Source organism: Aotus nancymaae, unplaced genomic scaffold (genome assembly GCF_030222135.1).
Source record: "Aotus nancymaae isolate 86718 unplaced genomic scaffold, 86718_ANA_hifiasm-v0.15.2.pri h1tg000040l, whole genome shotgun sequence".
In the NCBI taxonomy this organism is placed as follows: Eukaryota; Metazoa; Chordata; class Mammalia; order Primates; family Aotidae; genus Aotus; species Aotus nancymaae.
Genome location: NW_026988454.1, coordinates 129,641,969 through 129,713,646, shown reverse-complemented (window position 1 = coordinate 129,713,646; position 71,678 = coordinate 129,641,969). Strand labels below are relative to the sequence as shown.

Genomic DNA, 71,678 nt, shown 5'->3' with positions numbered 1-71,678 from the left:
TTACCCACCATTGGATAAAATCCACCATTTTTGCACCATCAGTACAAATGTTAACACAGTTGACACAGTTGTTGAGGATAAACCACCAGATTCAAAAAAGTCATATAACACTTTTAATGTTTCAGAACCCCTGTTGCCCAGAATTCACATAAAAGATCATCAATGGTCAATTGGTGCCAATACCTGATGAATGAAAGCAAAACAGCATGTATAGCCATCTGTACATCAGTCCATTTGTAAGGCTAAGTTACAATTCTTTAGATGACATATTAACTCAGTCTGTATGTCTACAGTTAAGTCTTTAATTTGACAAGTTATTGCATCATTGGAAAATGGCAGCACTATGCATTCTTGTGATTTTTTATCCAGCAGGTATTCAGCAACGTCAACTGTTCAAGCCTTTACTAGTCTCTCTGTGATTGTGTGTGCTCCTCCCAGCCAATAAAATTTGATGGCTTATCCTGTAAGAAGCTTTTAAAGAGTGTATTACATCTACATTTAGGTTATTTAATTCCTTTTTTTAATAAACTCTGAATGATTGGTCCCAATATGATACTGCAAATTTGTTGGAACCATGTTAGTATTTTAAAATGTTTTATTGCATAAGACAAAATACGATAAATTATTAATATCTACAAAGCTGAAGGAAAGATCACTTTAGACATGTTTTTGTTATGTACAGTCGTGCTCAGTTTCTTTGGAATAATTCCTCCTTTTTATGAGGAATCAGAGAACTTCCTGAATATATCAGTGTCATCCTTTTCAGCATCTCTACACATAGGCAATCTAGACACCAGAAAATGTGTTTTCTCATCTTCCTTTTTAAAGCCAACCATCCACTCTATTCATATAATTTTTTTTAATTAAAAAAGTTTTTGAAAAATATATTATTGCAAAACAACAAAGTAAACATAATTTTTGTTATGTTTCTGTGTAAAAACAGGAAAAATTTTGGGATTTAAAAATGATTTCTTGGAAGATAATGAGATTATAGAGATTATGACATAACAGGTATAACTGAAGGCAACTAGTAAAAGCACAGTAGAAAAGAAACAAATAATTTCTGAAAACTACATATTTATACCATAAACTCACTATCAGAGAGAACTCTAGAAAATACAATGCATAGGCACACAATCTATTAGGTGCCAGAGAAATTCATAACATGCCGTTGTTGTCTTTGGAGAACTCTCCTGTACACTTATGAGAGTGAAAGTAAAAAAGCAAATAACATCTTAATATTCTGAATATTTTTGACCTTGTTGACCCTCTAAAAGGATCCAACATCCCCTCCCAACATCCCCAGGGATCCTCTGATCACACTTTGAGAACTACTGGATACATCAGTTAATATTGTGGGAACATAGGCTATCTCCATGGGGAAAAAAATGAAACCAGATCTCTACCTCACACTATCACACAAAAAAAATTTAAATTAAATAAAGGACTAAATGTGAAAAGGTAAAGGTTTAAAGCTTTGGGGGGAAAATGTAGAATAACTTTATTATCTCAAGGTAGATAGCCTAAAAATAGCCTGTGCTGATAGGGAAATATGAAGAAATGGGAATTTGCATAGAATCTTGGTGGAAGGGTTAGTTTTCCCACTTATTTCAACTACTTATTTCACATATGCGGTGTTGAATAAATTTAAAGAGACAAGTATCCTATAGGCAAGCAATTCTACATTTATGTGCCCTAGAGACCTGAAGACATTCTAAAATACATAGACAAGGAAGTATGCATAAGGATGTTCATTGCAGGTTTGCTTATAATTAGTGGAAAGTGAGGGGATGCCCATCAGTGAATAAAAAAGTAAATAAAATTGTGTTGCCTTTCTACAATATAATATTGTGCAACCATTAAAATGAACTAAATGTCCATATTTCACAAGGACAATTCTCACAACATAACAAATGATATGCACTAACTTTAAACTAGTAATTGCATCTGGGGAGGGAAAAGAAAGGTGAACCTGAAATCAGGTGCAAACAGCACAACTGCGTTTGAGTAGTGGTTGCATGACTATTGTTCCATGTGTTTTCTGTATGTTACAAATATTTACTATTAATTATAACAAGATGTACTCTAACTCCTTCATGCTGCTAATTACAGAATGTCTGCTTTGTTGACTAAACCCTTTAGCTTATATACATATATTGTCTATTTCTTTTCATGGTTCCTTAGATAAATAATAGTTGATGTTGTTCCTCTGCTTAGTATTTTTTAAAAATCTATTAGTTTACCAATCCCTCACTGATTTTTAGTTTTAATATTTTTATTAAGTATTGTAAACACACAGAAAGACTAATGAACCCGCATTGCCCAAAGGCCCATCTTTATTAAATCTTCGTATTTTGTCCTATTTGTTTCAACGATTTTTTAAAAAATCAATGACTGTAATAAATTTGATACCTCTCAATCCCATTTTCTTTTCACCACCCCCAGATACAACCATCAACATGAAGTCAGTTTTATCATTTCCATGCATGTTTTTAATATTTTTACTAAATGTTTATGAATTCTTAAGCATTATAAAGCATTATGCTATAGAGTTTTTAAGTTTCATAAAATAATATCTAATATTGTTACTTTAAGAAAACCTGCAGTAATCCCTTCTGAAAAAGGATAATCACACATAATTTGTTACATATTAAAAATAACTGCTCCTAAATAGTGATGTGGCCTTGGGCAAGCTTTTTCAAGTTTCTCTGAGCTCCAACTTTTCCTTATCTGTGTGATAAAAGAGTATAAGACTGTATCTGAGCCCTCTTTCAGATTATAAGTCTGTATAAATTATTCAACTCAAATGTCCCCATTGGTTTACTTAAAGGATAGTTTTGTCCACTTATGAGCAACTCTGTTTCATCAAAATTATATACACTGAATGTTTATTTTTGTTGTTGTTGTTATTGTTGTTTGTTTGTTTGAGACAGAGTTGTTCTGTCGCCAGGCGCCAGGCTGGAGTGCAGTGGCGCAATCTCAGCTCACCGCAACTTCCGCCTCCTGGGTTCAAGCAATTCTCCTGCCTCAGCCTCCCGAGTAGCTGGGACTACAGGCGCGCGCCACCACGCCCAGCTAATTTTTGTATTTTTTAGAAGAGATGGGGTTTCACCATATTGGCCAGGATGGTCTTGATCTCTTGACCTCGTGATCCACCCACCTCTGCCTCCCAAAGTGCTGGGATTACAGGCGTGAGCCACCGCGCCCGGCCTGTTTATTGGTTTTAACTTTTTGAAATGGTTTGTCACAGAACTCCTTTCAATGCTGAGATTTTCAAATATATTGCAATTGAGAGGACATTCTTGAATATCCACTATGAGCCTGATGCTGTGCGAGGTGCCAGAGATACAAGAAGGAACTTGACAGGTACATTCTGTCTCCCACAAAGCTTATGGCTGAGTTTTTAAAATATAATTCAAGATTTTCAGGAACACAGTCAATCCATAAACCAAAAAGGAGAAACATTTCCAATATCAAGAGGCACTGATGAATAAATGTATGAATAACTAAATTTTGTATTTATTTTATCTTTTTTGTAGACATAAAAAATAAGCATTCACTGTATGATCCATAAATAAAATCATTGGCAAACTGTAGCCTATAAATATCTCCAAATACCTCACCAAAGATATAGACAAAGGCTAGAAGACATTTTCCAGTAGAAAGTAATGTGTAAATTTCTGCGCTGTGTTTATTTTTCCTCTATATATGCATTTTGTTTATGCTTATGTCTCCTTCTTAATAGGGTTTGACATGAACCCAAAGCAAGTATTTCCTATTATTTTATCTATTTATTGAATATACATAGTTTTCTGAATGCTATTCATTTCATTTACCAGTTCTAGTAATCTGGGTTTGCTCTTGTTTCTCCTTACTCTAAAATGTTTCTCTTTTATCTGTAACATAAAACTTAGTGCTTGGTTATGTACAGGAAGGCATTGTTTTCTGAAAACACTGGTTTACAAAATGGAATGTGCACACTACAGGGAATGTGCAAATGATCCTTGAGGATACAAGCAGGAAATGTTAAGTTTGCAGGGATTAAGAAATCTGCACTTTCATGAAGTACCCCAGATGATTCTAATGCATAAGTTTCTATTTATTTTGGCAACTTTTAAACTTTCTATTTGTTACAGTGTGAGTTTTGGTGTACATAGTCAAAGCATATGCTAGAACATGGGATAATGTATAAATAAATGTGTATGTGTAGGTAAGTACTCAACTATTTTTTACTGAAAGGGCTTTAGGCTTTTTTTTAAAAAATGTTTCAATACCACAGTTCAAATGTATGCGTTGGTCTTATCTATGTATTTGTTGTGTATGCTCTTCCAGGGAATGATGGTCTTGTATGTCTCTTACTGTCATAAGGACCTCGTACATATAAATGCTAATAAATATTTATTAAAATTAAACTCCACCAATAAATGATTACATTCTTCAAATCATCAAGCTAAGGACTACCCTTTGAACATGCTTTGGAGACATCTTTGTTAAAGCTAATAATCTCTCAGAAAGTTTTAATTAAAAAATAAAATTGGCCAGGTGCAGTGGCTCACGCCTGTAATCCCAGAACTTTGGGAGGCCAAGGCGGGTGGATCACAAGGTCAGAAGTTTGAGACCAGCCTGGCAAATATGGTGAAACCCCATCTCTACTAAACATACAAAAATACAAAAATTAGCCCATAGTCCCAGCTACTCAGGAGGCTGAGGCAGGAGACTTACCTGAACGCAGGAGGCTGAAGTTGCAGTGAGCTGAGATCGTGCCACTGCACCCTAGCCTGGGGGACACAGCAAGACTCCGTCTCAAAATACATAAATAAATTAATTTAATTAAATTAAAAAGGGAAAACAAAGATGTTTTTCTTTGTACCAGCAAAAGGAAGGTTTAATGAAAAATAAACTGAAATAGTAAATTTAGAAGTAATACTGAAAGAGCAACTGAGAAGTCTTAGATAAAGTCGTTACCGGCTTCTTCAAAGCCATGAGATGTCCGGTTGTCTCATTTAATTCTCATTTGGTATAATTTTTCATTGATAAGAATAATTCATAATTAACTAGTTTACCCATGCTTCTTACATTTTAGTGTACATAAGAATTACTAAGAAGTAAACTAGGTAGACTTAAATGCAAAATCTCAGGCTCCAGCCGAGGAATCCTAATTCAGCAGTTCTAGAAGGGATTAAGAAATCTGCACTTTCATGAAGTACCCCAGATGATTCTAATGCATATTATCTGTAACATAAGTTTGAGATAAATGTCCTGTACAAGCATATTCTATCTTGCCACCAGCCATGAGAATTTGATTAAAGAAACAAATCTAAGAACCCAACTACTAGTCTATTACTCCAGCCATTCCTTATCACCAACTACGATCAGAAGTATGAAAATAACAGCCCATGTTCTTTCTTAGAGGAAGATCACATTTCAACTGTGAAATGGTCCAGACATCTTGGAACTGAATATGGATTGTGATCCTGATACCCCCAACTGTCACTGCTCTTCATAGACCAGCTGAGCAGTTCATAATATTTATTTGATAAACGTTTCCTTGATCCTGGGCCTCCATGCTTCCTGTCCATGAGGTGGGCTGTCTTCTGGCCCTCCCGCCATCCCCAACAGATGTGAACATGAGGGATCTTGGAGCAGGGGGAGATGCCCCAGTGCAAAATAGTGGACACTCACCTCTTCTAAGACCTTTTATAAATCATGCTCTAAACACCTCTCGAGCATGCCTTTCCCTTGTATTTTCTTTTTCAGTGGATTAAACCACTGTCCGCTCAACTGAGTGAGAAAATTGGATTCAGTGAGTTTTCAGGTCCTACCAAGTCTATTTCAAAGTGTCATTTCAATGATTTTATCTCCTTTGCTTCTAAATAGTGGCATACGTGGATATCAAGTATAGTAGGGGGTTCACAATTGGAGAAACGGATTTTGAAGTCATCTTTTTGCAGGTACAAGAGAAGCCATATTGAGTCAATCAGAGGAGAGAAGATAGAGGAAAAGTAGAATCAAATCTTTGGAATATTCAAAGCATTACATAAATGTAATTTTTTTATTAACTATGACTTCATTTTGGTTCCAGTTCTGTCCAGAGAAATTTGGATGTTGGAGCTTTTGGAATTTAAAGACATTTTATGATCTTCTACTTACTATTTGTTTATTTACAATAGAGTTTCAGCATGAAGAGAAAGTTATTTTTGTAGGAAAAAAAAAACCCTACAATCTCACTTTGTACAAATTAGCTGTGCATTGGATTCATATCAACATACACACTCAAAAGGCCTAGTGGGCTGTTATATGGCACCTTATTTACTTAGCTTTGTAGAAAAATATTGAATATGGAAATGGTTTGTCAGCCTGACAGCATTAAATATCTTCATCAGGAGTCTTTACATATTCTAGGTGCTGCTTCTCAACCCTCTCATCTCACGGGAATACACTTGGTCATATTAAACAAGAACACACGAGTAGAGGAGAGGTGGCAGGGGAGCCATTCTAGGGTGGAAGAATCTCTCACATGACAAGAACCACATCTTACATACAAGAGGCCAACAAACATATGAAAAAATGCTCATCATCACTGGTCATTAGAGAAATGCAAATCAAAACTACACTGAGATACCATCTCACGCCAGTTAGAATGGCGATCGTTAAAAAATCTGGAGAAAATAGATGCTGGAGAGGATGTGGAGAAATAGGAACACTTTTACACTGTTGGTGGGAGTGTAAATTAGTTCAACCACTGTGGAAAACAGTGTGGCGATTCCTCAAGGACCTAGAAATAGAAATTCCATTTGACCCAGCAATCCCATTACTGGGCATATATCCAAAGGATTATAAATCGTTCTACTATAAGGACACATGCACACGAATGTTCATTGCAGTACAGTTTACAATAGCAAAGACCTGGAACCAACCCAAATGCCCATCGATGATAGACTGGACAGGAAAAATGTGGCACATATACACCATGGAATATTATGCAGCCATTAAAAATGAGGAGTTCGCGTCCTTTGTAGGGACATGGATGAACCTGGAAACCATCATTCTCAGCAAACTGACACAAGAACACAAAACCAAACACCACATGTTCTCACTCATAGGCGGGTGTTGAACAAGGAGAACACATGGACACAGGGAGGGGAGCACTATACATGGGGGTCTGTTGCGGGGGAGTGGGGGGGGACAGCGGGGGGGGGAGTTGGGGAGGGATAGCATGGGGAGAAATGCCAGATATGGGTGAGGGGGAGGGAGGCAGCAAATCACACTGCCATGAATGCACCTATGCAACAACTTTGCATGTTTTTCACATGTACCCCAAAACCTAAAATGCAATAAAAAAAAAAAAAAAAGAACCACATTTTATACCAACCCGTGAGTGGGGATTCCAAGCCAACAGGCATATTCAGATTCAAGAAACACCGTAACAGAATCCAGGGCCTACGTTTCCCAACAGGTTTTCATACAGGTCTGGTCATGTAGGTCCACAAAGTCTAAATGCCTGCCCACAGTCTGCCCAGCCTAGATGTAGTTCACCAACCCGGGGTCATTACCACAATGTTTTTTAAAAAGGTGCCTTTTTAATACAGCTGACATTTCACATTTATCTAAACACAGTGCATTCCAAAGAAACAGTAAGTATAATGTAAACTTGAGTTCATCTTCCCATGGGGAAAAACAGCTTAAAACTGTTGTTAACCCTTTGACCTACCAACAAACATGGCTTACTCCCACTCAATAGCTTATTCCAGTTAGGACACAAACTGGTGATAGCACTTCCTGGAGCAACTACTGAGCATTGCAAGGAGAAGAAATTGGGATGGGTGCCTATAAAGAGAAAAAATCCTCTTCTTAACCTTCACATCTAAAGAAAATCAATTTGACAAGCATTTGCGAAAACCTAGTGCCAAATACTGCCACATAGGAGGATGCATCTGCCATCTGTCAAGACAGACTGAGGGAGGAATGGAAGTGGAGGCCAATTAAAAAACAGGAAAAAATGAAACCAGCTGGGAACAGCTGCAGCAAAGTACCCTGAGGATACTAAACACTCTCAGTATTTAGCTAGGGTGGCCTAAAAGAACTAATCTGAAAGAATTCATAAGTCATATGGATGCTTCTATTATAAATTAGAGAAAAGGCAGATGTAGCCTGATACATCGTGAAGACTATAAGGTAAATATTATCTAGCAGTGTGATATAGCTTCACCACACAGCCTTCTGGAAACCAGCAGATACCTTCCTGGAAAGGACCCACTGAAGGCATTCCTCCTGGATTCTGTGAAGTAAAATGGCCCTCAAGGTGTACCCAGCAAGGGCTCAATGGAGTACACAATAAATGCTCAACACATGTCTATCTCCCTCCCCTCTCACTATCCAAGCTTCATGCCTACCTCATGAATCTCCAAGTTCCTTTCTCTTCTGTCCCTGGAGCATAGACGAATCAGAATCCCTACCTGCCAACTCACTGGGCACCTTGAAAAGAGACCTTTGGAATGGCTGTAACAGCACATCAGTCCTGGCTACAAGTGTAAGACCCTGGGAATCAGGAAGCCTCAGACCATGAGCAATTGAATGTCACCTGTCACTTTGCCCTTTGAGGACCAGAAATAAAGCTTCCAGTTCCTGTGAAATGGCAAATAGGTAGGTTCAGGCTTCCAGGTCCCTCACCCAAAATTAATTTTTGTAAAGCAGGAGAAGCAGAAGGAAGCAAGGATCTGGGGAGCTGACAAGACTAAAAACAAGTATAAAGTGTTTTTATATTTGCCAGGAGAGACAGAACTGGTGTCTTGAACTGGTGCGTGTAGGGAATGGGCAGGGCTGCATCCTGGGAGATAAACCACAGTGGGAGAACAGGCTTCAGGAAGACTTTTTAATTTCTGCACTATGTCCTTCCCAATTGCCTTGGGATAATCATTGCCTCCCCTTCACACATAAAAAGGCTACAACAAGCCAGGCTGCTTGTATCTGCGAGGTAAATCAGTAGGGAACTGATGAAACTAGATGTGAGTTTTTGCATATTCCCCTCTCCACTACTCACAACCACTGTCCCAACTCCTAGAGCTGGTGGAGTGCCTGCCTACTCCCAGTGGTGCTTTTCCTAGGAGTTGCGTGACAGAGTAGTGGCAAAATGGGAGATCCACACTGTTTCTGAGCTCTCTACAAGGAAAGGATCTGGAGGGACACAGACCAGTACTTGACCTTCATCTCTTCCCTATTACACATTACCTCACAGACTAGCAGATGCCCTCGTAGAAACGTGAGCTCACAAACCCCAACATAATTAGATGGCTAAGGAACAAAACTATTGCAAAGCATAGACGACAAACTAACACCATATACTATCTAATGCAGAATTGTGAGAAAGATAAACCAAGACCTTAAAATAAAAGGGCAAGTATACTTAAGATAGAAGACACTGGCAGCATAAAGCAAAACCAATAACTAATAAAAATAAAGAGATAATATTAGATGTTAAAACTATAACAGTAGAAGTAGTAAATACTATAGATTAGACAAGTACCAGGATGGATATAGCTGAAGAATAATTAGTGAGGTGAAAGATAAGATGAAAGATAATCCCAGAAGACAGCAGGAAAGAATAAAGACATGAAATGAAAAATATAAAAGTTCAGCAAAATGTAAGCTAGAAATAGAAGTGTCAATACTGGAATAATAGAAATCACAGTGAGAGAAAAAAATATATACTTGAGAAAATAATGACTAATAAATTTACAAATTTTTTAAGTTATGAAAGGCTTCAGAACAAAGGGTTCAAAGGATACTTAACAGGAGCTTTAGAAAAATCCACACCTATGCTTGTTATATTGCGACGAAAAAATATTTTTAAAACTTAGAATACTTTATCATCCAGGCAAGGGGGTTCACACCTATAATCCCAGCACTTTGAAACTTTGGGAAGTTGAGGTGGATGGATCACTTGAGGACAGGAGTTCAAGACAAGCCTGGCCAACATGGTGAAACCCTATTTCTACTGAAAATACAAAAATTTGCCGGGCCTGGTGGTGTGCATCTGTAGTCCCAGTTACTCGGGAGGCTGAGTCAAACCTGGAAGGTAGAGAGGTTGCAGTGGGTGACAGAACGATACCCTATCGGGGCGGAGGGGGAAGAACAGTTTGCAAAGGAGTAAGAATCAGACTGTCAGACTTTTGAATAACAATAAATGCAAGAATAAAATAAAATAACATTTTTATAGTAGTGAAAGAAAATAAACTGGAGCTTAGAACTTTATATATATCAAAATTGCTATTCAAGTGAGATGGCATAACAAATATATTTTCATGCAAACAAAGTCTTAGAACCCAAAGGCTCATATTAAAAAACACTCTTGGACAGGGTAAAAAAAAAAAAAAAAAAAAAAAAAAAAAGACACTCTTAGAGGAAGTACTCAAGAAGAAAATCAAATTTAAAAAGTTACAACGGGCCGGGCGCGGTGGCTCACGCCTGTAATCCCAGCACTTTGGGAGGCCGAGGCGGGTGGATCACGAGGTCAAGAGATCGAGACCATCCTGGTCAACATGGTGAAACCCTGTCTCTACTAAAAATACAAAAAAATTAGCTGGGCATAGTGGCGCGTGCCTGTAATCCCAGCTACTCAGGAGGCTGAGGCAGGAGAATTGAGCCTAGGAGGCGGAGGTTGCGGTGAGCCAAGATCGCGCCATTGCACTCCAGCCTGGGTAACAAGAGCGAAAGTCCATCTCAAAAAAAAAAAAAAAAAAAGTTACAACAAATTTAAGGGTGATTTGTCAACAAATCCAGGACAATATTTTTAAAAGAGGGTAAATGAATGTGTGTGTGTGTGCGCGCGCGTGTGCGTGTGTGTGCGTAACTCCAAAATTAAAAGTCTACATAAAGATAGTATCTACTTGGTAGGAGAATTGACATTAGGGTGAGAGAAGCAGAAAATCACATGAGTATGCTAAAGAAGTTGGGGGGCAAGATATGAATATTAAGGTAGTTCAGACATTTTAAAAAGGAAATAAATGCTAACTGTTTATATTAAATTAAAGGCAACCACCATAAGAACAGAATCAATATGTATGACTTTTAATACAGCAGAAAAAAAATCAGTCTATCAAATGGAAAGCAAGACAAGGGAAGAAACATTGTACAATAAATACAGAATGTGAAATGAGTTGCAAAAATAAACCTTTACTTCAGCAATAAAAAGACAAAGGCTCTAATAATGGAGGAAAAAAGGAACCAAATAACAAATACTCTTTTTTAACTTTTAAGTTCAGGGGTAAATATGCAGGTTTGTTACATAGGTAAACTTGTTTCAGGGAGGTTTGTTATACAGATTATTTCATCACCCAGTTATTAAGCCTAGTACGCATTAGTTATTTTTCCTGATCCTCTCCTTCCTCCCACCTCCACCCTCCAACAAGCCCATGTGTGCAGGTCCCCTCTGTGTGTCCTTGTGTTTTCATAATTTAGTTCCCACTTATAAGTGAAAACATCTGGCATTTGGTTTTCTCTTCCTGAATTAGTTTGCTAAGGATAATGGCCTCCGGCTCCATCCAAGTCCCTGCAGAGGATATGATCTCTTTCTTATTTATAGCTGCATAGTATTCCATGGTGTGTATATACCACATTTTTTTATCCAGTCTATTATTGATGGGCATTTAGGTTGATTTCATGTCTTTGCTATTGTGAATAGTGCTACAGTGAACATATATGTGCATGTGTCTTTACAATAGAATGATTTCTATTCCTTTTGGTATGTTCCCAGTAATGGGATTGCTGGGTCAAATGGTATTTCTGTATATAGGACTTTGAGGAATTGCCACACTGTCTCCCACAATGGTTGAACCTAATTTACACCCCACCAACAGTGTAAAAACGTTCTTTTTTCTTCATAACCTAGCCAGCATCTGTTATTTTTTGACTTTGTAATAGTAGCCATTCTGACTCATGTGAGATGATATCTCATTGTGGTTTTGACTTTCATTTCTCTAATGATCAGTGATGTGGAGCTTTTTTTCATATACTTCTTTTGTATGTATGTCTTCTTTTGAAAAGTGTCTGTTCATGTCCTTGGCCCACTTTTTAATGGGGTTTTGTTTTTTTCTTGTCAATTTGTTTAAGGTCCTTATAGATGCTGGATATTAGACCTTTGTTGGATGCATAGTTTGGAAAATTTTCTCCCATTCTGTAGGTTGTCTATTCACTCTGTTTATAGTTTCTTTTTTGGTGCAGAAGCTCTTTAGTTTAACTAGATCCCATTGGTCAGTTTTGCTTTTGTTGCAATTGCTTTTGGCATCTTTGTCATGAAATCTTTGCTGGTATGTCCTGAATGGTATTGCCTAGGTTGTCTTCCAGGGTTTTTACAATTTGGGGTTTTACATTTAAGTCTTTAATCCATCTTGAGTTAATTTTTGCATATGGCATAAAGAAAGGATCAAGTTTCAATCTTCTGCATATAGCTAGCCAGTTCTCCCAGCACCATTTATTGAGTGTAGAATATTTTCCCCATTGCTTGTTTTTGTCAGGTTTATCAAAGATCAGACAGTTGGAGGTGTGCAGGCTTATTCTGGGTTCTTTATTCTGTTCTATTGGTCTATGTGTCTGTTCTTGTACCAGTACCATGCTGTTTTGGTTACTATAGCCCTGTATAGTTTGAAGTTGGGTAGTGTGATGCCTCTTTGTTCTTTTTGCTTCAGATTGCTTTGGCTATTCGGACTCTTTTTTGATTTCACATACATTTTTAAATAGTTTTTCTAGCTCTGTGAAGGATCTCACTGGTAGTTTAATAAGAATAGTATTGAATCTATAAATTGCTTTGGACAGTATGGCCATTTTAATGATATTGACTCCTCTTATCCATGAGCATGGGCTGTTTTTCCATTTGATTGTGTCATCTCTGATTTCTTTGAGCAGTGGTTTGTAGTTCTCCTTATAGATATCATTTACCTCCCTAGTTAGCTATATTCCTAGATATTTTATACTTTTTGTGACAATTGTGAACAAGAGTTCACTCCTGATTAGGCTCTCTGCTTGACTGTTGGTTGGTGTATAGGAATAATAGTAATTTTGTCACATTCATTTTGTATCCTGATACTTTGCTGAAATTGTTTATCAGCTTAAGCAGCTTTTGGGCTGAGACAATAGATTTTTCCAGATATAGGATCATATCATCTGCAAAAAGGTATAGTTTAACTGTCTCTCTTCCTATTTGGATGCCCTTTATTTCTTTCTTTTGCCCAATTGCTCTGGCCAAGACTTCCAATACTGTGTTGAATAGGAGTGGTGAGATAGGGCATCCTTGTCTTGTGCTGCTTTTAAGGGGAATGCTTCCAGCTTTTGCCCATTAAGTATGATGTTGGCTGTGGGTTTGTCATATACAGCTCTTATTATTTTTGAGGTATATTCCTTCAATACCTAGTTTATTGAAAGTTTTTTTATATGAATGGATACAGAAAATTCTCTTAAAGCAGAAAGATACGTAAAGATTGAAATTAAAACAAAGGAAAAAAGATTTACCTGGCGGCAAATATGACACAAAAGAAAGTTGAGTGACAATCTCAACACATAACAAAATAGAAAAAATAGATTTTTTTTTTCCTCTGTCTCCCAGGCTGGAGTGCAACGGTGCGATCTCAGCTCACTGCAACCTCCACTTCCCAGGTCCAAGGAATTTTCCTGCCTCAGCCACCCAAGTAGCTGGGATTACAGGTGCACGCCACCATGCCCAACTAATTTTTTGTATTTTAAGTAGAAATGGGGTTTCACCATGTTAGCCAGGTTGGTCTCAAACTCCTGACCTCAGGAGTTCCAAAGTGCTGGGATCACAGGTGTGAGCAACTGTGCCTGGCTCGAATAGAATTTAAGGTTAAAACAAAGTACATAGGCCGAGCCTGGTAGCTCATGCCTGTAATCCCAGCACTTTAGGAGACCAAAGTGGGTGCATCACCCGAGGTCAGGAGTTCGAGACCAGCCTGGCTAACATGGTGAAACCCCGTTTCTACTAATAACACAAAAAATTAGCCAGGCATGGTGGGGCACACCTGTAATCCCAGCTACTTGGGAGGCTGAGGCAGGAGAATCACTTGAACCTGGGAGTTGGAAGTTGCAGTGAGCCAAGGTCATGCCATTGCACTCCAGCTTGGGCAACAAGAGCGAAATGCCATCTTAAAATAACAAGAATAAAGTGCATAAAGGACAATTTTTAAAGAAACAAGAAGATATAGTAATCATAAATATATATAAACTCAACAGTACAGCTTCACAATATATAAAGTAACAGCTGAAAGACCTACAGTTAGAAGTTGAGTTTTCTAAAAATACATTTGACAATTTTTACAAACCCAAATGGACTTAGGAATGTTAATTTTTTTTAGGAAAAAAACATTAAAGAGAGAAACAGAGACAGGGAGAAAAAGAAAGCAAATATGGCAAAATGTTAAAAATCATTGAATTTGGACACGTGTACATAAGAATTCTTTGTACTACTCTTATTAAACTACTTCAAAATAAAAAGATTTAAAATGTCATAAGTAACCTGTTAGTTAAAAGAAAAATATAAATAATATTTGAAATTAAAGAAAAATTAAAACACTGCACATCCAAATGTGTTAGATATGATCAAAGCAGAACTTAGAGGGAAATTTTTTACCTTTAAATACACTTACTAGGAAACATAAAAAAAGACCAAAATCAAGAAGCTGAGCATTCAACTCAAACGCCAGGTAAAAGAGGAACAGAACACACCCAAAGGAGGAAGGAAATAATAAAGATACTGTAGATCAATGAAATAGAGAACTAAAAACAGTGAAATAGATTAACAAAAACAAAAGCTGGCCTTTGAAAAGATATTTCTATATATTATTCCAGGAAACAGTATGAAGAAAAAAATCTGCATAGGTTACTGTTTAGAGAAATTTTTATTACAAAAACGAACAAGGAAATCAAGAAAAGCAAGTTTTATGTCCATGCTTTATAAAATGTAATACAACACCCTAAGTAAAATATCAGTTAAGTAAAACCAACAGTAAATTTGTAACTGTAGGATGAACAAATAGGGTTTATCCCAAGAATGCAAAGATGTTTCACATTTTTAAAAATCTCTCAATAGAAATCACTATATTAGGAGATTAAAAAGGAAAATACATACAATGAAATAAGTCAATTCTGGTAAACTATTGTTTAAATGTAAAAATCCATTTATGTTTAAAAAATGAACTTTTAGAAAACTAGGAATAAAAGGAAATCTACTAATTTAGTGAAGGTTGTAGTCCTACAGCAAAGACAGTTCTAGAAAGATTGAGCAGACATGCTTTTTCCTACTACAACTAAAAACTCTGGACATTATATATAAAGCAAACATAAGGAGACTCTAAAAGGTGGAGATGAGAAGGCAGAGCAGCTAGAATCTCAGGATCTTATGAATGACGTAATGGTGAGTTCCCTGGGCCTCCTTTTTACCTCTTATACCCCAGGCTTGGAGCTGAAGAAACACAATTTGGAAAGACCAACTGGCAAACGCAAAAAAAGCGCCAAGAACACTAACAATAAAAGCCCTGGTATCACCAGCCAAAAGACCAAGACAGAGGCAGCCGATCAAGACTGAAAACCCTTAGAGAGTAACTGTTCAATTCTAGGCAAGTACCACAGAAATAACTGTGACTTGGCCAGGCACAGTGGCTCATGCCTGTAATCCCAACACTTTTGGAGGCCAAGGCAGGCGGATCACTTCAGGTCGGGAGTTCAAAACCAGCCTGACCAACATGCAGAAACCCCATCTCTACTAAAAATACAAAATTAGACAGGCATGGTGGCACATGCCGGTAATCCCAGCTACTCGGGAGGCTGAGGCAAGAGAAGCGCTTGGATCCAGGAGGCAGTTTGTGGTGAGCTGAGATCACACCGCTGCACTCCAGCCTGGACAACAAGAGTAAAACTCCGTCAGAAAAAAGAAAGAAAGAAAGAGAGAGAGAAAGATCTGTGACTCTACTGCTACTCACACCAGAAAGAACAAGTGGGAAACTTAGACTTTCACCCTCTTGAAGCTGTAACAAAATGCTCCAACATCGCTCTTCAGTGGCGTCCAAGAATACCAGTCAGGAAGCTAAGAATTTCGTTTCTGCAAGCCAGTAAAGAGGCCCCCTCTGCAAGATGTCAATGGAGATGGGGGTGCGGGGAGAGCACCGGCCCAGAAATAATGCCTATAAGAAGTTATCTAAGAATGGAAATGATAAAATAGGAACCTTGGAACATCAAGGAGGAAGAAAGAACAGGGTAAGCAAATAGATGGGTAAATACAATAAATTTTTCTTCTCCTCTTAAGTTTTCTAAAGTACGTTTGATGGTTGAAGCAAAAACTATAACACTGATGTTGTTCTAAATGTATGTAGAGGAAGCATTTAAGACAATTATATTTTCAATGAGGAGGGAAAAGGGATGGGACAAAAAGAAGGGTAAGATTTGTATTATTTACTCAAAATGGTAAATGATGACTCCAGAAGACTGACAGCTTACATGTATATGTAATACTTAAAGCAACCACTTAAAAGTTATGCATAAATACACTCAAAAACACCATAGATAAATAAAAGTGGCGTTATAAAAAAGGCCCAAGTAGGCCACAGAAAGTCAGAAAAGAGTAAATAGAGATGAAAACTGGAAAGAACAACCAAAATAAATAAAAAAGCAGAATTAAGCCTATCATGTTACTACAGACTGGATTGTGTCCCACAGAATCCTGTGTTGAAGCTCTAACCACCAATGGGACTATATTTGGAAATAGAGCCTTTTTTGGAATAATTCAGGTTAAATGAAGTCATAAGGGCAGGGCCCTGATTCAATAGACTAATTCAATAGGAAGAGAAACCAGAGTGTGCTCTCTCACTCTTTCTCCCTCCCTGCCTTCCTCTCTCTCTTTCTCTCTCACTCTGCCCCCAGAAGGTGGCCACTCTCTGAAATCCAGGAAGAGCCTTTAACAGAAGCTGACCATGCTGGCACCTTGACCTCAGACTTCCAAACTCCAGAACTGTGAGAAAATATATTTCTCTTGTTTAAGCCACCGAATTTTATTTTGTTATGGCAGCCCAAGCTAATACATATATCAATAATTTACATTATTCCTAATACAAAGAATTGATATATGCCTGAGATGATCAATGCCCCAATTACTCTAATTTGGTCACTACACATTGTATGCCTATAACTAACATCACAGGCACCTCACTAATATATACAATGATTATGTGCTAATAATAATTAAACATAAAATTAAGAAAACATTACATACATGCAAATGGTCTAAATACTCAATTAAGAAACCCAGTTGAGGCCAGGCATGGTGGCTCACACCTGTAATCCCAGCACTCTACAAAAAAAAAAAGAAAGAAAGAAAAGAAACCCAGTTCAAATATAACAATATAGGCCAGGCCCACTGGCTCCCAGCACTTTGGGATTTAAGCCAGGTGGATTACTTGGGGTCAGGAGTTCAAGACCAGCCTGGCCAACATGGTGAAACCCTGTCTCTACTAAAAATACAAAAATTAGCCCAGCGTGGTGGCACGTGCCTGTAATCCCAGCTACTCAGGAGACTGAGATGGGAGAATCACCTGGGGGGCAGGGAGGAGGAAGTTGCAGTGAGCAGAGATAGTGCCACTGCACTCCAGCCTGGGCCACAGAGTGAGACTCCATCTCACAAAAACAAAACAAAACAAAACAAAACAAAACAAAAAACACAAATGTAACAACAAAGGCAGTTTAAAAGTAAAAGGATGGAAAAAGATACATCATGTTTTCCTTAATTAGAGGAAAACAGGAGTGAGTGTACTACTATCAGATAAAGTAAACTTCAGAGCAAAAAAAAATAATAATAACCAGAGAAAGATAGGGATGTTTTACAATAATAAAAGGATCAGTCTACCAAGAAGACATTACAATCACAAATGATCTATGCCCAAAACACCAGAGCTGCAAAATATGTGAAGCAAAAACTGAAGGAAAAAATAGAAAAATTCACAATTATAATTGGAGACTTCAACACAACTCTCTCAATTGTTAATAAAAGTAGAAAGAAAATCAGCAAAGATATAGAAGAGCTCAATAACACCATTAACCAACAGGATTGAATCCACATTTTATGGGACACTCCACCCATCAACAGCAGAATACACATTGGTTCCTTTTTTTTCCTTTTCTGGTTTTACTAGGTGCAAGGGGTACATATACAGATTTGTTACATGGATAAATTGTGTGTCACAAGGGTTTGGTGTACAGATATAATTTTAAAATAATTTAAATCGTACAAACTGTTCTCTGAATACAATGAAATCAAACTAGAAATCAATAACAGAAAGATAACAGAGGAAAGATCATCAGCATAATACCAGACAGGTACTTTTTCAGTCGTCAGCCTCCTCCCACCCTTCACCCTCAAATGGGCCCCAATGTCTATTTTCCCATCTTTGTGTGTATGTGTACTTAATGATGGTTTTCTACTCCTGCAGTAATTTGTTTAGGATTATGGCCTCCAGTTCCATCTATGTTGCTGCAAAGGCGATTCCCATTTTTAATAACTGTGTAGTATTCCCTGGTGTGTATGTACCACATTTTCTTTATCCAGTGCACTGTCGATGAGCAGTGGATAAAGAAGTCTAGGTTGATTACGTGACTTTGCTATTGTGAATAGTGATGCTATGAACATACACGTGCATGTGTCTTTATGACAGAACAATTTATATTCCTGTGGGTATATACCCAATAATAGAATTGCTGGGTTGTATGGGAATTTTGTTTTAAGTTCTTCGAGAAATCTTCAGACTGCTTTCCACAGTGGCTGAACTAATTTACATTACCACCAATAGTGTGTAAGTGTGCCCCTTTCTCCACAAGCTTATCAGCACCTGTTATTTTTGACTTTTTAACAATAGCCATTCTGACTGGGGTGAGATGGTATCTCATTGTGGTTTTGATTTGCATTTCCTAATGATTAGTTATACTGAGCATTTTCTTCCATATACTTGTTGGCCGCACAGAATATACATTCTTTTCAAGTGTCCATGTAACATATACCAAGTTGGACTATATCCAGGGCCATAAAACAGGTATTGATAAATTTAAAAGAATTTAAATTATATAGCATGTGTTCTCTGACTACAATGGACTCCACCTAGAAATAAGTAACAGAAAGATGACAGAGGAAAATCAAGAAACTGAGCAAACTAAGCAAACACTTTTAAATAATCCACAAGTCAAAAAGTAAGTCTCAAGGGAAATTTAAAAATACACAGAACTGAAAGAAAATAAAAATACAACACATCAAAAATGTATAGGAGAGACAACCCACAGAATGGGAGAAGATATTTGCAAACTACCCCTCTGACAAAGAATTAATAACTAGAATATATAAGGAGTTCAAACAACTCTATAGGAAAAAAAATCTGATAATCCAAACAAAAAATGAGCTGATTTGAATAGACATTTCTCAAAAGAAGGCATACAAATAGCAATCAGGCTTATGAAAGGTACTCAAAATTATGAATCATCAGAGAAATGCAAATCAAAACTACAATGAGATATCATCTCACTTCAGTTAAAATGGCTTGTATCCAGGCCGGACGTGGTGGCTCATGCCTGTAATCCCAGCACTGATGGACGTCGAGGTGGGCAGATCACCTGAGGTCAGAAGTTTGAGACCAGCCTGGCCAATATGGTAAAACCCTCTCTCTACTAAAAATACAACAATTAGCTAGGCATGATGGCACGTGCCTATAGTCCCAGCTATTTGGAAGGCTGAGGTAGAAGAATCATTTGAACCTGGGAGGTGGAGGTTGCAGTGAGCATAGATCACACCACTGCAATTCAGCCTCGGCCACACAGTGAGACTCTATCTCAAAAAAAAAAAAAAAGGCTTGTATCCAAAAGACAGGCAATAACAAGTACTGGTGAGGATCTGGAGAAAAGGGAGCGCTTTGTACACTGTTGGCAGGAATGTAAATTAGTTCAGTCACTGTGGAGAACACTTTGGAAGTTCCTCCAAAAAAATTAAAATTGAGCTACCATTTTATCCCAAAATCCCACTGCTGAGTATATACCCAAAAGAAAGAAAATTAATATGTCAAAGAGATATCTCCGCTCCTATGTTAACTGCAGCGTTATTTACAATAGCTAAGATTTGGATGCAACCTAGAATGGATAAAGAAAATGTGGTACATGCCTACAATGGAGTACTGTTCAGCTAGAAAAAAGAATGAGATCCAGTCATTTGCAATAACATAGATGGAACTGAAGATCATTACGTTAAATGAAATAAGCCAGGCACAGAAAGACAAACATGACATGTTCTCATTTATTTGTGGATCTAAAAATCAAAACAATTGAACTAATGGACATAGTGAGTAGAAGGATGATTACCAGAGCCTGTGAAGGGTATTAGATCGCTGAGGAGGGAGGTGGGGATGGTTAGTGGGTACGAAAAACATAGAAAGAATGAATATGACCTACTATCTGATAGCACAATAGGGTGATTGCAGTCAATAATAATTGTATATTTTTAAATAACTTAAAGAATGTAATTGATTGTTTGTAACTCAAAGGATAAATGCTTGAAGGAATGGATACCCCATTCTCCATGATGTGCTTATTTCACATTCCATGCCTGTATCAAAACATCTCATGTGCCCCATAAACATATACACCTACCATGTACCCACAAAATATTTTCAAAATAATAATTTAAAAAATTATAAGACACAGCTAAACCAGTGCTGAAAAGGAATTTTATAGCATTAAATGCATACATTAAAAAGAAGAAAAAAATGGGTGCTACTTGGGAGGCTGAGGTAGGAAAGGATCACTTGAGCACAGTAGTTCGAGGCCATCCTGGGCAACAAAGTTCTCAAATTAACAAGCCAGACTCTCATCTCAAGAACCCAGAAAAAGAAGTTTAAAATACACCCAAAGAAGAAAGAAAGACCAAGAGCAGTGGCTCACACCTATAATCCCAATAATCTGGGAGGCTAAGACAGGCAGATCACTTGAGCTCAGGAGTTAGAGACCAGCCTGGCCAACATGGTGACACCTTGTCTCTACTAAAAATACAAAAAAAAATTGGCCAGACACATGCCTGTAATCCCAGCACTTGGGGAGGCTGAGGTGGCCAGATTACCTGATGTCAGGAGTTCAAGATCAGCCTGACCAACATGGTGAAACCCCATCTCTACCAAAAATATAAAAATCAGCTGGGCATAGTGGCACACATCTATAATCCCAGCTACTTGGGAGGCTGAGGCAGGAAACTTGCTTGAGTCCAGGAGACAGAGGTTGCAGTGAGCCAAGATTGTGCCACTGCACTCCAGCCTGGCCATGACTCAATGTGGATTACAAAATTAATGCAAAATGTAAAACTATAAAACTTTTAGAACAAGATAGGGGAAAATCTGAATCTAGATCTGGGCAACAAATTCTTAGATCTGACACCAAAAACATGGTCTGTAAAAGGAAAAAATGGATATATTGGGCCTAATTAAAATTAAAAACTGTTGCTCTGTGAAAGACTTGTAAAGAAATGAAAAGGTAAACTACATAATGGAAAAAAATTTTGCAAACCATGTATCCAACAAAGGACCAGTATCTAGAATATATAACAAATTATCAACGTTCAGGCCAGGCGCAGTGGCTCATGCCTGTAGGCCAAGGCAGGTGGATGACTTGAGGTCAGAAGTTTGAGACCAGCCTGGTCAACATGGTGAAACTCTGTCTCTACTAAAAATACAAAAAATTAGCTGGGTATTCTAGTGCATGCCTGTAATCCCAGGAGGCGGCTGTTGCAGTGAGCTGAAGTCATGCCACTGCACTCCAGCCTGAGTGACAGAATGAGACTCCATCTCAAAAAAAAATAATAATAAGTAAATAAAATCCAACAGTAAAAAAAAAATTTTAATTAGAAAATGGGAAAAATTAAGAAGAGACATTTCATCGAAAGGTTATACAGATGGCAAATAAGCACATGAAAAGATGTTCAATATCATTAGCCATTAAGGAAATGCAAATTAAAACCACAATGAAGTCTCACCACACACATATTAGAATGGCTGAAATAAAAAGTAGTAACAATACTAAATGCTTGTGCTGATGCAGTGAAACAATCACTCACACACTGCTGGTGCAACCAGTCTGGAAAACAGTTTGACAGTTTATTTAAAAAACTAAAAATGCAACTACCATACAATTCAACAGGTACACTCCTGGGCATTTGCTCCAGAGAAAGGAAGATTGACTTATGTCCAGACAAAAACATATATTCATATCAGCCAAATCTAGAAACAACCCATATGTCTTCAATGGGCAGATAGCTAACTGTGTTATACCCATACCATATAATACGACTTAGCAATAATAAATTATTGATATATGCAACAATCTTGTATGATCTCCACAGAAATACACTGAGAGAAAATAAAGTCAATCCTAAAAGTTTATATACTACGTTTGTTTATTAAACATTTGTCTTAAAATGACAAAAATTTTGTCTTGAAGTGACAAAGTTATAGAAATGAAGAACAGATTAGTGATTGCTAGATATTAGGAGGGTATGGGTTGGTAGGGAAGTGGGCGTGTCTAGAAAAGGGCAAGTAGAAGAATCCTTGTGATCATAGAAGTGTTCTGTATCTTGACTGTATCCATGTATCCTAGCTGCGATATTGTACCATAGTTTTGCAAAATGTTACCATCGAGGTAAACTGGGTAAAGGATACACAGGATTGTTTTTATTATTTCTTACAACTGCATGTGAATCTACAATATACAGCCAAATTTATACTTAATGGAGAATATTTAGGTTTATTTCCTTTAAGAGTAATGCTCATTATTACCTTACTGTTTGACATAGCACTGGAGATCCTAGTCAACAACATGAAAAAGAAAACACTAAGGATTAAGAGGGAAAACACAAAATTCAATGCTCGCAGATGATACTTTACCTACCTGGAAAAAGAGAGAGACACAGAGAATATCAATAACAACAACAACAAAATCCCCACTAAAACCAATAAGAGAATCCAGCAAGGTTGTCCCATATAAGATCAACCTACAAAAATTGACTAATTTCTAATATTTGAAAATTATTTATCATTATTTGAAAATCATATATCCAATAAAGGGTTAATATCCAGAATATATAAAGAACTCATAAACCCCAGCAATAATTGTTTATACAAACAATTAAAAAGGAGAAAAAGGACTCGAATAGACATTTTTCCAAAGATGATATACGAGTGGCCAAGACACATATGAAAAGATGCTCAGCATTACTTATCATTAGAGAAGTGCAAATCAAAACCATAACATCGTCTGACACTCATTAGCATGGCTACTATGAAAAGGAAAGGAAAAGGGAATGAAGGAGGGAGCAAATGAGGGAGGGAGGGAGGGAGAGAAGGAAGGAAGGAAGGGAGGGAGGGAGGGAGGAAGTGTTGGTGAGGATGTAGAGACATTAGCACCTTTGTATGCAGTGTTCCTGGAATTGTAAAATGTGTGGCTGCTATGGGAAACAGTACGGCAGTTCCTCAAAAAATTAATAATAAAACTACTATATGACCCAAGAGTCCCATTTCTGAGTATAAACCCAAAAGAATTGAAAGCAGGGACTTAAGCAGATATTTCCCCCCATATTCATAGCAGCATTATTCTCAATAGCTAAGAGGTGGAAGCAACAAAAATATCCATAGGCAGATGAATGGGCAAACAAAATGTGGTACATACATACGGTAGCTTATTATTCAGCCTAAGCCAATCGCCAAGAGACAAAAACTATGATTACACTTGTACGAGGTATCTAAAGTAATCAGATTCATAGAAACAGAAAGAGTGATGGGAGCCAGGGGCTAGAGGAAGAGAGAAATGAGGAATTGTTGTTTAATGGGCGTAGGGTTCTGGTTTTGCAAGGCGAAAAGGAGCCCTGGAGATTGGATGCACAAAAATGTGAAAATACTTAACACTGCTGAGCTGCACACTTCAAAGTGGTTAAGACAGTAAATGTTAGGCTATACTTTTTTACCACATTTTTTAAAAATTGGGTACATTCTTCTACATCAGAAATTACTGACTCAAAAACAGAATTGCAATAAGATACCAATCACAATGGCAGCAAAAGCTACAAAATGTCTAAGAATTAATTGAGCATACTCAAGACTATTATGAAAAAGTAAAATTTAAAAGCCATAATAAAGAGCAAACAACATGATTTGAATAAACGAGTGAAGATTCTGTTTTTGCATTGTATGGTTTAATAATAAAAACAAGTCAGTTAACCCAAAATTTCTACAAATTCAGTATAACCACAGTTAAAATTCAAGTGGGGAAGACAGAACTAGAAGTGAGTATCCTCCCAAGTTCCCCAGTAGGAAACTACAAACTTAGTTTCTGTTGCTACTTTGCTTTTGTCATTGTCCAAGGCCAAAAGAAGCTTAAATTTTGCACCTCTCTCTCCACCCCGTAACATTGACTTTTTTCCTTCTTGTGAATGTACTTCCTGTCCTCCATCTGTTTTTCTGGACCCACCCTCAATACTTCTGCACCTGGGGTCTGCCTCAAGCGCTGACCTGCATGACATGACTGGCTCTCATACTCCCTGGCTTCCTCTTGCTTCCAGCATCAGCCTAAGAGCAGAAGGAGGAGGAGAGTTAGGTCATTGTTTCTAATTCCTTGGCTTCCTCCCTACAAAGTCACCTTGAGCTGCTGTGTCCCTTGACTGAAGGGCACTGCCCTTAGCAAAGTGGTTACTGTACAGGGCTCGCTCTCCTTCTGAGTCCTGATAACCCCTTCTGCCCCTGGCCTCTTTAGACCTGTAGTAACAGCTCAGCTGCTGCTAGCTCAAGGTTACTGTGTTATCCTCCACCCACTTCTTTGTAAATACCTTCCTAATAAATGAGCTCTCCTTGAACTGTCTTATTTTGAGTATGCCATCTGTTTTCTGTTGAGATTCTGATACCATAAAAGCCATTTATTTATTCTCTGATCCAGACCAGAGTGGCCAACAGCCTCTTGGAAGCCTCATATGCAATGAAAGAGGAAGGGTCTGGGAGTAGTCTTTATGAGTTTGTGGCCTCTCTACTCTCTGAAACCCCTGGAGACTGGTCTGGCCAAGTAGTGGCAGGAAGCACCACGGAGAAATTCCCCATGCCTTGCTTCAAGGCAGTTGGAGGGCTGTTTTATCAAGCCAAAAAGAAGGATTTGAGGATGGGGTTGAACTCCACCCTCATTTGTCATCTGATTTGCCCAATTTTACTTTGGAAACAGAATTACTTGAGAAAATGGCCTAAAAACAAGTTTCATAAATAAACATTAGGATTAAATGTCAATCTTGACTGTTTCTTTCACATGCATGTGTGCATGGGTAGAAGGCAAAGAGAACCTGGAACCCAGGAGCATGCTCTCCCTCAGGAAAAAAATATGCCAAGGATACCACCTCCCACGGTGTAATTAGGATTATTCCCACTGCCTTTAATGGTCAAAAGAAGAAGCTCAAATATGGGGTCAACAGATTCCTCTAAAGTATTGTTATCTGCTTCAAGGACTGAAGGAACTCCCTGCACTGTGTGTGCCCTCGTTAACACAGACTCAGTTCTTTTATGGGAGGGGAGCTGGACTAGATGACCTTTAAAGTCAATTCTAGCTTCAAGTTCAGCTTTTAAAACAACAAGACATTGAAGGGAGAAAACAGTTATTTGTGCCACGTGGATTAGGTATAATCTGAAAGTCCATTTCTCTCCGTCTCCCTCCCCTCCCTCCCCCTATGTCTCTCCTTCTTTCTCCCTCCAATTCTCTCCTCTCACCCTTTTTCTCCCTCTCTCCTGCTCTCTTCCACTCCTTCTCTTCTTTTTTCCCTCTTTCTTTCACATGTGCTCAAGTGTGCACATGCACACACTCACACACACACACACACCCCTTTTTTGACAATCCATTATGTTTAACATTTCATTCTCCTCATGCAGCATCCATTCTCTTCCCCTCATCCTCCTACAATTGATCCACCATTGACCAGGCATGGTGGCTCACACCTGTAATCCAAGCACTTTGGAGGCCAAGGCGGGCGGATCACCTGAGGTCGGGAGTTCAAGACCAGCCTGACCAACATGGTGAAACCCCGTCTTAAATTAAAAAAAGGAAAAAAAGGAAAAAAAAAAAAAAGATCCACCATTACCCTTCTTCTACCTTCCTTTCAAGTACCACTCATTCCCCTATCTAAGGACTCCTCTTTCTACCTATAGTGTTCTGTCTTTCTGGATCCTAGGAGACCTACATAGTACTTTTTCTTATTCCTTACCTGGAAGGGGACAGCCTTCCTATAAAACAAAAACCTGCCTTTCCGCACTGCCTGCCGAGGGGTCCATACGGCGTTGTTCTGGGTTCCCGTCCCAACTTAAAGGGAAACTTTCACAATGTCCAGAGCCCTTGATGTCCTGCAAATGAAGGAGGAAGATGTCTTTAAGTTCCTTGCCACAGGAACCCATGTAGGTGGCACCAACCTTGACTTCCAGATGGAACAGTACATCTATAAAAGGAAAATGATGGCATCTACATCATAAATCTGAAGAGGACCTGGGAGAAGCTTATCCTGGCAGCTCGTGCCATTGTTGCCATTGAAAACCCTGCTGATGTCAGTGTTATATCCTCCAGGAATACTGGCCAGAGGGCTGTGCTGAAGTCTGCTGCTCCCACTGGAGCCACTCCAATTGCTGGCTGCTTCACTCCTGGAACCTTCGCCAACCAGATCCAGGCAGCCTTCCAGGAGCCACAGCTGCTTGTGGTTACTGACCCTAGGGCTGACCACCAGCGTCTCACGGAGGCATCTTATGTTAACCTGCCTACCATTGCTCTGTGTAACACAGATTCTCCTCTGTGCTATGTGGACATTGCCATCCCATGCAACAACAAGGGAGCTCACTCAGTGGGTTTGATGTGGTGGATGCTGACTAGGGAAGTTCTGCACATGCATGGCATCATTTCCCGTGAACACCAGTGGGAGGTTACGCCTGATCTCTACTTCTACAGAGATCCTGAAGAGATTGAAAAAGAAGAACAGGCTGTTGCTGAAAATGCTGTGACCAAGGAGGAATTTCAGGGCAAATGGACTGCTCCAGCTCCTGAATTCACTGCTACTCAGCCTGAGGTTGCAGACTGGTCTGAAGGCGTGCAGGTGCCCTCTGTGCCTATCCAGCAGTTCCCTACTGAAGACTGGAGCACTCAGCCTGCCACGGAAGACTGGTCTGCAGCTCCCACTGCTCAGGCCACTGAATGGGTAGGAGCAACCACTGAATGGTCTTCAGCTGTTCTTGCATGGGCTTTTAAGCAACATGGAAATAAGACTGATGGAAAATAAACATCCAGTACCTAAAAACAAATAAAAAACCTACAAAGTTAGGGCAGATAAAAGCCTGCATTGGAACTCTCTAGAAAGGGAACTGGAAGCTGTCCCATTAGCTAACTCTCTGTTTCCTTCCTCTGAGGTCCTGTCACTTTGATTCCCACTGCTGTGACCAGAACCAAACTCTTCAGATCTGCAGCTTCTCTTTTAAAACTGTCCAGATAGGCTGGTCACAGTGGCTCACGCCTGTAATCCCAGTACTTTGGGAGGGTGAGGCAGGTGGATCACTTGAGGTCAGGAGTTTGAGACCAGCCTGACCAACATAGTGAAACCCCATCTCTACTAAAAAAAATACAAAATTAGCCAGGCATGGTTGTGCACGCCTGTAATCCCAGCTACTTGAGAGGCTGAGGCAGGAGACTTGCTTGAACCCAGAAGACAGAGGTTGCAGTGAGCTGAGATTGCTCCATTGCACTCCAGCCTGGACAACAAGAGCAAAACTTTGACTCAAAAATAAAAAAATAAATAAAATAAAAATAATAGGTAAAACTGCCCAGATATAGATAAGGCCAAAATCCCCATTCCTAGACTTAACTAGAATTTCAAAAGGAATTTGCTTTGTCAACAAACAAAAATAAAACAGGAACAGTGAATAGAAAAGAATGAAAATGAAACATGAAAACAGTAAAATATAGAGATTAGCTTCCTTCCATTGACTTCTTCTGTTAACCCCTTCCAGAAGAGATGCTCTAATTCCAAGGATCCTCCTGAGGAAACCATGGATGTGTTGCAGATCATCTCATTCCTGACTTCTTTTTCTTACCCACATTCTAGTACCTAACTCTACTTCCAAAAACAGTTCCACACCCCAGCTTTCTGCATCCAGCAGGTGTCGCCCTTCACGGGACTACAAACCACCAGCTGGCGCTCTTCCATAGGTGAGCCCATTCCCCCAGCAGGGATCTCCTTGGGCTTGGGGTAGAAAGGAATGGAACGGTGGCCCTGAAAAGATGTGTGCTCACCAGCCTGAGGGTCTTCAGAATAAAGTAATCTGCTACTTCCAGCTCAGGTAGACAAACGGGAATCTGTTCTTTGACCTTGGACAAGTACTTAAATGTCTCTGAACCTCACATCCTTTGTCTGTAACATAGAGGGAAACGATATGTTCCATATGAGGTTATTGTGAGAAGAAACGGAGCCACAAACATAAAGGTCTGAGCCCAGTGCCCAAGACATGATAATCACTCAAGCTATGTTCCCTTCTGCATTCAGGCTATGGAAGAAATAACTGTCTAGAACTCAATCTGAAGTTAAGCTCTGTCCCCTGAATCCTGAGGGGTCTGCCTTAGGGTTGTGACGAGGATCAAAGCACCTGGTACAATGCCTGGCCAGAAAGTTGAATAGCTGAAAATAGCTAACATCACTATTGCAGGCTGGCTATGTGCCTGGCAGCGTTCTTAGCCGTTCACAAGTATTAACTCATTTAATCTTCATAAAAGTCTACATGAGGTGAGTAAGCTGCTAATCCCCTTACTTCCCCATATTCTGTGACTCCATACCACCACAGTTAATTTCTCATTATGAATTATAATTTAGAAAATGGCCCTAAATTCTGTTGTGTCTAAGTGGGAAAATGGAAGAAGGCACTGATTTCTCCCTCACTCAAGTAGAAGAGAATCAACCTCAGGCCCTGCTTTGCCCATATTCCTTCCCCCAGGCCCCAGGAAAAAGACACGGAAAAACAATATTTCCACCAAAGTTTATTTCTCAGAAACAATCACCAGTGACTTTCTGTCCTCTATGGCACACTGAGGCCCCCAGGAGGGTCTTTAACTCCCTTCCTCAGATTATATTCATCCCAGAAACATAGCCTTGGACGATAATTTGGTTACAGAATAGTCACAGGAATGAGGTCCCCCAAATTGTTAAGGTTTACATAACAAAGACTGGGAAAGTCAAAGAATTGGATGGAGAAACCAGAGGATCCAAGGTAATGTCAGGGAGTTGAAGATGTTGGAGAGGAATGGTACCATCATGGAGTTTGAATCTCCTTCTCACTCGGCGTGGAAGTTGTAGGATTCTGCCTCTAGGAAATGTGCCGTGCTACAGAATAAATCAAAAGGAGATAATGAGGCTTCCACCCAACTTGCCCCCATTGTTTGTCACTGTAACCATCCCATGCGTTAATACAGTGATATTGAAAACTCTAGGGCACCAACAACTAATACAAGGGAACCACCTTCAGCCTCCTCGCCACAGACACCCCACTGGGTAGAAGAGGAGGATGTAGACTTTCCTCTTTCCTGCTCTTAACTCTAGCCAATGGCAGCTTAAATCATGCCCTTGGCTAGATCCTCATGGAAGTTCACCCATATAATAAGCAAGATTAGTTGAACCCACCACTGACCTCTCTAACCCACACCCCTACCAAAGGACAAGTAGGGAAAGAGACCAACAGAGATGTTACCTTCTGGATAATTGGACCCAGGAAGAGGAATGTAGCCTAAGAGAGGAAGATACTTGATTAGACCAGTCTTTGTGGATAAAGGTATCTCGCATTTTTCATAGCAAATGGGCTAGGAAGGAGAAAGTCAATCACAAACAGAAAGTAAGCAGAGATCGGGACCAAGAAGGGGATGGGAGTTCAGGGAGTCACTCACTAGAGGAGCCAGCCCTCCGCCAGCTGATCAAACCAAGGGAGAAGATGATGAGGCCCAGGCCCAGCGTCACTGCAGACACAGAAACCTTCACTGTCTGCATGGGGGACAGCCCAGGCGCTGCAAAAAAATAGAAGCTTTCTCAAACCAATTTCTGTTTTCACCCCCAGGGCAACTCAATTTATTGCAGCCACCTCTCGGTGGGCTCAGAGGTCCTTTATCCCAGCTCCAAGGGTCTAGCTCATACCACCCACTCCCAAGAAACTGACCTTTCTCAAATCCCATGGACCTCTACTCCTAGAGTAAGCCTGGAGAACCCATCTCCTCAGAATTAGCATCCTGGCTTCCAGGTCCTCTCTAACACAGTGGGGCCTCTCGAGGTATCCTCTCCTTCCCTTACCCCAAAGACACCCTTATCAGGATGAAGGACTCCTCACTGCCCGCTCCATTGCCTCCTTACTTTCTCCAACTTCCTTACTTTCTTCCTTTGCCTCCTTACTTTCTCCAACTGGGCAGTTTCCTATTACACTGTCTTGCCACATTTCCTAACCTCCAGTGGTTCCATCCTGTGAGCTATCCTACTACCTGTGTGCCTTCTACATCTAGATCTCCCACGTGTCCTCCATCCCATTCCACAGTCCCCACACTTCCTGGGCCTAGTCCTGTTCTGAATCATGTCCCACTCAAGTTATTTTCCCATTATAATATGAGCACTCCATTACCAAAGGGAGGTAGGTTCTTGTGTACCCTATGAGGAGACATTCCCCAGGAGAGTTCAAGTGAGCATGTGATTTCTCTGTTCTCAGATTTGTTTTCTGTTCTTCATTCCCTTCCCAGCTGCCAGCAAGAAACAGCACTTCCCACAAGGGGAAACCTGGTTACAGCAGTGGATCTGAGATCCTGTTCCCTGATCCTTTGCAGACACCCTTCCTCTTCTTCATTTCTTCCTCTTTCTTTCCCAAGAATCACCAAAGCTGTGTGCAACTTCTCACGCTACCTTTAACTACTCCCAACACTGAGTTCTGTGTTTGAACTGTAATTAGTTCTTTATCCATTCGCCCCTGAGTGTGCATGCCAAATGGTCTGCCAGCCGTGGCTTCACTACTCCCCCATGCTTGGTAGAGCAGCCCAAATGCAGTACTGCCCCACACCAAGAAAAGTCCCCCTGCTTCAACCTCCAGCTCCCATCTGCTTCTGGCACCAGAATAGTTGAAATCTAAGGAGGCTAGCTAGACGAGTGTATTACAATTTGGGGTTCTGAAAATATGATTGCCAAATTTGCATCCTCTTTTCAAAGCAAGCATGCTCCCTTCGCACTCAAACATAGAAGCAGCAAACACCACAAGAGCAACAATAGCACAGACTATTAAATTGGTGCAAAAGTAATTGCTGTTTTTGCTACTAAAAGTAATGGCAAAAACTGCAATTACTTTTGCACCAACCTTAATATTTCCATTTCTTTATCCCATTTCCCCATTCCGGTCCTAAACCCTCCATAAGTTTCTCCAGACTCAGTCCCCATTTTCAGCACCTCGCTCTCTCCCATGCACCATATATCCATCCACATGTCATTTTCTCTGCTTTAACCCTAATTCCATCCACCTGCCATACACTTACTCCAGTCCTGAAGGATGGGCTCAGGAGCCCCAATGTGCTCCACCACACAGGTGTAGATGTCCCCGTAAGAGGGGGTTAAGGCTAAATGAGAGAGGGTCTGGTATGTCCAGTCTCCATTGGGCTGGGCAGTCTTCCGGTCACTGCTGTGAGGAATGACAGGCTTCCCGTTCTTCCTCCACGTGATGATCACATCTGCTGGATAGAAGCCCCACACGTAGCAGGCCAGCATCACAGGCTCCCTCGTGTTAAAAGGAGTGGTTTGGGCTACTTGCACAGACGGTGGCCCTGCATAAGAGAAAAAACATTTTTAGGAAGGAGGGTGACATTCTGGCCTCTTCCCCAACCTGGTTTCTTTCCTATCACAATTCTTCATAGATTTTGCAACCCACTTCCCACCCCAGCTCCCCTGCCATGCTGCCCCTTGAAAGGGAAGTGTTAGAATGTATTCCTGTATCACTCTTTCTTCTCTCCCATTCCTTTGTTACCCCTTTCTTTCTTTACTCCTCCAGAGCTATGTTCGATCACAATCAGTAAAAGCCAGATCTAAACTTCAAGCTGTTCTAGAAGTCATCGTATTTATTTCAAGTGCGTAAGCTAGAAAGTACTTGAAATAAGTAAGCTAAGAGTAATCCAGAGTTGTACATTGGGTTTTTTAAGGTGGAAAAACAACTTTTCTCCAAATCTCGTTTAACACATTGATTTCCTAAAGTCTTTTCTCCTCACATAGTTAAGGAAACAAGCGTAACTTAGGACTCATTCTTAAATTTGGAATGTAGTCAGATTAATGAGATTGTTAATACTGCCATCTTTTACTAATTTATTCTCCTAGATGATCCTCTTGCTTGCCTCTATCTTGACATTTTTCAAACACAATCTTAAATTTAAAAATCCAAGAAATTATGTTAAAATGCAGATTTCCTGGCCTGTATCTCCAGCTACTTTCTTTCAACAGATCCGGAGTGGTACCAAGGGGCTTTCATATTTAACAAACACCTTCTCCAGGCAATTCTGAGAAAGGTGGTTCAGAAACCACCCTTGAGACACACTACTCTGTCCTTTGGAGATCTTTAAGCTTACTTTTACAAATGTCAAGTCATTGTCAATGCCAGAGATTAAGGGTAAGAAAAAGCATTTGTCAGAATCCTCTAGGATTCCAAATATTCTCATGCCTGGGTCCACCTCAGATCTAGAACATCAAAATCTGGGATAAGAAGGCATGAACATTTTGGGTATGCATCCTGAGTCGCCCTGGCTTCTGAGAAAGCTCCCTGGATAGCTCCTCTTGGTTCAAGTGTCACCTCCCCTTCTTTACCCCTGTTCGACCCACATCAGCCACCTTGTTCCCTTGAGGTTCAACCCTCCCTCTTCCAACATTTCGGATCCACACATTTTCTCTTCTTTGCTGCTCAAAACTCAAACCCCTGGCCTACTACGGGATCCTCCCTGGCCTGCCCTCCTAACTGCACTTCCTGGTAGCCCCTCTGCACCCCTCTCTCCTCACGTGTCCTGTGGGTCAGTGATCCCCAGAAGGGCTGGGTGTGTGTGGCACAATCCTGAAGCCCATTGCGCAAGCGCTGCATCAGGGTGTCTTGTTTGTTGAGGTAATCTGAGAAGTAATTGGCCAAGGGATTCAGCACCCCAAATTCGCAAGGGGCCATCTCGTTCTCCTCTGGATCCCAGCAGGTCAGCAGATCCTTGTTGAAGGAGATGCAGTATGTGAAATCCTTTGGCGTCCCATCATCATCCAACAGACAGGTGCTTTCCACATGGGCCACGAAGCCACCTAGAGGAGCCAGAGAAGGGAGAGCGGGTCAGTGTCTTCTATTGGTGTGATAACAGATAAATAATAAATATATATAACATATAGACATATATTTAGGAGCTCTTCACAGACCTTCTAAAACACTTGTAATTTCCTGAGTGATAGGGATGGTAGGTGCATCTTTTGGTTTTGTTCTAATATTTTGTCTTTGACCCTGGTTCCTGACACAGAGTGCTTAATCGCTTAGAATTTCCTAGGTAACAGGATCTTTTGTTATAATGAGGTAACTCTTGGTGGGCTCCTGGAGGAGAGTCTGGTCACCAGAAAGATCAAGCCATGATTAGAAGCCTGGAACTTTTAGTCCCCTCCCCCATCCTCCCAGAAGGGGAAGGGGCTGGAGATTGAGTTAATAATCAGTCCTGCCTAGGTGATGAAGCCTCCATAAAAATCCCTAAACTAAGGAGTTCAGAGACCTTCTCAGTTGGTAAACACATCCACATGCCAAGAGGTGAAGTACCCCAACTCTGTGGGGACAGAGCTCCTGTGATTGGGACCCTTTCAGATCTGGTATCTCTTCATCCAAGTGTTCATTTGTATCCTTTAAAATATCCTTTGTTAAAGGATGCAAAATTATGATCGAGTGTCCTATACCACTGTGGGATGACTATTATTAACCATAATACATTATATCACTTCAAATAGCTAGAAGAAGGATATTGAATGTTTCCAACACAAAGAAATGATAAATGTTTGAGATGATGGATATGCTAATTACTCTGATCTTATCACTGTGCATTACATATACTAAAACATTATTATCCACCCCATGAATATGTATAATTATTATCAATTAAAATATCCTTTGTAAAAAATCTACAATAGTAAGTAAATTTTCCTGAGTTCTGTAAGCCACTCTAGCAAATTATCAACCCTAAGGAGGGGGTCATGAGAACTTCTCATTTGTAGCCAAGTTAGACAGAAGATGTGGGGTAAGCCAGGGACCTAATACTTGTGATTGGCGTCTGAAATGGAGGTGGTCTTGTGAGACTGAGCCTTTAATCTTTGGGGTCTATCTTAACTCCAGTTAATGTCACAATGGAATTGAATTGTAGGATATCCAGCTAATATAGGAGAATTGGTTGCTGTGAGAAAAAAAAAAAAACCTCACACAATTGGACAAAGAAGTATTGAGTGTGAGCATACTGAAGAAAAAGTTTATTTTTTTCCTATATTCAGCTGAGAACCCAAGCCTTGGTGACACCCAGTTAGTCTGGCACAGATTTCCTGCCTCAGGGAACATCCACTGACAAAGCTCATACACTGAAGTTTCTCAAAGCCTGATTTGAGGGAGTCGATAGAAATAGTAGGAAAGTTTTTAGAACCAGTCTCCTGTTTATGCAAGACTAAGCACAGGGATAGGAGTGGCCCCTGAGAGTATTTGCAATGTTTAAGCATAACAATTTTCCCAGAACACAGACCTTCAGTAAGGCAAATTAATGAGAGAGAAAAAGGGTCAAGAGAAAGAGTCAGCCTTGTACTGTGCTGGAAATACTAAACATTCACTTCACACTTATTTATGAAGCACTTGCTGTGTGCCAGGCAAGTGCTTCACTGTGCTAGGAGCTGGGGATGCAACAATAAATAAGATGAACATTGTCCTTGCCTATATTCCAGTAGGGGATATACACATACACTGCACAAATAATTATACAGATTAATTACATTAAAATGGATACGAAGGTACAGAACAAAGTGCTATAGGAATATGTACCAAGGAGACAAACTATCTGGAGTGTCAAATGCAATTACAAAACTGAACACCCTTACCCTGAAACAGGAACAGGGGAAGGGAGAGCACCTGGAAAAAGTGTCCTTACCTGCTCCTGTGCAGCCCAGGCTGAATCCCAGCAGCAGTGGCAGGAATGTGATCATGCTCTGTTCTGTAGACGCCGGGAGTTCAGTCCCCTGGACCAGCTCTTCCAGGGTCCGTGGGTCCTCGCCTATCCCAGAAGCCCCAGTCTAGGTAGATGATCTCCAGAAACTGAGCAGAATGCTATATTGCCCGGGTCCCTTGATCCCCCCAGATAAGCGATTTGGGGATACACAGCCCCTAGATATTAAACTTGTTCCTTCCAGCTTCCAGGAGTCCAGGGTCCCAAACAGGGACAGACTGGCAAGGTAGGCGGGGACAGATGTAGAGACAAATCGCTGAGTGCCTTGGCCTAGCATCATCAGTTACTAGGTAAACCTCATCCTGTCTTAGGCTTAGACAACAAGACTCCTGGTCTCTCTTCTTTTTCTGCAGAAAAATCAGTAGATTTCCCTAGATTAGTGGAGAGAATAATTGCAATATTCCCAGGATGTATGTAGCCCGGGCTGCCCACTGGTTTAACTTTTTCCTCTCAATGCCCTCCCAAAAGACCAGGATGAGATAACCTCTCTCGTTCCTTACAGGGAGGTACCTAAGAAGATAATTACAAAAATCCTTGTCTGTCCTGAGATGAGAGGACCCAGGGCCCTTCTGGGGCAGGTGGCAGAGGCAGGGCTGCTGAGAAGGAAGGAGGCACTGAAAGAGTACACAGTTGTCTGATCTCAAAGCAAGACTGCAGAATGAAGCGGCGCCACCTCCACCTTAGAGATCAGGAATAGAGGCCTGGAAAATCCCTCCATGCGCCTCCATTGCTGCTTCAGTTCTAGCCAGTTAAGCTTATTTCCTCCTCAGTTATAATAGCTGCTTTCTGGAGCCAGTAAACCATATCCTCCTACACACTGAGCAATCTAACGGGGTAGACCGCAGATTAACACCACTCAGGCTCCTTGAAAAATAGCTGGTGACGGGTCAGTGCCCAGAGCTCACCTGCCTTCCCCCAAACTCTAAACTCCCCTGTGTGTTTCCCCTACCATACCCTCTTCCCTGGGGGCAGGTCCCTGCATTCTGAAGCCACTAGGAAAATGAGATAAAGCTTTCCTACTTTTCTTCCCCTGAAAAGACAGATTTTTTTGTTTTTTTTGTCTTTTTTCTTTTTTTTTTTAGTTTTTTTTTTTTATTTTTTGAAAAGACAGCTTTTATTTTTTGAGAATACTAAGTAAGATTTTATTTTTTATTGATTTTTAATCATTTTAACCTTTATTTTAGGTTCAGAGGTACATGTGCAGGTTTGTTATATAGGTAAATTATGTGTCATGGAGGTTTGTCATACAAATTTATTTCATCACCCAGGTAATAAGTATGGTATCTAATAGGTAGTTTTTTAATCCTCTCCCTCCTCCCACCCTCCACCCTCAAGTAGGCCCCAGTGTCTATTACTCCCTTTTTTGTGTCCATGTGTACTCAATGTTTAGCTCCCACTTAAAAAAGCGAGAACATGCAGTATTTCATTTTCTGCTACTGTGTTACTTTGCCTAGGATAACAGCCTCCAGCTCCACCCATGTTGTTGCAAAGACGTGATCTTGTCCTTTTTTTATGTTTGTGTAGTATTCCATGGTGCATGCATACCATATTTTCTTTATACAGTCTACTGTTGGTGGGCATTTAGGCTGATTCCGTGTCTTTGCTATTGTGAATAGCGCTGCAATGAACATTTACATGCATGTGTTTATGGTAAAACAATTTATATTCCTTTGAATATATGCCTAATAATGGGATTGCTGGGATGAATGGTAGTTCTGTTTTAAGTTCCTTGAGAAATTGCCAAACTGCTTTCCTCAATGCTAAATTAATTTATGTTCCTACCAGCAGTGTATAAGCCTTCCCTTTTCTCTGCAACCTCACCAGCATCTGTTATTTTTTGACTTTTTAACAGAAACCATTTTGACTGGTGTGAGATGGTATCTCATTATAATTTTGATTTGCATTTTTCTAATCATTAGTAATGTTGAACATTTTTTCATATGCTTGTTGGTCACATGTATGTCTTAAAAAGACAGATTTTATGTATTTTTTATAGCTTTTTTTTTTTGGAGAGAGTCTCACTCTGTTGCCTAGGCTGGAGTGAGTGCAGTGGCATGATCTCAGCTCACTGCAATCTCTGCCTCCTAAGTTCAAATTCTCATGCCTCAGCCACCCAAGTAGCTGGGATTATAGCCATGCGCCACCACGCCTGACTTTTGTAATTTTTCTTTTTTTTTTTTTTTTTAGTAGAGATGGGTTTTCACCATGTTGGCCAAGCTGATCTTGAACTCCTGACCTCAAGAGATCCACCCAACTCAAGTTCCCAAAGTGCTGGAATTACAGGTGTGAGCCACCATGCCAGGCCTGAAAAAGTAGATCTTAAATGGCAATTCATTCTTCTATCCCATTGTGAGCTATACCATTGATGGATTTTCCATCACTAACTTGAAACTCTAAATTGGCTTCCTTCTGCTCCCCAGTAGGTTTCAGGGCTGCCTCTTCACACCTTAGTTTCTTAGAACTCTTGGATTTGATTCAATAGTGAGCTAAACAAAAGAGGATGAGGAGGGGGCCGCTAGACACCACACTTACCTGCCCCCCTCAAAGTCCCTGATCTCAGGAAAATCTAATACTTATGAAAAAAATGGAAAGAAAAAATGCATACAAAGATCATTACCAAAAACAAAAGACTCATTGTATAACTAATTGAGATTAACTGAAGCTCTGCCATATCTCCCAGTCACCGCCCCCACTCACCTTGATTATATACTCTAACTCTGCTAATGAACTATCAAGTGTGTTGGAATGGACAGAATATGGGGTGGGAAGTGCATAATTTGTAGAGCTTCTACTTTGTAACAGATACTATGCTAGGTAGGTCCTTTATGTACTATCTCATTTCCTCTTAAAAGACTTGTTGGCCAGGCACAGTGGCTCATGCCTATAATCCCAGCACTCTGGGAGGCCAAGGTGGGAGGATTACCTGAAGTCAGGAGTTCAACACCAGCCCGGCCAACATACGAAACCCCATCTCTGCTAAAAATACAAAAATTAGCTGGGCGTGGTGGCGGCGAACCTATAATCCCAGGTACTCGGCAGAGAGCTGAGGCAAGAGAATCGCTTGAACCCGGGAGGCAGAGGTTGCAGTGAGTCGAGATCGTACCACTGCACTCCAGCCTGGGTGACAGAGTGAGACTCTGTCTCAAAAAAAAAAAAAAGACTTGTTAATTGTCTTCATTCCCCAGGTTCAAAAACAGGTCCAAGGATTCACACCCAAGGTCAAGAAGATGTCAGCTCTTACACGTGCATGTGCATGCACATGCACGCGTGCACACACACGCGCTCTCTCTCTTGAGCATGCACACACACTCACTACATCCTGAAACTGGGATGGCTCAGATAAAGGGAGTTAGTGACGCCTCTGCTGAGAAAGGGAGAAAGAGTCACAATCCACAACCCAATTCCCCCAAGTCTTATCTTTCCTGTCCTCGGAGTTCCTTCTGCTTTTAGAACCAGTGTCCCTTCCACTTTCTCTTTTGACAAGTTTTGAAACTGTATGAATTTTCCCCTGTCCCCCAGTACACTTTCCCCTCACATTCCTCCCCATCCTGCCCAGGTAAGCTGTTAGCCTAACCTTATAGGAACCAAGTCCTGGGATCCTTTTCAATGTCTACAAAGCCTGGCCCTGGCAAAGGAGCACTCACTGTGTGGTCCTGTGCCAGCACTGAGCATGGCCCTAGCCAGTAACAGTGAGGCTGAATGTAGTTCCCTCTTATGTCTAGATCTCTGCTCCGATCAAAGGAGATGTGAAACCCTCTGTGAGGCCACAACAGGAAACGGTGGGAGGTGATTTCACTTCTCTATTAATGCAAACACTGAGGAAGCTTTTTAGAATAAAGAAGGACAGAAAATCCAGATGCCTGTGCTTGTTTTTTCCTTCCTCTCCTCCTCCCAACCCTCCTATTTTTACCGATATAGCTGTCTTCCAACCTCCAGCCAACTTAAAATAACATTTCCATTGCTCTGTTGATTGTTGCTTATTTGTTAATTGCTGATACAGCACTGGGACTGAAGAGGTATGGAGCCCCAACCAGGTTCCCACATGTTGCCTTTCTTTTACTGCCTCTATACAACCACCCAAAGAGTGAGTCCTTTCTTTTTTCCCACTGCCTCTGCCCTTAGCCTGGCTACCACATGCCCTCAGTGAACTAGTCCCAGGGTTTGTGTGCAAAGCATTACTGGGAACATTCAGAATGAGAAGATACGGATTCTGCCCTCATGTCCTTTGCTTGTGGGTCAGTTGGGGAGCGAAAACAAACACTTTAAAGAGAATAGTTTATGTTAAAGCAAGTAAGCAATAGGAGAGCAATAAGGTCAGTGGTCTTAAAAGAGAAGAGAGAGCTGGGCATGGTGGCTCACACCTGTAATCCCAGCACTTTGGGAGGCCAAAGCGAGCAGATCACGAGGTCAGGAGATCGAGACCATCCTGGCTAAGACGATGACACCCCATCTCTACTAAAAATACAAAAAATTAGCCAGGCGTGGTGGCACATGCCTGTTGTCCCAGCTACTGGGGAGGCTAAGGCAGGACAATCGCATGAACCTGGGAGGCAGAGGTTGCAGTGAGCCAAGATTGCACCACTGCACTCCAGCCTGGGTGACAGAGCAAGACTCTGTCTCCCAAAAAAAAAAAAAAAAAAAGAGAGAGAGAAGAGAGAAATAACCATGGGCATGGTAGACAGAGAATACTCTTAATCAAGGGGGCCTGGAATGAGCCTTGAATTCTGGGCTGGATTGTGTTGCAGAGGAGGAAGGCAGTTGGCATCGCAGGCCTGGTGTATAGCTCCACAAGCTCCTCAATGCTGTGAGGTACCATCAGGGAGGAGGCATCTTACAGGGAGCCTGGGCTAGCTAAAACAAAGACAGGCTACAATAACGTCACTGGCACTGCACATTGAAGGAAGTCATAAATGTGATCTCTTGTTTGTTTTTGAGAGTATGGCCATAATAATAAATCTCTTTTAGGCACTTCCTAAAATTGTTCCATGTCAGTTCTGAGGTTCCTCTTTGGGGCAACTGGTTTTAACTCAAGTCTCCATTTATAAACACAAAAATTGCTCAACCAGTTAATCATGCCTCATAGCATAAGACCACATTCATGACTTCAGTGTCTTTTCAAAACTACACACACCTACATCCTGCCAAGATTACCATTACTTGCCCAATCTGTCCAATCCCCACCCCACTCCTGCCATCTACCCCTTACCTCACCTCCGCCCCCACACACACCCCTATCCTGTCAGGATTCACTGCTCTAGACTCTGACCTTGGGATTATAGTTTTTGTAGGCAGTTCACTATCCTTCCATCCCACAGCCAAATTACTTGAACTTCTAAGGGATAGTCTACCTGATTTGCCACCACAACTACTTTTCCTTTTTTTTTTTTTTTTTGACCATAACTATTGAAGAATGTTATCTTCATCTTACCCACGAGAAAATGGAGGCAGAGGGAGGTTAAGTGATTTCCCAGAATTACCCAGACACTAAGTAATAGAACAATTATTTGAACTCAGGATTTATCATTTTAAATCCTATATTGCTAATAATCAATTGGAAAATAAAACTTTATTGAAGTGCACAAAAAAAAGACCTGAGAGGTGTAGAGATATACCGTATTCATGGATGGGCCATGCTAACATAATGAGAATCTTTCCCCACATCTCTAACCTAAATTCTACCCCAGTTAAAATAACACCAGGATTTCAGAAGAATTTAACAAACTGATTATAAAATGCACATGAAAATAAAGTCCATGAGTATCTTAGAAAATTTTGATAAAGAAAAGGAAAATAAGTTTTTGGGGAAGGTGGTAAAGGAATGGAGACTAGTTCTACCAAATAGTAACACACATTAAAAAGTCAAAATGATCAAACAATGTGATACAGATTAGTAATGAGAGAAAAGCAAATTAAAGCAACAAAATACCACTCTACACCCACCATGTTGCCAACATTTGAAAGTCAAGTAATTACAAGCATTAGCATAGAAGGAAATGTGAACGATCTTGCTCTGTTGGTGGGAGTGTAAACTGTTTATGATCCCCGAATTATAGAAATGGTAAACTAGTTGGGTGAAAAAATTAACATAGGAAATAAGGCAGCATATCCCAATGCTTAGGTTGAGTTAAGTCTTGGAAGAGTTCAATAAAGAGAAATTAGGGGCAAGTTCATGGAAGAAATCAAACTGGAGTTGGACCTATGGAGTTGGTTAAGACAGGAACAAGCTAAGCAGAATAAAGAAGGCATTCCTGTGAGAGGAAAGAGCCTGGCAAATGCCCTAAACAAAAACAGATATAATACCTTCAAGAAAGAGTGAGGAGAAACATTCATTCAAGAACAGCATTCCTGCTGGGAATAATGGGTAATATTTTTTATTAGAAAAGGGGCACCAGACTAGAGAAGATACTGAGTGCTTCCAGGGTACTTAAGTAACAGTATCATAGAATGTTTATCAGAGCACATCTAATCTAAGCCTATCATTTTATAGATGAGGACTTTGAGGCCCAGAGAGGGGAAGTGACTTGTCTTTTAAGGCTTGCCTGACAGAAAATATCTAGATAAGTTGGAAAATAGAGAGGAAGAGAAATTAGGAAGAACTAGAGAGCAACAAAGAACACATCTAGAATTAGTAAAGTGAGAATAAAAGCATCTAAAATGGAGAAAATACAATACTTGAAGGTAGTTTTAAGGAATATTTCAGAAAACAGAAAAAAGTCCACAAGGCTACTAAGTTCTCCTCCGAAGATCAAGACAAATAATGATAAGGTTAGGTTGTTGAGCACATTTTGTATGTGCCAGACACAATTTTAAGCATTCTGTAGATATCAACTTATTTAAGCTTCACAGCATGAGGATATGCTGCCTTACTTCCTATATTAATTTTTTCAACTCAATTAGTTTATAATTTCAGTAATTCAGGGATCATAAACAGTTTACAGTCCCACAAACAGAGCAAGATATTATAGTTCACATTTCCCTTTATCCTCACTAATACTTATAATTATTTGACTTTCAAATGTTGGCAACGTGGTGGGCGTAGAGTGGTAAGGTGGACACCATTGCTATCATCATCCTTTTACAGAAAATGATACCAAGGCACAAGTTAAGTAACTTGCCCACGGGCTCACAGCTAATACTGACAGTTACGATTGAATCCCCAGCAGTCTGGTTCCAGAGCCCATGCTTCTTAACCAGTACACATGCTGCTGTTAGAAATGAGATGGTTCAGAGACAGTGCCAACTTCTCTTCGGGAGAATTGGATATTTTCTTTTAGATTAGACTCTAGTACAATGCCAAGAACAGAAACTCCCTCACCAAGTAATTGCCCTCTCTACTTTATTGCCACACTGTCTCCAAAGCAACTAAGGAATGCAAGAAATAAAGCATATGCAAAGCAATTTACCACCAGTGGTCATGTGCTGCCAGCTTTCATTATCTGCCTAGGACAGCACCTGTGCAGTTCTCCTTGGACAGTTCACTCAGGCCAAAGAACAGGTTGTCGGGAAAGACACGTGAATTCTTTGCCCTTCCAGCCTGTTCCCACTTCATGTCAGGGGCTTCATGATACTGTTTTCCCAGAAGTGACATGACTGATTGGAATGAAACACCTGGGAGCTTATTCTTTCCACCCCTGAGCTTCTGTTTCCCAGTTATACTGAGGGTTGAAGGGAGTTATTTGTTCCTCAGGGCAGCCTATATGAGACATAAACATTTTCACAAACAGTAAAATACACACACACACTGGACAAGCAGCTTCCTTAACCATTTTGTGAGCAGATTATTAGAAAATAACTCTGCCTTCTTTTCTCACACATTTTGAACAAACTGATAGAAGGAAAAACATCATGTAGCGCTGAGACCAGAGAATAAGCGCTGAGCTGACAAATTAGGAGTTTTCCCTATTTCCCTCCCTAAAGAGGGCAAGCTGTGTTCCCAACCTAAGGAGGTTAAGGCATGCTGAATTTGAAATGACAACCCACTCAAGTTGAAATATCCAGAAACAAATACCATGAGTTAAGAAAGAAACCACACTGATATTAAGAAATGAGATTTATTGCCTTGACAGGGAAGGGATGTGGTTGTGATAGGGAGGCCACTCTGGGATCCCTGGGATGCAAGCCCAGGGACAGCAGAGCCCCCAGGTGGAAAGCCTACACACACACCCCCCAGGGATGTCACAGAGACTTCTTCTAGCCTGAGAAGAAGAGATCCTGAGCAGGATGCGAGAAACCTGCGCACCCTCTGTTTGGATGGCTGAAGCTTTTGGCATCAAACTCTGGTCAGGAAGAATCAGTCTGGGGAGAGAAAGTGATGGAGGAAAGCCATCAGGAGATTGATCCTCCTCCTCCTCCCATGCCACAAAGGCCTCACTTGCTCTTCCTGCAGCACATCCTGCAGAGCTTGATTTCTCCTTGTTCCCAAATCATCTCCAAGCACCTTTCCTACAGCGCCCCATATGATTCCTTTTTCACTCAAAGCCATTCTTGTGACCCATAACTGTGCGTGTGTAACTGGGTCCCCAATTGGGAAGATGTGCCCCCATGTTGCTGGATACAGGCCCCCACACCCAAGAGCCTGAGGATCGCTATATGTGCCCCGCCCCACTTGCCACAGAATAATCCTGACATATGCACACATGCACCACGGTATCTGGCCTCTCCAGATGATATACTACCTGAGCAAGGCTTCCGGAAGTAGATGATGAGAACAATGCCCACGATGATGCCCAGCACACCAAGGCCAAAGGCCACGCCACACAGCACATTCTCTAGCAGATCTGAGGGCAGTGCATTCTGGGGCACTGAAGGAAATAAGGAGTGGCTCAGCCTGGGGACCTGGTCAGGGAGCCTCCCACCCAGGGGAATGACTTGGGTGTCTGGGATGACATGGGAGAAACTGAGGCCTGGAAGACTAGCATGAGCTTAGGGTAGGAATGGACTAAACAAGGTCCCAGTGGAGAAAGAAGGCCCCTCCCATAAGTCCACCCCTTTTTTGCCCCCAAAAGGACCAGACTTCCAGGGAGAAAGCCTCACCCCAATAGGCAATTGCTGTGTAGCGGTCAATTTCATGAGTCACAACGCAGGAGAAAATGTCAGAAGGTTCCGGTGTGACGTTTAAGTAAGAAAAGGCCTGGAAGCTGAGTCCATCAACAGCTGAGACAAAAGTAGGCCCAACTTCTTCCACAGGGACGGAATGATGCTGCCAGCTCACTGTCAGCATGGGTGGGAAGAGATTACTGACAAAACAGACCAGCGTGTTGGGCTTGCCAAACTCCAGGGGCTTCAGCGTGAACACCTCAGCGATAGGAAACCCTGGCGGGGGGATTGAGGTGTGGGGGAAAGAAGAGACTAGTTTAGATGGTATCTCTGTGTTTGGAAGGGGCATGACATATGAAGGGGAGGGCAGAGAAGAACACGATGGGTCAGACTTTGGGACATAGAGATGACAGAGGAGCTGGGCTCCCAAGGGAGGTCTTCCAGGCAAGAACTGCAGCAAGACCTAGAATCACAGTCAGATCCAGGCTACTCTGGATTCCTCTATCTCAACTTCCTTCAGCACTTCCCGTCTAGAGCTCACATTGGTGTCTAACCATGTACTGTCTTCTCACTAAGATACAGCCACATCATCAGATATTTCTGCTCTCCCCATCCATCTTTCTGGGCATAGAAGCACAAGCGTTAATATTCAGTAGGCATCAATTGGTACCTGTTGAATTCATCACATTCAATACATAGTTCTGAATGCCTACTACATGCTAGGTGCTTCTGCTCACCAAAAACACAGGGTGCAGACCAAGGCCGGTGGAAAAATTAAGGTGATGGGGAGAGCCAGAAGGCCTCTGAGATAGGGAGCTGGTATCAAGGAAAATCATTCAGTGCACATATTAATGAGGTTAAGAATGCAGCCCTCCTCCCTTCACTCCCCTAAAAAACTCCTGACCTCTGGACACCGGGATTTGCCCATCAAGTTTTGGCCCTATTTTCTGGATCATCATCTCGCAGAACCCTTTGTCAAATAAAATGGCAGGAGCATCTCTCTGTTCCTGAGCCCAGTCAGCAAATTCAGGCAGGCGAGGCACCCGAGTGTTCTCAGAAAAGTCAAAGAAGAAAAGCTGGTCTTCATCGTAGGACTCAGAGAGTCCGACACCGGGACTTCCATCCTGGCAGTACACTGTGTGCTGGAACGTGTGGTTTTGCAGGTCATCCCGCCACACTGGAGTAGGAGCTGCAAAGGACACAGGGTGAGGTTCAGGGAGGTAGGAGCCTTCTCCTCCTCTCCAACTTAAAAAAAAAGCAAGGCGGGACCAGGCGCAGTGGCTCACACCTGTAATCCTAGCACTTTGGGAGGCCAAGGTGGGCAGTTCATGAGGTCAGGAGTTCGAGACCAGCCCGGCCACCATGGTGAAACTCCATCTCTACTAAAAATACAAAAAACTAGCCGGGCGTGGGGGTGTGTGCCTGTAGTCCCAGGTACTCTGCTGAGGGAGGAGAATTGCTTGAATCCGGGAGGTGGAGGTTGCAGTGAGCCAAGATCAAGCCACTGCACTCCAGCCTGGGTGACAGAGTGACACTCTGTCTCAAAAACAAAACAAAAACCCAGCAAGGCCTGCTTCAAGGAGCATGGGCAGAGGTGAGACCCCTTCCTATGTCTGTTGTTTAGACTGCCACTCCCAGTGGGGGTGAAGAACAAATTACGACATCTCTCCAAGCTTTCCCTGCCTATAAAAAGGCCAGTTGTCTAAAGTTGTCAAAAGCAAAAAGAATTCTACTATCAAAGTGACTAATCCCAGCACTTTGGGAGGCCGAGGCAGGTGAATCATTTGCGGCCAGGAGGTCAAGACCAGCCTTGACAACATGGTGAGACCCTGTCTCTACAAAGAATACAAAAACTTAGCCAGGTGTGGTGGCGAGCACCTGTGGGTCCCGGCTACTTGGGAGGCTGAGCGGGGAGGATTGCTTGAGCCTAGGAGGTTGAGGCTGCAGTGAGCTGTGATTGTGCCACTGTACTTCAGCCCAAGTGACAGAATGAGCCCCTGTCTCAAAATATAAATATATAAAGGCCAGTACAGTGGCTCAAGCCTATAATCCCAGCACTTTGGGAGGCCAAGGCAGAGGGATCTCCTGAGGGCAGGAGTTCGAGACTAGCCTGGCCAACATGATGAAACCTCGTCTCTACTAAAAATACAAAAATCAGCCGGGTGTGGTGGCATGTGCCTGCAAACCCAGCTACTCAGGAGGCTGAGACAGAAGAATCACTTGAACCTGGGAGGCAGAGGTTGCAGTGAGCCAAGATCAAGCCACTGCACTCCAGCCTGGGCGACAGAGCGAGACTCTGTCTCAAAAAAAAATAAAAAATTAAATTAAATCAAAATTTAAAAAATATATATATATATAAAATAAAGTGACAGATTCAGAGCCACTCTGTTCATTGCGTGTTTGTGGGCTGCACAAAAACACCTAGCCAAAGAAGCAGGTGGAAGCCTGCTCTCTGCTCACCACGTCATACATCCTGGCACAGGGCTTCATCTTCCCAAAGGGGATTCCTTTGTCTAATTCATGCCAGGCTACTATATTGACTAGAGAAGGCCATGGAAGGGTTTCTCACTCTTAGGAGGGGAGGCGGAGGAATGCCTACAGCCTCTCCAAGCCATACATGGGACTGCCTCCCACTACACCCAGACATAAATGGTAAATTGGAAAAACTAGTCTCCAGACATTTCTTCAGCCACTTCACTGGCACCAAGCCTCTCTGAAATGTCTTCTATTCCTTCAACCCACCAGGCCTCCCAATCACAGCACTGGGAGAAGTGACCCTGTAACTGGAGAATATAATCCCTCTTCTTTGAAGCTCTTGGCAGGAATCCCCCAGTCAGCAGGAAACCTTTAACCCAGTACTCAGAATAACAGAGGGATCTTCCAGATTATTCTTCCATTCTGCCCCATCCTCTACGGAGAAGGAAACTAAGAGCCAATAAAGTTAAGAGACTTTTCAAGAATCACAAGATAAGTTAATTATAGGAAGCAGAGTAGAATCTGAGTGGAGGAGTGAAAATAACATTCACTTTGTTCAAATCCGAGCTCTACCACTTTCCAGTGGTGTGGATTTGCACAAGTAACTCTTGAGTCTCATTTTCTTCATTTGTAAAATGGAGAAAAAAATCTCTGCTTCAAGAGATTGTCTGAAATGGAACATGTAAAGCACATCTGACATCGTTTACCAACCATACATAGCAGCTGTCTTTCCCCGCTCTCCTATTGTTTCCACTGCTCATGACTTCCCACCACTCACAAAGCACAGCGCTGTTCCTCACAAGCGCTGGGTAGGCTCCCTGGGTTCAGGATGGAAGTAAATGGGAGTACCATCTTACCTTCAGGGATGGCCCAGGAGTGGGGCAGCAGCCACAGAAGTGGTAGCATCTGTAGCAGCACAGCTCCTTGGTTCTGTTCATGACCCATATCTTCTAGCCGCACAGTAGGTAGGAGCTACCAACCCAGCCAACCCAGCTTCCCCGACTCCCTCCCCCAGAGGGTGGCCTTAGATCATGTTTTGCCAGATCATTTCCAATAGCTGCCCTTGTCATTTTGTCTAAACCAATCAGGGAAGTGTAGGGTTTAACATCATCAGTCACTGGGGAGATGCCTGGGGCCAGCAACCTCCTGAAGACTTGGCTGTTTGACCAGGGCAGAGTATGGCATGTAACTGGGCTGGGAAGCCCAGTGGAGGAATGTTGCTTCCTGGTGGAGTTTCTTGTTTAATCTCAGGCTGTCCGCCTCAGTCTGTAAGCGACCAGCTGGCTCTTTAGAGCAGTGCCACCTCCTGGCAGAACGCTGCAGTGGGGAAGCACATCTTCTCACAGTAAACCCCCAGGGCTCTTCAGATCCTGCCTCTTCTCCTCCCTCCTGGCTCCCTTCCTCTTTCTCAAAAAACTCATAATTCTTCAGGCATTAGCTCGAATTCATTTTGCAGACATATACTCAAAATATAACAAATGCTGGGTGTTGACCCCAGTGCTAGAAATACAAAGATGAATAGGCATAGTCTGCCTTCAAAGAGCTTAGAGTCTAGTGCTGAAGGAGAAGGCCAAGGGATAATTACCAAACAATGTAACGTATTCAAATAAGAATGTGCCAAGTGTTTTGGAAGTAGCAGTAATTTTATGAGGATGCGGAATAGGAGGAACATAATCAGGCAGGCTTCTAAGAATCTTGAAGGAAAAACAATTTGACCAGCAGAACATGAAGGAAGAGAAAAACATTCCAGGGCAAAGGGTGGGCAGAAGTACAAAAATCAAAGACATCCAGAGGTCCTTCTTGGAGACCCTGTGTACTAGCTGATATGAATGTTGTGAAGGTTGATTGTGTGCTCCTGCATGATAATAGGAGGTAATGGGGGGTAGAGGGATGTTGTGATGAGCTACAAATTCAGACAAGAGCCAGATCACATGGACCCTGCTACACCACAAGGTGGAGCTTGCTTTTACTTAGCAGATGATAGAGATATTAAAACTGGGGAATGACACAATCATTTTAGCATTTTAGAAAAAGAAAGTTCTGACTGGTATTTCAAACAATGAACTAGAGCTTTTAAATAATTGAGGTGAAACTGCTGGGCAAGAGTCTATAGCATACAAAGATGAACAGTTGCACATACACACACCACACTCTTGTAGCAATACAGCAATAATTTAAATGACAGATGATAAGGGCCTGAATTAAGTCATAATTAGAGAAGATAATTAGGAAGTAGAATCTAAAGGGTTTGGCTACTGATTAGCTGTGGGAGTGAGATGGTGGAGGAGTCAAGGATATCTCAGGTTTCCAGCGTGGGTGGCTGAGTGGGTGGTCAGGGATGGACTGAATTGAAGCAGAAAAGGATGCCATGGGAGCAGGTTCACAGAGGAGAGAAAGAGCTTGATTTTGTACATGTTGAATTTGAAATACAAGTGGAATAGCCAGTTGAAACTGCACGGTAGGCAGTGAGGTGTGTGGGTACAGACCCCAGGCAGTATGGTCTGAAGAGACTGATTTGGGAGTCATCAGCACAAATGTCAAAGCAGAGGCCATGGATAAGATCACCCAGGTAAACTGTGCAGAGGGAGTGCGAAGCGAAACAAGGACAAAAGTATGCAGGGGCTCAAACCCCAAACCTCATACCAGTTATGCAGGATCCTGTCAGGAGCATTTAACCACTTTATGTGCTTCAGACTGAAAGAATTTCATATAGAGAACTGGTTACAAAGGGGTTAAAAGGGCAAGAAGTACAAAAAAAAAAAAAAGGAGAGTCCTAGAAATGTAAAATTTTTTTAAAAAGATCGCTATCTATAAATCGGAAGCTGCCATCATTCCTGAGCTGAATCCGTAAATCTACTCATTGCCTTGTGAGAGACATTGTCATAGTCAGTTCCAGTCTACTAAAAAGGTGCCACCTCCTTCGAGGCTAGAATCCTTGAGAGGTACTTCTTTTGCCCAGGAGGCTGGAGTCCTGAGTCTCCCATTCTTCCTGCTGCTACAACTACCAGCTATTGCCAGCAACCGTCACTCTGTTTGGAGGCTGAAGCAGGATGCTTCTCAGTTTCTCCTGCCTTCTGATCTCCCACCAGTGCCTCCTACTGGCAGAATCTAACAGGAAGCCAGCTGTCCAGGAAGGCTGAGAAATACACACCTGGCTGACTCCTAAGCTGAGCAGTTCAAAACACAGTAGCAGAGGGTGTGCGTGTCACTGAGACAAAAGATAATAATGAGTATACGGAAATACCCTGGTCTGTAAGAATCTGGTGGCACAAGGAGCATCCAGAGTACTGAGAAGAACGAGGTAGAAGCAGATCAGAGAAATAACAAGAGATGCACCATGAAGGAGGGCAAGGTCAGTGTTTTTGAATACTACTCAGAAGTCAAGGAAAAATTGAAAAATATCCTTAGATTTGGTGATTATGAGGTGGCTGACAAATTTATTGAGAGCAGTTTCAGTGTTGTAGTGGGAGTCAACTCCAGATTGCGGTGGGCTGAGAAGTAAGTGGGAGGTGAGGAAGAAACTGTCAGTGTATATGCTTCAAGTTTGTTAGAGAAAAGAAAGAGAAAGACAGAAGGGGTGGGGGAAGAGGCAGTGAGAAAGCTCCAATGTGGCAATCAAGTTATCTGAGAAATTAATATATATGAATATTGTCCATCAGTGTTTCTGAGGCTTTCGAAATTCATACCTTTCCTCTCTTTTTTTTTTTTTTTGAGAAAATGTCTCCCCTGTTGCCCAGGCTGGGGTGCAGTGGCTACTAACAGGTGCAATCATAACTCACTACAGCCTTGAACCCCTGGGTTCAAGCAACCCTCCCACCTCAGCCTCCCAAGTAGCTGGGGACTACAGGCAAATGCCACTGCACCTGGCTTCATACCCTCTTTTGATAAACAAGTAACAACAGCAGTAATAGCCAAAAACAAAAACAACTCCATGATCTCCTAGATATTCTGGAACAGCAATATGTAGATATGCGTGTGTGTCTGTGTGGTGGAGGCAAGGTGCCAGGGTAGGACTAGGTTTTGGAAATCATTGTAACTCCCCAAAAAACAAAGGAACAATTCCCAGTATCCCAAACTTTATGGACTAACCCATCAGTGGTTCTGGCAGTGGGGAGATTCAGGTCCCTTGGAACAGAAGAAGTTTATAAGACTACTGGTGGGAGACTTATGGGACACAGCCAGCTACAGTCCTAAACCAGGGGTTAGTAAACGTTTTCTGTAAAGGGCCAGATGGCAAATATTTTAGGCGTTGTGGGCTATCTGATCTCTGTCATGAGTACTCAACTGTGGCACGAAAGGCTCCATACGCAGTATGTAAATGAAAGAGCATGGCTGTGTTCCTAGTTTCCTCCTAGCTTTTCCTCCCACTTCTCGAGCATCTTTTTCTCTGTCTCCTTCGTACACTCCTTCCTTTCAGCTACTCTTTAAATACTGGTGTTCCCTGGAGTTTTGTCCTCAGCCCTCTTTTTATTTATGGACACTAAAATTCAAATTTCCTATAATTTTCATGTGTCACGAAATATTCTTCATTTGCTTTTATTTTTCCCAACCATTTAAAAATGTGAGGACCATTCTTAGCTTTCAGGCCATTTAAAAACAGGTGGTAGGCAAGATTGTGTTCACAGCCCATAGTGTGCTGAATGATGCTCTACACATGTGGTCAGAATTGGGATGAAAACCCCAAATAAACCCACCTTTCAAAGAAGAACCTCAGTCCCCTTATTATTGGATTGGCAATCAGTTAACGAACACTTTGTGCCAGTTATACCAGTTTATTTGGAAGGAGATCTGGGGAAGAACAGGAGAAAGTAGACTGGGTGGAAGGGCATAGGAATAGGTACAGCAGACACTGCAATTGCCCTGGCTGAGAGGAACAAGGCAGAGGGGTCCAAGTCATCCATAGGGAGCACAGTGTAGACAAGACCAGAGTGAGGAGTAACACAACCACCCCTCACCATAGTCTTGGTGAGAACTATGGGAGAACTCCATTCTCCCCTTCTATAATCTCAGTTTAAATGGTAACAAGTTCAAACATTTATAGTTACTCTTCCCTCTATGTAATCCTTCCCCGCTAGGACTTCCCAACTACCTCCATCATAAGTATCTTGGGAATAGTCTCTCATCAGTTTGGAAAGCGATAATTGCGGGCAAGAGATGAGCAAGGCAGGCAGTTCTGCCTTGCAGTAGTTCACTGTCTACTTTGTCATTAGCTATGAATGCCTCTGAAAATAATGGCACAGCACCGGCAAATCGAGGAGGCTCTGGCTTTCTAACACTCAGCTCTGCATCCTTTCTAGCATTTAAAATGGTCTCGTTTTTTTTCCCCTGGCAGAGTCAAATTTCTTAGAAAAGTCATGGGCAACTGTGGCCCCACTCTCATACTCGCCATTTAATCTTCTAACTCTCAACAATGCAATTGTTCACCAATACTTTTGTGTTGCCAAATCAAATGAACTCCTACAGTCTCCGCAACATTTGACACTGTTGGCCATACCCTATCTCCTAAATTGGTCAAATTTTTGGCATCCCTGATGGCACACTCTCCTAGTTTTTCCTCCTACTTTTTTGGCATACCCTTTTCAGTCCCTTTGGGACTCTTTTCTTTCAGCAACCCTTTAAGTATTGGTGTTCCCTGGAGTTTTGTCCTCAACCTTTACTCTTCTTAGACTATACACTTGCCCTGGATGGTCTCATTTACTCCCACAGCCTTCAGTTACCACTCATTTGCTAATGTCTTCCAAGCTTACCTCTTCAGCTTAGATCTTGCTCTGAGTTCCACACTACCCGTATACCAACGGCTTCTGGTCATCTCCACTTGGATGCTGTGCAACAAGATAATAGCATTCAAGAAATAATAAAAGGGGCCAGGTGCGGTGGCTCAGGCCTGTAATCCCAGCACTTTGGGAGGTCGAGGCGGGTGGATCACAAGGTCAAGAGATCGAGACCATCCTGGTCAACATGGTGAAACCCCGTCTCTACTAAAAATACAAAAAATTAGCTGGGCATGGTGGTGCATGCCAGTAATCCCAGCTACTCAGGAGGCTGAGGCAGGAGAATTGCCTGAACCCAGGAGGTGGAGGTTGCGGTGAGCCGAGATCGCGCCATTGCGCTCCAGCCTGGGTAACAAGAGTGAAACTCCATCTCAAAAAAAAAAAAAAAAAAAGAAATAAAAAAAGTAAGTTTCATGATACCAATCTTTAATTTTTGAATTTATTTCAACATAGATGTAATACATAAAACACATTCATATAGGAATTTTTATTATGTAACAATTTATTATATTTAATAAGTCTATTTTCTTTGCAAGCAATAGAATCCAATTCTGGCCAACTTAAATTTTTAAAATTAGGATTTATTGTAAACATACTGATCTGACTCAAGGAATGAAAGTAATAGTCGAATAAGCTAGCCTCAGGTAGAAGAGCCATAGGGACTTTAGCAGCAGGGGTTGAGTTGCCATTAATATGCTCACCTGCAAAGGCCTCCTGCCTCTTTATCTTTCAAATTTTGCTTTGCTGGCAGAGATTCTTTGACTAGCTCAGCTTGTATTAGGTGTGTACCACTGGATTCATTTGTTGTGGCCAGGTACAGTATCACCTCTATGGATTACAGCTATTCCTAGAGAAAGGAGAATCATATGAAAAGTTATCACCTCAATACAGCTATTTTCAACATATGACATCTCAGAAAATTTTATGAGATCATCTGAGGTATAAACATATGGTTACATCTGTGTATTAATGCTCAAACAACATTTCCTAACTATTTAGGTGACATATGTCATCCACTTGCTGATCTCTGGTCTGTCACTTATCACATATTCAAATTATATTTTATCATATGATTCAATATTGATTTATTAATTTAAAATTGTATACTCCACTAATTTCCTTTGAACCTCTGACTAAAAGTTTTTTTTTATTTTACTTTGAAAAACTCCAAGCACACACAGAAGAATCTCATAAACTCCAATGTACTCTCATGAATTTTAACAATTTTCAACATTTAACATTCTTCCATTCTTGTTTCATCTATTGTTCTGCATTTTTTTTTTTTTGGAGTATTTAAAATAAATTCTGTCATTACATTTCACCAGTAAATACTTCTAGGCATATCTATAATAGAAAATAACCTTTTTCTTAACAAAACTATAATGCCATCACCAACCACAACCAGTAAAATTAAAAATTACTTAACTTCTTTTTGCTTAGTATTGCCTTGGCTATGCAGGCTCTTTTGTGATTCCATATGAAGTTTAAAGTGACTTTTTCCAGTTCTGTGAAGAAGGTCATTGGTAGCTTGATGGGGATAGCGTTGAATCTATAGATTATTTTGGGCAGTATGGCCATTTTCACGATATTAATTCTTCCTAACCATGAGCATGGAATGTTTTTCCATCTGTTTGTGTCCTCTCTTATTTCGTTGAGCAGTGGTTTGTAGTTCTCCCTGAAGAGGTCCTTTACATCCTTTGTTAGTTGTATTCTTAGGTATTTTATTCTCTTTGTAGCAATTGTGAATGGGAGTTTGCTCTTGATTTGGCTCTCTGTTTGTCTGTTATTGGTATATAGGAATGCTTGTGATTTCTGCACATTGATTTTGTATCCTGAGACTTTGCTGAAGTTGCTTATCAGTTTGAGAAGATTTTGGGCTGAGACGATGGGGTCTTCTAGATATACAATCACTTCATCTGCAAATAGAGACAGTTTGACTTCCTCCTTTCCTAATTGAATACCCTTTATTTCTTTCTCTTGCCTGATTGCTCTGGCTAGAACTTCCAATACTATATTGAATAGGAGTGGTGAGAGAGGGCATCCTTGTCTAGTGCCTGATTTCAAAGGTAATTCTTCCAGCTTTTGCCCATTCAGTATGATATCGGCTGTAGGTTTGTCATATATAGCTTTTATCATTTTATGATACGTTCCATCGATACCTAGTTGATTGAGTTTTTAGCATGAAGGGCTGTTGAATTTTGTTGAAGGCCTTCTCTGCATCTATTAAGATAATCATGTGGTTTTTGTCTTTGGTTCCGTTTGTGTGATGGATTACGTTTATGGATTTGCGTATGTTGAACCAGCCTTGCATCTCCGGGATGAAGCCGACTTGATCGTGATGGATAAGCTTCTTGATGTGCTGTTGCAATCTGTTTGCCAGTATTTTATTGAAGATTTTTGCATCGATGTTCATCATGGATATTGGCCTGAAGTTTTTTTTTTTAGTTGAGTCTCTGCCTGTTTTTGGTATCAGGATGATGTTGGTCTCATAAAATGAGTTAGGGAGGATTCCATCCTTTTGTATTGTTTGACACAGTTTCAGAAGGAAGGGAACCAGCTCCTCTTTTTACATCTGGTAGAATTCGGCTGTGAACCCATCTGGACCTGGACTTTTTTTGGTTGGTAGGCTATGGATTGCTGCCTCTACTTCAGCCCTTGTTATTGGTCTATTCAGGGTTTCAACTTCCTCCTGGTTTAGTCTCCATTTGACCCAGCAATCCCATTACTGGGTATATACCCAAAGAACTATAAATTGTTCTACTTTAATGACACATGCGCACGTCTGTTCATTGAAGCCCTGTGTACAATAGGAAAGACCTGGAACCAACCCAAATGCCCATCAATGATAGACTGGACAAAGAAAATGTAGTACATATACACCATGGAATACTATGCAGCCATAAAAAACGATGAGTTTGTGCCCTTTGTAGGGACTTGGATGAATCTGGAAACCATCATTCTTAGCAAACTGACACAAGAACAGAAAGCCAAACACCACATGTTCTCACTCATAGGTGGGTGTTGAACAATGAGAACACGCGGACTCAGGGAGAGGAGCATCACACACTGGGGGCAGTTGGGGGAGTTGGGGAGAGTGGGGAGGGATAACATGGGGAGAAATGCCAGATATAGTATACATCTAAAGTAAAATAAAAACATAAAAAATAAATTACTTAACTTCATTTAACCCAGTCTGTTAATTTCTTCTAATTATCTCAAAAATGTCTAAGAGAATGAAGTTTCAAATGAAAGGCATTTAAATGCCTTTCTTATAATTTATAATGTCTTTTTTTTTTTTTTTTTGAGGTGGAGTTTCGCTCTTGAGACCCAGGCTGGAGTGCAATGGCGCGATCTCGGCTCACCGCAACCTCCGCCTCCTGGGTTCAGGCAATTCTCCTGCCTCAGCCTCCTGAGTAGCTGGGATTACAGGCACGCGCCACCGTGCCCAGCTAATTTTTTGTATTAGTAGAGACGGGGTTTCACCATGTTGACCAGGATGGTCTCGATCTCTTGACCTCGTGATCCACCCGCCTCGGCCTCCCAAAGTGCTGGGATTACAGGCTTGAGCCACCGCGCCCGGCCAATTTATAATGTCTTATAATTTTCAAACTGTGCCATTAGTTTAAAAAATGGATTAGTTTTCTATTTTATGTTTCATAAACCTACTGCTGGTTCAATAATGAATTCTAATTACGTATTCCATAGGCAAATAGACTTAGGAATTGCTACTCTGAATGTATCTCCATCTCAAGATCACAAGACTACACTCATCACTTTCCCTTCCCAATATATTCCAACTCGTCTCCTATATTTAAGACTTCAGTGAATAACAAGATGTCCACCTGAGCTACAAATGTGGGTCATCCTTGAGGACCCCATCTTCCTCAAACTTTCCCATCCAATTGTCCTAACAATTCTACCTTTCTAATAGCTCTTGCATCTTCCTTTCTTTTCTTTCCATTCCCACTGGTCCAGGTCTTCAATGTTTGGTTTTCACCAGATTATTGCAACTTTCTTATAATTGGTCAGTCGCTCTCTCTCTCTCCAATATTATTACTTTTCACTGTGCTGCCAGAAGGGTATTTTTGTTATGCTTAGTTGATCATATTTCACTTCTGCATGAAAACCTTCCATGATTCTCAATCATCTACTTTCCTTGTCATGACCCTTAATGACCTGAAGTCTACTTATCTACTTCTATATATCCTTTCAGGAGAAATCTCAGCCCTCTCAGGAAGGCTTCTTTGAACTCAGAGTTGAGATTAGTAGCCTATTCAGTACATTTCCAAAGTATCCTGTGCCGGCCATTATCATCATTTATATTGTATTATTCTCTTCCATTTATATGTCTGTTTCACAGTCACCTCATCTCTACTACAGGTCCTTAGGGGAGGGTGTACTTTTTTTATATATTCCCAGAATCCACCAAGAAGGCCTACCAACAAGTGACCATTCACTTGATGAACAAATGGGATACCAGTCTCTGAAAATGGAAGAGCCTTCAAGTATTGGATGGTGATGGATTGTCCCTTCTAACACAGATGTTTCAAAAGTAAATCTTATCAGGCATATCTATGAGCCATTCTACACCTCCACACCTTCCCTATGCACTCTACTACCCTTTCAATTCCATTCTAGCTCCTTCCCAGCTCCTTGCCAACTACCGTTTTCTTCCTACTCCCTGCCACTTCCTGTTTCAGAGCAACCCTGGCCATCCAGCTCCCACATTAACTCTTATTTCTACTTTAGTATATTTAACAATACCCATATTCATCCTTCCGTTTTAGTGACATTACTATGACACAGCAATCCTTACAACTATCTACAAGGTTTTAATTTATTATCCCCATTATATATACAAGAAAACTGTGACTCAGAAAGGTTCATTCATTTATTTAGCAGATATTTATTGGGCACCTTCTATGTGTCTAGCAGTATGCTGTGTATCAGATACCTGCCATCATCACACTTAAAGTCTAATGAAAATAAAGAGACATTAAACAAGCACACATACAAATCTATAAAAACAAATTATAAAGGATACCATAAAGGAAAGGAATTGAGATCCATAAACTAACCAGAGTGGGAAACCTAGTGATACAGAGATGAAATCTGAAGGTTAAGTAGGACTTAGCCAGGTAAAGAATGGGAAGCAGTGTTCTAGCAAGGGAACAGCACATAAGAGGCCCTGAAGAAGGCAATGGGCTAGCTCCTTCAAGGAAATGAAGGAAGACCAGTGTGGTTGGAACATAATTAGGGAATAGCAAAGGACAGGAGATGAAGCCAGAGGCAAGACTATGTGAAACCTGTGGGTCCCAGTGAGAATTTGGGGTTCTTTTCTAAGTTCAATTATTTTTGATGTCATGACTACTTTATTCCTTCTTATGGGTGAATGCGTTAGGTTCCTAACTGACCTATCTCCAGTCTCTCCAAAACCGCTACACGGTTGCCAAATAAATAAATCAATCCTACAACGAAATCTTCCTACAAAGGTACCTCTTCCTTTTCCTTTCAAAAAACAAGTAACTCTCCTTTCCACTATATTCAGTCTCAATTATTTAGCCTGGGATGTCAGGTCCCTCATACTCTGGATTCTAATTTGATCCGGAGTATGGATTAAATTAATCCAATACATCTTCTTATGAAGGTAGCTCTCACTTCCCCTCTCAAAAAACATAAATAGCTCTCTCCTTCCTACCATACTCTTTATTACTTGGTCTGGGTTTTCAGGTCCCCATACTCTATTGATATATTCCCAGACTACAGGACCTGCTCTCCAATATCAGTAATGGTCTCCAGTTACCAGCCCAGTGAGTTTTTTTCTGTCTTCATTCCCTCACACCTTGCTACAGGGTCTCACTTCCTCTTTCAATCAGAAGAAGGGTTTTTAACCTGCAGTCCAAATGCCATAGCAATCAGAGGTCTAGTTCTAGTCAGAACAATTAGGCAAGAGAAAAAAAAAATAAAGGCCATTCAAATTGGAAAGAAGGAAGCCAAACTATTCTTGTTTGCAGACAAAATGATATTATATATACAAAACACTAAAAGCGCCAAAGACACAAAACCTCTTAGAACTGATACATTCAGTAAAGTTGCAGGATACAATTGTCATATAAAAATCAATGGTGCTTCTGGATACAAACAGTAAACTAACGGAAAAAGAAATTAAAGAAAGTAATCCCATTTTCAATAGCTACAGAAAAACCCCAAAACAAAATAAAATAACTAAAATAAACCAAAGAGGTGAGAGATTTCTACAAGGAAAACCTTGAAACACTGAGGAAAGGAACTGAAGAGGTCACAAAAAAATGGAAAGACAACCTGTGTTCATAGATTAGAAGAATTTGTATTGTGAAAATGACTGTACTACCAAAAGCAATCTACAGATTTGTTGCAATTCCTATCAAAATACCAAAGACATTATTTGCAGAAATAGAAAAAAACAAACCTAAAATTCTTACGGAACCACAGAAGACACTAAATAATCAAAGCTATGCTGAACAAAAAGAACAAAGCTGGAGGCATCATACGACCTGACTTCAAAATATACTACAAACCTATAGTAACTAAAAGAGCATGATACTGAGATAAAAGCAATTTATAGACCAATAGAACTGAATAAAGAACACAGAAATAATAGATCCACATATTTATAGCCAACTGACTTTCAACAAAGGTACTAAGATATTCAGTATTTAGTACCTTTGTTGAAGAGGACACTATCTTCATTAAATGGTGCTGGATAACAATATGCAGAAAAATACAACTGGACATCATTTCTCATTGAATACAAAAATTAAATCAAAATAGATTAAAAACTGAAATGTAAGACCTGAAACTATAAACTACTATAAGAAAATCCTGGGGAAATGCTCAAGACTTTGGTCTGAGCAAACATTTTTTTGGTATAAGACTTCAAACGCACAGGCAACGAAAGCAAAAATAGACAAATGGGATTACATCAAGATAAAAAGCTTCTGCCACAGGAAACAATCAACAGAGTGAAGAAACAAACTTCAGAATGGGAAAAAATATGTACAAACTATCCATCTGATAAGGGATTAATAACCAGAATATATATCAACAAAGTGAAGAGACAACCTTCAGAATGGGAAAAAAATATGTGCAAACTATCCATCTGATAAGGGATTAATAACCAGAATACATAAGGAACTCAAACTCAACAACAAAAAACCTCCAAATAATCCCATTTGAAAATGGGCAAATGATCTGAATAGACATTTCTCAAAAGACATACAAATGGCCAACAGGCATATGAAAAAATGCTCAACATCACTAATCATCAGGAAAATGCAAATCAAAACCACAATGAGATATCATCTGAATCTACTTAAAATGGCTGTTATAAAAAAGACACAGATAAGAAATACCGGTGAGGATGCAGAGAAAGGGAAATGCTCACATACTGATGATAGAAATGTAAATTAACATAGCCACTATGGAAAACCGTATAAAGGTTCCTCAAACAACTAAGAGCAGATCTACTACATGATTCAGCAATCCCACTGCTGGGTATATATCCAAAAGAAAGGATATCAGTATATCAAAGAGATGTGTACACACCTATATTTATTGCAGCACTACGCACAGTAGCCAAGACATGGAATCAATCTAAATGTCTTATCAAGTGACTGGATAAAGAAAATGTGGTGTGTATATATATATAAAAAATGGATATTATTCAGCCATAAAAAAGAATGAAATCCTGTCATTTGCAGCAACATGGATGGAATTGGAAGTCATTATGTTAATGAAATAAGTCAGGCACAGAAAGAAAAATATTACATATTCTCATATGTGGGAGCTAAAAAGGTTGATCTTATGGAGGTAGAGGGTAGAATGATGGTTACCAGAGGCTGGGAAAGGGCAGGAGTAGATGAAGAGAGATTCATTAATGGTTACAAAAATACAGTTAAATTGAAAGAGTAAGTTCTATAGTGTTCGATAGCACAGCTGGGTGACTACAGTTAGCATTCATTTACTATATATTTCAAAATAGTTACCAGAGTAGATTTGAAATGCTACCAACAGAAAAAAATAAATGTTTGAGGTGATGGATATACTAATTACCCTGATTTGATCACTACACATCATCTATATGTATCAAAACATCACATGTACCCCATATACAATTATTATATATCAATAAAAAAGTTTCCAAAGAAAAACAAAAGAATTCAGAGGTCCATAAGCTTGGATGAAATTTTAAAAAGTCATCTTCCTTTTTTTTGAGATGAAGTTTCGCTCTTGTTTCCCAGGTTGGAGTGCAATGCATGATCTCAGCTCACCACAACCTCTGCCTCCCGGGTTCAAGCAATTCTCCTGCATCAGCCTCCTGAGTAGCTGGGATTACAGACATGCACCACCATGCCCAGCTAATTTTGTATTTTTAGTAGAGACGGGTTTCTCCATGTTGGTCAGGGTGGTCTTGAACTCTCAACTTCAGGTGATCCACCCGCCTCAGCCTCCCAAAGTGCTAGGATTATAGGCGTGAGCCACCACGCCTGGCCTGTCATCTTTATTTTCAAAAAACTCTCATTGAAATTTAATTTTATGAATGTAGAAAATAAATCTTTGTAGTAACAGCCAGTAACTGTAACACTGTCATCAACGGAAAACACCATCAATTAATATTTTCATATCACATTATAATTGTTACAGACATCTCAAAATATAACTTACAATTATGGGAGTTGTTGAACTTGCCAATAAATCATGCTTTTTAATGTATTAGTAAAGAAACACTGTACTGTATTAATACAGAAACACATACTACTAGATCATCATACATTTCTTTAAATACAGTAATGCCCCCCACATAGCACCAAATCTGATTATACAGTTTCTTCCTATCCACAGATGTACTTACAATAAAGTTTAATTTACAAATTAGGACAGGAAGAGATTAACAACAACAATAAAATAGGACAATTATACTGTAATAAAAGTTATGTGAATATGGTCTTTCTGTCTCATACACAAAGTATCTTATTGTACTTATTTTTAGACCAGGGTTGACCTTGGGTAACTGAAATCACAGAAAGTGAAACTGCAGATAATAGGGGACCTCTGTATTTCGATAACTGTAGTTTATATTTTATTTTATGCATTTACAAATATCATCAGACATGATCCAAAGGCTTCACCAAACTGACAAAAAAGCTCATGGCACATAAAAAGCTTAAGAAGTCCTGATTTAATCATTCATTCAATAAACATGAAATCATTCCTGGAACCATCTTCTGTTCTAGCTTCCTCACATTATGTTGCTCTGCTTCTCCTTCTGGTTTGAGACCTTCCATTGGTTCCACTTCTTATTCTTGCTTCCTGTATGAGGATCTAACCCAAAGCTCAATCCTTCACCCTGAATTGTATTTATACCCCCTCCTTTATAAACCTCCGCTACCTTCATGGCTGATTCAAACATCACTTCAACGGTAAGTCTCAAATTTACTTTTCCTAATCTCTTTTTCTCCAACTTCAATCTTGGATCTTAAACTCCCAGCTGTGCCTAGTAACCAGAATAATATACCACCCAGAGTCAGCTGGGTTCAAATTCCAATTCTACTGCTTACCAAAAGTGTGACCTTAGATAAAAAATACCTGCTATGGTTTGAATTTCCCCTCCAAAACTCTTGTTGAAATTAATTGCTATTGTGACAGTATTAAGAAGTGGGATCTTTTAAGAGTTAATTAGGTCATGGGGTCTCTGCTCTCATGAATGGATTAATGCTACTATTATAGGTATGGGTTCCCATTTAAAAAGGTATGTTCTGGCCCCCATTCTCTCTCCATCTCATGTGCTTGTTTGCCCTTCTGCCTACCAGCTGCCAATGCCATGCTGTTGGACTTCCCAGCATCTATTGTTTATAAATTACCAGTCTGTGGTATTCTGTGATAGCATCAGAAAACAGACTAAGACATCCTTTGCTTCTGTTGTTTCATTTGAAAACTGAGGGTGATAATATTCCAACCCCCTGTCATTTTAATTTGATGGACAGTGCCAGCCCTGGAAGACAGAGTTCCAATCTAACAACATAATTCTGATCAAGTCACTGGTTGAAAAATTTCAGTTACCCACTGGTTCCAAACTTAACAGCTGGAAACTCTCCATAATGTATTCCCTAATATAAATTTACCTCCCATTTTCTATTTGCCTGCTCTACTTCTTATAGCTTATGTTCTGGCCAGATTGAACTAGACTATTTTCTGTGACAATAACCTGTGCTGTGCTGTTCTACTTCTGTCTTTCCTCACACAATTCTAATGTCTCTGAAGGCATTAATTTTGTCTATGATTATTCCCCTATACATGATGCCCCATAAAACATACACATCGCACTCTTACCAAAGTCACATACTTACACATCAACTCACCTCAGTATTTGCTTAACTTGTGAGGACCTCATATTGGCCAGATACTATGACAGGATCTGGGGATATGAAAAAGAAAAGAAAGCAAGAAAAAAAAGAATTCATTATGGTCCTGCTCTCAAGATCAAGGTCTAGTACTAGAGAGAAACATGTAATCACATAAATGCCACTCACTGTGGAAAGTATAATCGTAAGAGGAAAGGACACCAAAGAATGAGCAGTCAGCTCAACTTGAAAGGTAACATTAAGCTTTTCAGAGATGTTGGTATTTGGGCTTACATAGATTGGGGAAAAGCCTACTCCATATACAAAGCGCACAGGTGTAAAACACAGAAGCATGAAACAAAATAATGTGTCTGGGAAACAGTTCAATACAGCTGGAATATAGGGCCCAAGAGGAAGTGGCTAGACATGAGGCTCGAAAGCTAGGCAGCCTGTTCTGGCAAACATAGGAATTTGGACTTTATCACATAATCAATGAGGAATTAACACAGAGTTTAAAAAAGAGATATGGCCAGGGCTATATTTTGGAAAGCTCTCTCCTGGCAGTATCACGGCAGAGGCAGAGAGGAAAGTCTAAAGCAGCATTGTTCACCAGAACTTGCAATGAGGGCAGGGACGGTGGCTCACACCTGTAATCCCAGCACTTTGGGAAGCTGAGATGGGCAGATCACGAGGTCAGGAGTTCCAGACCAGCCTGGCCCACATCAGTTATGAACATACTGGTGTCTGAGAGTTATTGAAGTGGGAATATTTAGTAGGAAGTTTAGCTGAGAGAGCTGTCTGAACTAAAGATACAGACTTGAGAGGCTTTGAGCCATTGAGTCAGATTACCTAGAGAAGTTGAATAGAACTAGAAGCAAACAGGCATAATCATAGCGAACATCAACACACAAAAAGGGGCTAAGGAAGAAAAATCCACTGAGACTGGAGAGGTACAGTTAGACAAATAGGAAAAGAAACAAGTGAGCGTGTCATAGAAATCAAGGGTAGAGAGAATGTCAGGAAGGAAACATGATCAAATGTGAAATGCTTCAGAGGTCAAATAAGGTGAGAACTGAAAAGTGCTTCCTGACTTTGCCAATTAGGCGGTTCTTGGTGAGATTTGCCAGAAAAGTTTTGGTGGTAGGAGCCTGGCAGAGGTAGCTTGAAGAGTGGGGATGGGGAGAGAGAAGGTGAGAAAGAATTGAGATGGTAAGGATAATTTCAGTTTCAGGTCTTGGCTGTACAAGGGAGCTGAAAGGTAAACGAGTCTCGAAGAGGGCATGACATTGAGAGGGTTATGCTTTCTGTTAGAGGGGAAACCAAGATAAAAGTTAAAAAGGTCAAAGGGCGGAGAAGGAAGGACAGGCTCCGGGCAATAGAGAAGGTTGACTAGGTCAATAGTAAAGGATTTCCTTAAACCGAAGAGAGGACCTCTAGTGAAATGGGAAAGGAATACACACTTGACCTAGTTTGCAGGTGGGAAATGGGAGGCCATGAGCTCTGCAAGTTGGCGTTTCTGTTCTGTGAGGTGTCATCTGTCGGTGGGGAGAGATTAGGGTCTACAGCGTGAAAATGTGGACCATACTCTGGGGAATCAAGGGAGAGGTTATCGGCTAATGACAAATTAAAGGCTTACGTTTTAGCTGGCAATTGAATCACCATAACATTTTAGGTTACCAATTCCAAAATTTTGGGGGGATTCATTCAAGACAGAGAGTAGAGGTCAAAACTTTAGGAGTACACGAGGTTTAAACGGTCCACCACAAGATCAATAGAGAAGGAAAAAATGATTAGCTTGTAAATATCGTAGAAAGAAGAGCTGTCCAGGGATTCACAGGTTTCACTAAATTAAAGTTTAGCACAGGTTCAGGGAACGGAGAGGTTAACAGGTTAAGACTAAGCCGAAAACGAAGTCCAAATCTCTGGTCCGCTCCTCAGCTCCCCGCGCTGCAGGCGCGACGAGGGCGAGAAACTCCCTCTCCAGTGATGGGGGGGGGCCCCCTCTCTGCAGACCCTCATATCTGCAGGTCCAGGCCCCATTCTCCTCCGCTGACAGGAGCTCAGCGGCGCGCGCTTCCACTGGATTCCGGCCAGGATCAGCCAAGCAGCACCTTACAGCTACGAGGATGAAACAAGCCTGAGCGCCCGGGGATGTCTCGCTAGGCCGCCGGTAGTGGGGGAGGGGGCGTTGAGGCAGGAAGTCGGCGCCCGGCGCGGGCTCCCGCCCCACCAACTGCGCGCTCTCGAAGCCCAGTCGCCGGAGCCGCGGTCCTGGCTTGGACGCACGCGCACTACGGCTCTCCCCGCGGCCTCCGGCACGCTTTTCCCCTCCCCCAGTCAGAACGCACCCTTGCGCCTGCGCTATGTGTGTTCCTGGGCTGCGGCAGCCATGCTGAACCCGTACCGAGAGGCGAGTGGGGGGGTCGACGACTGCAGGATAGGAAGCTGGGGATTTGGAAAAGCAGCAGCATTATAGCGCTCTGGGTTTCAGAACATAGGCTTGGGCCATGCGGACCCCTTGGCCCCTTGCGCGACCCCCAGGAACATTTGGAAAACTGGTCCTCGTGGCTGGGGGAGATGGGGGGGGGACAGCGGGCACGTGACCCCGGTCAGCCAATCTGGGTGCTGCTGACGTGGCGGCGCGGCCCCAATGTCTGCCCACCCCCCAGCCCGGTGGGGAAGGGAGGGGCTGGGGGCTACGCCCCCTCCCCCAACACGGCTTCGTTTTCCGGGGGGGGTTGACACCCCGGATTACATACCCCGTGCCAAGCCGAGGGCAACTTTGGAGGCCCCCTGGAAGGCTTTAGGATCCAGGTGAGAATGGGCCCTTGTGGGGCGGAGATGTTGTCAGTCACTTAAGTGCTTAACCAATGGTGGGGAGTCCGGGAGGGGGATTCTTGGGGTTCAGAAAAGAATCCTGAGAGTGGAAAGATTTGTCCTTCAAACCTTTTACAGCCAATGGGAACGTGAAAGGGGGCGAGCGGGAGAGGGCCACGGGGGTGGGGGAGGGGAATGGCCAGCCTCATTCCTCCGTACCAGTTGGAGGGCAAAGGGGTGAGGGGGCGGCGTGCCCCCCCATCCCATTCGGCCCCTGGGGGTACAGCAGCCAGGAGCCAGGTGAGAAGGGAATCCTTCGGCGGCCGAGGGAGGGGTGAGCTGGTGGTGGGCTGAGGAGTGGAGTGGTGGCTGTGGCCCCTACCCGTGGATGTGAATGCTTTAGGAGTTGGCCCCCCAGGTTGTGAACTGAGGTTGTTCCCAGGCGCCAACTTGCTTTCTCCCCAGAGTCTCTGGAGGGAGCATTGCTGTGCGCCCTTTCTGTCCGCGTTAGGGGAGCTCCAGTCGTCACACTCCAGGCTGGAGGTTACGCTTCGAGTCGCTTATCGAATTTGTGTGCATTCACGTGGACACGACCTGTGGGGCCTTCTGCCCTTGTAGGGTCTTTCCTGAGCACGTGTCTACTCCAGGCTGGGGGGCTTACAGGCTGAAAGCTTGAGGTCTGCTTAGGAACAGAAACCAGGCCCAAGGTGGGTGCTGACAGTAGGGAGTCAGGAAGGCAGGCCTGAGATGCGAGGGAGGCTCGGGACCTGGAATGATTTCACAGCTCCCGAGGTTTCGGGTTTCTCCAGGGTGGCCTCTTCCATCGCCTCCCTCATCCCCTCCCCCAGTCCTGAACAGTCTCTCCTTGTGTACTGCGGGGGAGGGAACGGAAAGGAGGAAAGAGTTACTCTCCCAAATTACTGAGTAGCAATAGCCTCCCTAGTGACTCATGTGGGGGAAGGGAGGATAAAGAGGGATCGAGAGGCAGTGATTTTTTTGGAATGCAGAGAATAAGCGAGAGCAATGTCTGGCCGCCCTTTTCCTTTCTAAGGCCCAGTATTTTCTCGGCCTCCTAAGCTTTTCTTCCGTGGCCGGCCCCCTGACGGGCCTCTGTCCTGACCTGCAGATCCTTGGTGGAGAAAAGTAGATTTGGGAGGTTGGGCCACTAGGGGGAGGGGAGAGGGCCTCTGCAAAGTTGCTGTGTCATTGCCCCCCTCCCCCGCTGCAGCCACCCAAAAGGAGCCGCGTGTACTTTTGGGGGCCAGGGCCTGATCCCTGGCTGGGGGAAGGGGACTCTGCTCTCCCGATGCTCATTTTCTCCCGCCCTCCCGGGGTTTGCTCTACTCAGGGCGTCAGGAAGACGGGAGATTGGCGGCCATTTTAGACGCAGTAACCGAGGTTGGAGTTGAAGGGCTACAGCAGAGGAGGGAGGGTGGCGTGGTTGCAGCTCAAGGACCTAGGCCCTTGGCGCTTACGAGCCCTTCCCGTGGGAAGGGGGAATCTTACCGTATATTTGTTCACCTACGTTGATTATTTTCCCCAGATACCTACACAAGTTTGTTTTCTCCCTGGTAGCGAAGAAAGGGGAAACAGGAGGGGCAACGCCCCACCAAAGCCCAGGTTTTCTCGGGTGGGGGAAATCCTTTCACTTTCTTGTAAGGGGGCGGGGAGGGCCCCGGAGATGCTCTGGAGATCCTGACCTTGGGCTCTGGTTTTTTCTGCACCCTTATTTAGATAACCAAATTAAGAGGAAGACTTAAAAGTAAGTGGGGGGAGGGGGCGAAACTGAGCTCCCAAAATGGCTCCTGCCCCTCCTTGGAGGCGGACGGCCGGGGGGAGGGGAGGAGGGGAGGAGGGGAGGAGGGGGAGGGCTAGTCTGAGCCGCAGCCGCCGCCTCCTCCGCTCGCCCTCCTCCCTGGCGCTGACCGATGGACCAGCCGCTCCGTGGGGAGGACTCCGGACCCTGGTGGGGGGGCGAGGGGGTTCCTTGGCTCCCGTGGCTGAGGGACCCTAAGAGGCGGATACGGGTCTGCCCTTAGGGGTGGTGCGGGGCGTGGGGAAGGTCCAAGCTCGCCTGGAGGGGGAGGGTGTTTCCCCTAAGTCGCCCCTCGCAGGACTTGTTTTTTCCTGCCCTGAGCCAGACGCCGGAATGGAGTTTGAGGAAGAGGTGAGGTGGGTTTCATTGTATAGGGTAGATGGATGCGTTGGGAGATTTTAATCCCACTTCAGGGTTGCCTAGGGGTTTTCGAACGAGCAGAAATGCATTGATAACTGTAGGTGTGAGTGGGGAGGGATCAGAAAGGCGTTTGGGCGTGCAAATTTGGGAGACGTATTCTAGTTTTCGTGGCCTGTGGGATTAAACGTAGTAAATAATGTTTTGCTCTTTGTCTTTCCATTGTTTGGCTTGGGGGAGGGAGGGGAGTATTTTAAGACTGGCAAGCCTGTGTTTTCTTGTGAAGCGTGGGACGTTAGATCTCCTTGTCGCCATTCTGAAGCCTGTATAAGCTGTTCGCCTTAGAGCAGGCCGCGGCTTCTAAGATGGCGTCTTCTTCCTCATTTCAGATTCTTCGCTGCAGCGGCCCTACTGCCGAGAACCACCACCCGCCGGGCGTCTTGCGGCCACACCCCTGGCGGGCCCAGGCCGGCTACGCCCACGCGACCCCTCCCGTTTCCCTGCCGGGCTGGCCAATGGAGGAGCTACGAATGGCACGACCTGCCCGAGCTTGGCAGTCTCCAGTTGCGCTGCCTATGGAAGCCTGGGAAGACTTTGTTGGAAGGGGAGGCGAGAGAGGGCTCTGGGGCGATAGCTTCCGCACCCCTTCCAACCGCCCGCTTTCCCTGGAGTCGGCGAACCACAGCCCAGCCAATTGGCTTGGAAATGTGGCGGGTTGCCACTTCCCTGTGGGTCTCTGCGGCACTCTCTTGCCTGGTGACTGACACCTTGGAAATGAAGTTTATGACGTCATCCTTGCGGTTGGCCAATAGAAAAAGCTCCCGCGGAGAGGCGTTCCTCCCCCTTCGATTGAGCTGCTTCACGCGCGTGAGCGAGCGCGGGCGCGCGGAGGGGGTGGGGGAAATCTCGAGCAGGGTGGCGCGCATGAGCGGCGAAGCTCCGCCTCTCCGCCTATATATAAAGGGCTGGCGCGGGGCTCGGCGGCGCCATTTCGCGCTGGAGTGGAGCAGCCTCTGGAACGAGCTGGAGGATTCTGCCTACCGATACAGAGCCTTCGAGTCGTCCGGGGCCGCCATTACAATCCACCTCCATCCGCTTGGAAATGTCCTTCGTCCCGGCCTATGACCGGTCCCAGCGGACAGTACAGACCCCATAGAAGCCCCTGAAGCTCCCCTTTTTTGGGCCCCGCCCAATCCTCGGAGTCTGTCCACCCCCTCTACTCCGCCCTCAAGAGGATTTCAAAGATGGAGGCGGCGGCTCCGTGAACCACTTTTCGTGTTCATCCGCCTCCATCCGAGATCGAAACGGGACCTCGTTGGGCCCGTAGGGTCCCGACAAGAAGAGGGAATCCTTGCAGACCAACAGCGGGCTGTATTGACGACGGTGTTTGAGATCGGGGACTGTCTTGGTTTGAAGAGTCAGTCCCTCCTTAGTCGCCAGCCTCAGCTGGGGCCGCCGCCATTTTCTTGCTGTCCGCCGTCTGCAGAGCGCGCCAAGCTGTCCGGAGCTCTCCGTGAGGCCCCAGAGAGACTGCTTTTGTGCCGGCTGGGCAGGGGGTTTGTCGCCTGGAGGGCCAAGAGCAACGGCCTCCCCCCAACTCACCGGGTTATGCTGGACCGGGCGGTGAGGGGAACCGAGGCCACCCGGACATTCCGCGGCTGAGGGCGGCGCCGGTTCCCTGCGGTCAAGATGCTGCAGAACGTGACTCCTCACAACAAGTACGTTTCCGTCAGCCGCGTGTGGGAAGGGGACGTTGCGGGTCGGCGGCACGGGGGTGTGGGACGCCGTGTTCGGGGGGAGTACGGAGTCGCCTCGGCGTGCTGCTGTTTTGCGGCGCAGCTGTTGACTCGGGCTCGCGGAGGGGGTTGAGCGACCGTTTTGAAACCGTGGTGGCGGCCCGGCTACTGCGCATGGGGGGAATTGGGTTGTCAATTTGAATGCCATTAATGCCGCCTTGGCCCTGTCTTGACCGAGTCAGGCAGAGCTAGTTTGACGGTGGAGTGTAGTGAGCGTGGACAGCAGGTCTTGCATTTGGTGAGTCTGGTGTCCAGCGGCGGTTTGTCATAGTCTTTTAGGGGGATTCACTGCCACCTTTAGTGCCATGTAGGGTTGCCATGGTGATAGAGAGCTTCAGGGAATGGCAGTGGGGATTCCCGGAGAAGGGTAAAAGAATCACTCTCCCAGCCTGCGGGTTCCTAACGCCTGGAGTCTGTCATTAAATCTCTTGTTTTCTTTGGGTGGGTTGTGTGTCGGTGGAGGGATTTTTTTTCCCTAACATGAAGAGTTTCATTCAGGGCAGGAGGGTGGAGCTAAGGCTCCTAGTTCAGCTCTGCGATGTAAACAGTGAGATTCCCATATAATGTCTTAAATCTTAGGTGGTGGGAAACACTAATCGGAGGAGCACCACAGGGGACTGTAAATTAACTTCCGTTGGCGTTTGGTGTCCAGAGTTGGTGTTACAGGGGGAACTGGTAGTGTAGCGGGTTGTGTAGCGGATGGGTGGAAAGGGCTATCGCTTAGTGACCTTGACTGTTTGGTATGGCTGTTTTTTTTACTTATTTGGAATGAGATTTTTTATTTGGTGAGAATAATTTGGGGGCCTGGCAAAATTTTGTTTCAGGCTGTGAAGTCTGACAAATGCTTCCTTATCTGGATTTGGCTTTGAGTTGGTGTGATTCTTCCTTTGAATTTCTACTCCGTGTTGTGTTGTGGCGTTAGCTATCCAGAGCTTCTGGAAGATGGTGCTCTATCTAGATGGATTCTTCGGTGTCTCATCAGCATTTTGTGAAATTTTTTATTTCCATAATTTGTTCTCTTTTCACTGGCTTTTTTCAGGCTCAACTACCATGGCAACCACGAAACCCCTAGTGAGGAGGAAGCTCCACCCATTTTCAAGCCCCATCCCCATAGGGCTGTAGTTCTGAGATGTGCCCTATCAGAAACCATCTTGGAGCTTTTTAAAAAATAAAAAAGAATTAGAGATAGAGCTCATCAGACTTCAGAAAGTGGGATCTAGATTGGTATGCTAAAAATATTAATAAAATGAAGGCAGGGGCAGCAATAAAAGAGCCACAGATTGAAGATCCACAGATTGTTTGGATATTGCTTCTGCTTAAGAAGCACTTGCACAAGTTTAACCATCTCACTATGGCCAGCACGTGGATTCATCAGACCGTCGTGCAAATGCACTCTTTACTGATTTGCACGATACTACCCTAATTTTGTTTCCCCTCTTCACAGGCTCCCTGGGGAAGGGAATGCAGGGTTGCTGGGGCTGGGCCCAGAAGCAGCAGCGCCAGGGAAAAGGATTCGAAAGCCTTCTCTCTTGTATGAGGGATTTGAGAGCCCCACAATGGCTTCGGTTCCTGCTTTGCAACTGACCCCTGCTAACCCACCACCGCCAGAGGTGTCCAATCCCAAAAAGCCAGGGCGAGTTACCAACCAGCTGCAATACCTACACAAAGTAGTGATGAAGGCTCTGTGGAAACATCAGTTTGCATGGCCATTCCGGCAGCCTGTGGACGCTGTCAAGCTGGGTCTACCAGTGAGTAGAGACATTGGAGTAGGGAGGTATGGGATGAGCATGAATGTGTGTGAATGGGGGTGGTCTGCCTAGTGTAGATGCTGCGGCCCCTAGGGAGTTCCCATTTCTCCCCTGTAGGGCAGGTAGCCACCAGATTTCTGGATTCTCGGCCCTTT

The 71,678-nt window shown here is 42.4% G+C and overlaps 3 protein-coding genes and 1 pseudogene across 5 annotated transcripts in view; 2 read left to right on the top strand and 2 right to left on the bottom strand.

Moving 5' to 3' along the window:
• The first annotated feature begins 26,414 nt into the window (after window positions 1–26,414).
• LOC105704650 (small ribosomal subunit protein uS2-like) lies at window positions 26,415–27,355 on the top strand (annotated as a pseudogene).
• A 1,727-nt stretch (window positions 27,356–29,082) lies between these two features.
• LOC105704661 (HLA class II histocompatibility antigen, DM beta chain) lies at window positions 29,083–38,517 on the bottom strand. Its single transcript, XM_012434005.3, has 6 exons — window positions 35,254–38,517; window positions 33,116–33,397; window positions 31,615–31,899; window positions 30,001–30,117; window positions 29,808–29,843; window positions 29,083–29,443 (listed from the first exon to the last, which is right to left on the bottom strand). The coding sequence occupies exons 1-6, from the start codon at window positions 35,306–35,308 to the stop codon at window positions 29,427–29,429; spliced, it is 792 nt and encodes a 263-aa protein (XP_012289428.2). The 5' UTR covers window positions 35,309–38,517; the 3' UTR covers window positions 29,083–29,426.
• A 102-nt stretch (window positions 38,518–38,619) lies between these two features.
• LOC105704660 (HLA class II histocompatibility antigen, DM alpha chain) lies at window positions 38,620–47,856 on the bottom strand. The gene is made up of 5 exons (XM_012434004.3): window positions 47,697–47,856; window positions 45,269–45,553; window positions 44,362–44,640; window positions 44,004–44,129; window positions 38,620–43,623 (listed from the first exon to the last, which is right to left on the bottom strand). The coding sequence occupies exons 1-5, from the start codon at window positions 47,782–47,784 to the stop codon at window positions 43,619–43,621; spliced, it is 783 nt and encodes a 260-aa protein (XP_012289427.2). The 5' UTR covers window positions 47,785–47,856; the 3' UTR covers window positions 38,620–43,618.
• Window positions 47,857–65,356: 17,500 nt separating this feature from the next.
• BRD2 (bromodomain containing 2) overlaps window positions 65,357–71,678 on the top strand; it is a 14,202-nt gene continuing 7,880 nt past the window's right edge. For 2 of the 3 annotated variants that reach the window (XM_012434000.3, XM_012434003.3), the window contains exons 1-3: window positions 67,708–67,973; window positions 68,369–69,697; window positions 71,220–71,523. In XM_012434000.3, coding sequence (XP_012289423.2) covers window positions 69,669–69,697; window positions 71,220–71,523 — 333 coding nt within the window. In that variant the 5' untranslated portion in view covers window positions 67,708–67,973; window positions 68,369–69,668. Of the gene's footprint in view, window positions 65,804–67,707; window positions 67,974–68,368; window positions 69,698–71,219; window positions 71,524–71,678 lie in introns of those variants that run through there. The other variant, XM_012434001.3, reaches the window with a different exon arrangement.

Coding starts and splice junctions, on each gene's coding strand:
- LOC105704661 (XM_012434005.3), bottom strand. CDS start 35,308: ATGATCACATTCCTGCCACTGCTGCTGGGATTCAGCCTGGGCTGCACA. Junction 31,900..33,115: donor ATCACTGACCCACAGGACAC/GTGAGGAGAGAG, acceptor TCTCTTATGCAG/GGCCACCGTCTGTGCAAGTA. Junction 29,844..30,000: donor GCGGAGGGCTGGCTCCTCTA/GTGAGTGACTCC, acceptor TTCCTCTCTTAG/GCTACATTCCTCTTCCTGGG.
- LOC105704660 (XM_012434004.3), bottom strand. CDS start 47,784: ATGGGTCATGAACAGAACCAAGGAGCTGTGCTGCTACAGATGCTACCA. Junction 44,641..45,268: donor GCAAATCCCGGTGTCCAGAG/GTCAGGAGTTTT, acceptor TCCCCCCGCCAG/GGTTTCCTATCGCTGAGGTG. Junction 44,130..44,361: donor CACAGCAATTGCCTATTGGG/GTGAGGCTTTCT, acceptor TATTTCCTTCAG/TGCCCCAGAATGCACTGCCC.